Here is a 72,089-nt window from a genome sequence, read left to right on the forward strand (position 1 = left end):
TATTACAGATAATGCATAGGCAGAAAACATATAAGGTACAGGCAGAAAGTGGTCTCATAGAAAAAAAACGGACAGGAAACAGGCAGAAAGTGGTCTCATAGAAAAAAACGGACAGGAAACAGGCAGAAAACGGTCAAGGCATCAACATATAAATGGTCACACATATAACATGACATGACATGAAGAAAGCAACTGAAATTAAAGTAAAATTTAATAATGTGGCACTTTGAGGAAAACATTTTCATGTTTCTAGTTTTTATTGGATGGGGAGGGGGGGGGGGGGGGGGCAAACCCATTCAGTAGAAATCAGCTTGCTTTGAGGGCCACATTTACTGATATTAGACCTTATGTAAGATTCTCGCCTTATTATTGGTCAATTCCTAATCACATGCCGTGGGATATTGCAATGTTCCCCGCTCCGCCCGAAAACGCACGATTGTTTCTTACGGAAAATCCCGAACATTGAGAAGGGAGACAATTCTTACAAACGCAACAGTGACACAGACAACTTGTAAACATGGAGCAGACGTCCAAGAGGTTTGCCTCAATATTTGAGGAGAATATCGATAAATTGATATCTATTCGGTATAATAAAATAAATAGTGCCCTTGTCTGAGGGGAATATGGAGGATTGTTTTCCCTCGCCTATCGGCTCGGGAAGGTAATGCTCCCTCGGGGAAAGTCAAACAATCCTCCATACTCCCCTGAGACAAGGGCACTATTTATATATTAGTTCGACAACACGGTGTCGAGGCCGAGGTGGCCGAGTGGTTAAGGTGTCCCGATACTTTATCACTAGCCTTCCACCTCTGGGTTTTTCTCCGGGTACTCCGGATTTCCTCCTCCTCTAAAACTAAAACCAGACACGGCCTTAAATGACCCCTGGTTGTTAATAGGGCGTTTAACAAAATAAACCAAGCTACACCTGGTCAGGCTATCATCCCATAATGGTTGACAAAAATGTGAAAGTTCACATGAAAATAATGTCACTGTGGTATATAAACAGTAAGCACACTACAATTGCGATAGATCCATAATGCGATCTATACAAAAATAAAGGAAAATAGAGTTAATTTTACCATGGAGAAGAAGGATGTATGCATAGTATATAAAACAGTGACCAGGGAAATGTATTGCAAAAGATAATGATTGAGTATACAATTGAGAAAGACATACATGTATATTGTCGACAAGGCATATTGTACAGATAGTGTTAGATGTGTAATGCCATGTTAGATTTACTGCTCAACCAGGTAAATAGGTATACAAAATATTCTTTTATTTAGAGCTAACACATTCTAGTTTATAAAACGCAAATGAACCCTGTTGTACTATAAGGCCTAGTGAGATGTATACATCTCACAAGTCACATACTAATAAAATGCTATTTTATTCAGTACACAGTAGAGCGGATCTAGTCATATTGCGCATCCGGCGAATAAGATTCCCCAAGCCTTGTTAGGTTGACAGTGTGTAAAATTAATCACCACTTGCAGTGATGTTATACGTTGAATATAAGGAAATTCGCAGCTACCCGGTCAGACACGCCAAAACAGAATGGAACACGATTTAATAGAGATAACGTCTTTCTGAAACAAGCACATACGTATGTGTTGGTAGAATGAGGTTGATATCGAATTGTTTTTTATTTTAACTTTGCATATGCAAATTATATATCTATATATATACATATCTATACATATGTGTGCATCGTCTTGCCTGACTGCAGTGGTTTGTACGCCAGCTGTTGTCGTATGATAGATAGAGCCTGCTACCTTTAATAAGAGATTAATAATAATGGGAGATGACGCAATCCAAATACACTTAATGATAAGCATGTGCTGCATAATTTGATTTTCCATAATAATAAGCCGAGCACAATGATACAATGTATTTGTGAACACATGCTACATCATCAGAAGCCATATTATGAGAAAAAGATGATCGAAGGTTGACGGAAGGACGAATGGATGAAAACTACCCTGAACTGTAAGCATATACTTTTTACCAAAATATAGTGCACGAACATGTTGAAAAGCTAGAATGACTACGAAATTCGTATGTTTATTTTTATTTCTAAATCTATTTTGCTCGCTGCATACTACTAGCCAGTCGAGCTTTTATGGTAAAATACTTTGTTTAAATTAGCTGAATAGTGTTTTGCTTTGTTTTGGCAGCGAGATTGCTAACATAACAATGACAACATCCATTATTAGAAAATTAGAAGAATTAAATAGTGCCGATAGTAGAATTACCTCTCACTAGAGGAAGAGAGAAGCAATGAGGTTAGGTGAGGCAACTAGCTAATTCATTGTCTGGAATCTATACTGTAGTTGAGAGGTAAATTGTCCATCCTAAACGAAACGTTAATACATATATAGACTATTTTATGCATCTTAATATCTAGGTTATGCGTTTCGGTTTGTCAAACTAATCCCTTCCTGCGTGAGGGCAGCTCATTGTGTTTTCTTCTTTTTTTTTCTTGAGCAATAAAATTATTTGAACCTTTAAAAAAAACAAAAAAATATGGCCTTATGTTTAAACTGCTTAGCTTCCCATTCCTTTCGTAAGTAGTCGACCCCTGTGGTTAGGCTACAGATTAACTGTACGTTTTGTTTCTGTTCGCTTGTAAGTAGGACATACAGTATGTTCATTCATTGTAAATGACGTAGCTACGTTACCCCTGTGGACGCACGTGCATTATTTTATCGGATATGTCTTCCTTCTGTGGCGCCTAGCACACATTCGCTCTCGCTTCCCGTAGTACGAGCGTTTGTAAGTTAACCAGGTGACTGTAGCTAACCAGTGGACTGTTAACTAACCAGTTGATTAGCTAACCAGCGGACTGTTAACTAACCAGTTGATTAGCTAACCAGCGGACTGTAAGCTAACCAGCAGACCGTATCTAACCAGCGGGCTGTAAGGTTACCAGTAAACCGAAGCTAACCAGTAAACTGTTAGCTAGCCAGCGAACTGTGATTAAACCAGCGGGCTGTAAACGAACCGGCAAGCTATAAATTTACATAACATCTGCGTGTGTGTTTAGAATTTGGACATTTAAATTGATAGTTTCAGCCTATCTAAGCTTTTATATTTAGAATTATATCCTGTTTAAAAGGGGGGGAAACATTGACACAAAAACAAGTGATATAATATATATATATATATTTATATATGTAGGAATGACTGTGTATAGATTCGACTAATCCATGCATTTTCGGTAAGTTCTATGGAATAAAAATAACAATTGTTGATTTTATCACTGTCAATGGCCATGGTAATTTTTAGGCAAGGTCTTCTTGTAATGTAGCTCGTGTCTACCTCACTGAACAACATACATGAAACCTGTCGTAGGTTATCCAGAGCAGAACACACCCATCGCGCACATCACAAAGCTTCCATAAATTCTCCTTGGTGAGAATCAACCATGCTACTCTGATCTTCACCCGGGGCAGCAGTTACTTAGATGTTTAGCCACTTAGCTTTCAGGGACCCTTTGGAAATTACAAGTATGTTTTACAGGGTTCATGTATCTGTGTGATGAGAGGATCGGGAACACAGTGTTGAGTTCATTTTATGAGCATCCTAGGGGTCCTAGGTAATAGGCTGGTTAAGTTGTTATTGTGGTAAGTCTTATGAAAACGTAACGTCAGAACCATGCTTCCACAAGTAGTGAAACGCCTGTTACATAGAATGAGCACAACTTTGCATATCGCTTTCGGATCTAGATATATAGCCTGGATATACATAGAAAAATATGTAACATCTGCCATGCATATAAGAAATTTATTTGTAAATGGCATCAGCCATTTTACTGTGTTCTGTGTTAAAGGGAGTTCGTTCTTTATGTCTTCAAGTACATCTAGGGTACATTGTATGAAAATATTTAAATAAAATATTCGTCATGATTATATGGCTATGCGCATGAATGATATTGTATGTAGTCCTTATACATGAACGAAAATTTGACAGATAGCTTTATAAATGTCAAAAAAAAAAAATTCTAAATGAAAAATTTCGTATTGAATGATTTTTATACCTCATTTCATTACAATATATTCAAAATATGGTTAGTATATTGCAGTCAATATCAACAGTGATATTTAAGATTATCGCAATATATTATCGAAAGCTTTAATGCTCTGTTCTCGAATTTATTCACTGAGCTGAATTCGCGTGTTTTCTGTTTTGTTCTTTGTGTATTTTGTACGGATAAAGGTTTCTGGAAATAACAGGGCATTTGATCTAGAGCTATGAATATAAATTCAGAACACATGCTATGATCTTGTTGAAAGCTTGAACTGATTAGATAATAACTATTACATTAGGCTCTTAACATACATTGCTCTTTGGCATATCATTGACATTCCTTTCATATATAAACGTAAACTTATAAACTTAGTTTATGTACGGATAAACTTAGTTTATGTACGACCATTGTAAACAAAAAACATATACTAGTTTGGGGAAAGTGACTTAATCTGTTTTTGACCTAAATTTTTATGGCAGGATGTCGTCGATTTGACCTAGATTTGTTTGGCGGGTGTCGTCGATTTGACCTAGATTTGTATGGCGGATGTCGTCGATTTGACCTAGATTTGTTTGGCGGGTGTCGTCGATTTGACCTAGATTTGTATGGCGGATGTCGTCGATTTGACCGAGATTTGTTTGGCGGATGTCGTCGATTTGACCTAACTTTTTATGGCAGGATGTCGTCGATTTGACCTAGATTTGTATGGCGGGTGTCGTTGATTTGACCTAGATTTGTATGGCGGGTATCCTTGATTTGACCTAGATTTGTATGGCGGATGTCGTCGATTTGATCTAAATTTGTATGGCGGATGTCGTCGATTTGATCTAAATTTGTATGGCGGGTGCGGTCGATTTGACCTAAATTTGAAGGGCGGATGTGGTCGATTTGACCTAAATTTGTATGGCGGATGTCGTCGATAAAGCGGAACCTTCCGAAGCGAAGACCCTTGCTCTTGTGGAATACTTTGTCTTATTCCTCTTGCCCGTTTTCAAGGATTCCAGAGAAATATTTAATTTGGTCATATTTTGTTTAATCCCATAAGTTAAATGGATTTTGAGATAGAATTATATTGCCGTATCGGTATATCGGTATTCTGTTGTTTTTTGTCTTCGTTTTATCGACTTCAAATGAACATTTTGGTTTCATTATCATGTCGGTATTCTCTAATCGCTTTTACCCGTTATCATGTGAAGTATATTCGTCAATTTCTCGGATCAATTGCTACGTCAACAACTGTACTCGTTATATCCAGTAGTTTAACTGTACAGCGCATGACACCGTGAAATAGTTTATTCTCCTGACGTCACATCATTTAAATATGCTGACATTAAGTATTTTATAGAAACTATTACACAGAGCACTAAAAGTTCAGTGACGCACGACATGTCACATATGGTTCTGTAATAAACCCATTAGTAATGGAGCCATTTACATACCAAATGGTATAAGAGGGAAGACACCCCTTGGTTTGTTAAGTCAGAGTTCACTCTGGTTGTCGAGCGTTGCTGGTATTAGAAAATATCTGTGTTTATTATAGCTCACCGCCTTTTTCTGGTGGTCTGATAAACGGATGTCAGTCAGACTAATTTAATCTACATACACTTACAAATATTAAAGAACCTCTGACACAAGGAATTGTTTTCTGCTTGATTGTTTCTGGAACGAAACAATTGAATTGCAGCACTCCGGCATCGTTATTTCTTTAAAGAATAATATGTTCAATTAACTTGCATTAATATATCATTCACAAAATTGACGGAAACACTTGCTTCAAATTTATAAAAATAAGTAAAAACTAATCTACGCCATTATTCAACCGACATAAACAATTGGTATTTGAAACCTGTAGCTTACAACTGTTATGTGAGGCCCCATATCATATAATACATTGATAAAAAGCTTCGTGACAATTGAATATTGGTTGTAATAATGGATCCGGGTCGAAGGTTAAAATAGGGTGTCCGTCCTTTTCTGTTGTTTTTGTCTTTTTCATTTAATAGATTTTTTTTCCCTGAAAGATTGTTATTTTCAATAACCGTTTTTAGTATGTTAACTCGGTAAGAATGTTGTTGAATTCCTACTGCATTTTCAAAACATTAGTTCTATCCAATTGATAACATACATGTACCATCAAATATTGTGCAAACTTTTAAGGTGATTTTCCCCAAGACTTCTTAATTGCTAAAGGAATGTCATATAATATTCGTCAAAAATCCTATTTAAAAGCTGTACATGGAATCTTGCAAGCAATATCCTGTGTGCATATTCTAACATCGCTCGCAACCATCAGATGTCGTGTTGCTGGCATCACTTTAAAACATTCGGAGAAAAAATTCTATGTGTCACCCTTCAAACATGCAACTAATGCAGAGCGGCTGCTCTCTTCTTTTAAATATCAAATCAGGCTTGTTTTAAAGTCACACTACAAAGAAAACACCAGCGGTCTAATAGGAGAATTATGTGAGAAATTTTAGTGTCATTTACAGAAATAAAATCGTCACTTAATGCTTCACCTGCATAATAAACACCAAGTTTCCAGAACGAACATTAAAATTTGAGAAAATGGTATATATTAACTCTGTAACTCTACCCCAAGACGTTAACACAGATATGATATAAAACCGTTTGCTAAGGTTGGGGACATATTATATCACTCGGCTATCAACCCACTATATTGTTCTTTACGTAGGTAATACGAGCATTTGTAAGCAAAGCTATGAAGGCTGGCATAAACCGCAAGCCTTGATATACGTAAAGACAGAAATTGTTGGGCTATAGGAACTTTTCACATAATAACAGCTGACATATTTTCTATTCATAATGACATTTAAAATGGTATATAATGTTAATAGATTTAAACACAAAAACATAATTTTGGGTAATACACAATTTCTTTTAAAAAAACAAGTGATTCAACAATCTTTTAAGCATAAACAGTGCAATACTAGCAATTATTGTTTCGATCGATATGATAATTTATGGAGCGAATATAACTAATGTCATATCGATTGAAACAAAATGCTATACCTGTTTTATTACGTCTCGGTATTAAAATATGTGCATAATGTTTAAAGAATGATCTGATTGTACTTAGCTTGTAGTTTCTGCCATAATATTCACCACAGTGTCATATATACGGCATCTCTGATCAAACATCACATTGCACTCTCATGCAACTTGAAGGACATGTGTCAGAAAAATCTGATTGGTTAAAAATACATGACGTCATAGAACACTGGCACGAGCGTGCAATACGATGTATTAGCATTGTATTGTAGTTCGATGTTAAAAAGAATAACATGTGATCTGGTGTAGACCAATCAGCATCTGATATAAAATTGAAAATATAATGATAATGGTAATAGCCATTTACTCGATACAACATGTGTAACATTTTAATTTCAGAAATATTTTATTAACAATACAAATATAAATAAATACAAAGTATTGTCAAAAGAATAAGACAACAGGCGCAATGCCTATATCAGTCTTCTTCTATTACTTCCGGTTAGGCTTGGTAGAAAGATGATATGTTTCACTTTATTATTTCTACAGAAATTATATATCATTACATGTATAGTATCTAATTCAAAAGGGATTAATGTAAGGAATTATATGTTCATCATGAAATTAAATAGAATAGGTGTTATAATTATAGAGATAACTACTATTCAAAATTACTTAGTAAGAAAACAAAACTATTATTTAATAAAGTGAAGACACAACATATTTCCACCAAGCCTAAAATGAAAAGTTATATATAATGTAATAAACAACAATAACTCACTCACACACATTCATTCATACTTTCATACTAGAATGTAATAAGGATGAGTATTTAACATAACAAACTTGCTATAATACACTGTAGTTGAGTAAATGTATATAATTGTATTACTATACTAAAGACAGTATTACATATAGTTTCTTATTTATACACAGAAAAACGTTTTGAGGATTTAATATATAAGTTTAACATCTGCAACTAAAGCAATGATTTACATATCTTTTCTTTTAAATGCATATACAAACAACAGAAAATGATTTGATTCCATGAAAACAGACATGTAAAGAACAGACATTTAGAGTTAGTTATATACAACATCATCATTTAAGCATGAAACTTCCTTCCTTGGTATCTTTTTGTCCAATAATTCTCATAGGATTGTAGACAGATTGAAAAAAACGCGCGCTTACTTATTCTGCTTAATTTGCATCCCTGGAATATGTCCATCCGCGACCGACAATCAAATTCAAAGCCATGTAAGTCTTAAAGCAGATGTGGCGTTCCATAGACAATCAAGTTCAAAGCCAGTCTATTTCACGTTTTGGAACATCAAACAATTATTTTATCTAGAATTGGGCAGTTACTGAGCCTTTCGCTTTTGTCATGACATAAAAGTAACACCTTGATAATAATAGAGAGGGTGGTATTACTGCTTAGATTTTTGAAGAAGAAAAATTACTCTTTACCAAATGTAGGAAGCAAGAAGCATTTTATTTTTGTGCGGAAATTATAAAACTTGCTAACTTTCTCTATCTTCTCAATCAATTGTACTTTTGATAAATACATTTTCGCTTCTTTATTCTATCTTTTGAAATACGACTAATAAAACCCTTTAAAGTAACAACGAATACAGCAAAGTTCAAGTCTTTATTGACTGTGGGTTATAAAGCCCATAAGTAAATAGCAAAACACAACACAATATAATATGTTGCTATAGAACAGCAATACTAGTACAAAGTGGATAACGGGTTATAGGACTCACACAACTAAATAATTTACTATATGTTATTACTAGTGACCCCATCCCTATATTCGCTCGTTTGAAGTTCAAATGATGTGAAATTTATATCAAATTAAAGTTTGAAGTTTTTTCTATCGAATAAATGTTGTTATTGTATAGGTTTAATGGCATATTAGAGCCACACGGATACTCGAAAGACAGTAACCCTGACATTAACAGTACACTGGGGAACCCCCACCTGGGGAATTCCTGCCTTTTTACACCTAGAATCCTACGACATTCTATTTTCGGTAGGAGTGTATATTTTTGATTTTCCAAACCTCAAGACCCTACTCTTTATTCTCGTATATAGAAAGTACCCACTTCATATGTTATCTACTCAGGAAAACAGCTACAAACCTCAGAAACACATTTTCCTCAGGGACTTGGTTCAGGTGAAACACCAGCTGATTGACTGATTTAGTTGTGTGAGTCTTTATAGATAAATACAGATCGGATCTTATTGGCTTCGGAAATAAATTTGCCTAAACGATTTTTTTATATTGTTTACACTTAATGACTGTATTAATTTGAACATTAAATGTTTCTGCCAAAAGTATTTTTAATGAGGAGACTTCTTAAATCAAATGCTGATATTGAATACAGATGAACGCTGATGATGTAAATGAATTTGCCTATGTTGCTTCCAAAAGTATTTTTTTAATGAGGCTACTTCTGAAATCAAATGCTGGTGTTGAATACAGACGAACGCTGATGATGTTTATCGGTACAGTTAAAACTGAGAATACGCTCTGTATAGAGAACATTGATCATGATTGAAGTGTTTGTATATCAACTGGACAGGTACATTGTATGACCAAGTCTGTTCGTAATGAAATCCATAAATAAATACCATTTGTTAGTCCGCTAGGTTGTAGCCCAACGAGCTGTTAAATAATCCATAAGCATGCATGTTTGTCTTTCGCATGATTGAGTCGGCTCGTTTGATTTAAATTTTTAGTTTCAATTTTCCTGTGGTTTTCTTGTTAACACATAAATTCGTAGACTGTGGTATATTTGTGTAAATTCGTAGACTGTGGTATTTTGTGTAAAAGACCTACATTCAAATATGTAGGTTTATTTGTGTTAAGTACATACCAGGGCGGATGGTATGCATGACTAGACGCAGAAAATACGTTAGAATTGGGTCGATGACTGCGTAGGTAGATGTGTGTAGTACTGCGTACACAAGTAATAATGATTAAAGGGAGTTTGCAATGGCGACCTAAATGCTGCTGTCTGGAGGGTAGTGTTTGGGTTGAGGAAGCAGACGACAGATTGTGATGAATAATATACTTGTTTTCCTGTGATAAAATAACTTGGTACAAATACAATATATACCGATCCTCATACTGGAATACAAAACGTAAACAAAGGTAAGCGTGTTCCCAGGCATTCACATGTGTATTGTGTTGTGTTTTTTCTACGGTGTATACAAACAACAGTGTTTGTTTTTGTTCTGTTGTCATTGAATGGAATGTTTGTTCTTAAGGGCATCCCCTGGTAACTATGTTATTACTTATTTATATACGGTATTTTATGTAATTGTGTGATATCTACCTGATCATGATAATGAATCAAATTCTTAATGAAGATAGCAAAATGCATTCCTATTACATACTAGTGTTTTTCGACATCAATAACATCAATCAATTTTGATGAGTAAATTGAATGCTATCAGTGGCGTATCTTGGCTGTATTGTGGTACGATCAGGCGTTCACATTTGCATGTTTGAATTTTAAATCAAATTATTAATAATATTCGTTTTCTTAGTTTCCCTTTTCCTCTGCAATTCAATCCATTTTGCATTTGAATTAACATTTTTTTTTTAATTATTATGGTTTTATTATTATTTGAATATAATCACAATTTAACATCACTAAATCTGATATCAGTTGTAGAATCAATCAGATTTAGCCCGCCAAAAGATTGTACATGTACACAATCCTAATATTTGTAGTTTCAAATACATTTCGCCCTTGTTAGCAGGACTCCATACAAGCTCGAAGTTGTGTAATTGCCCGAATGCATTAAGTGTTTAGTTGATATCGTATCTAGATTGTAATTGCTATGGTAGTGTGTTACTACAACAGAGGCGACATTGAAACAAACTGGTATTTAAGTTGTATTTTAACACAAACAATTTCTCATTATGTTATCCTTTACAAGAAATCAGAAAAGTTTCTAGATTAATAAATGGAACGCATTTTCAGGGTATATATCTTGGAGTCGAAGTTTATAATCCATGTGTTGATTTATAAAGAAATGAGACAGTATATTTGCGAACTTTCTGTCCTTTTTTCCCCTTCAATTCTACATTTATATAATACGCAATATACATCTGTATGTAGTTACCATTAGGAACACATAAATTCGACATCAAAGCATATCTCGCTAGTTCTCGCGCTTTCACGGTAAATACACACGTGCAACACGCATACCTTGACACGCCTACCCTTAATATACACATGTATAACAGTAGAAAACATAGGGAGCCTTTCTCAAGTCCATAACCACATCACATTAATGTATATTGCTGAAAGATTTTTTTTATTATCACAGAAGAACGACCTTAGACGCTGTTCACTATTCTTTGTTGAATTGGGACTTGAAGGTAATTATGCAAAGAGGCAACGCAAATGAGAAAATAGCAAAATACAAAAATGCTAAAAAAAATGATAATAATGAAAAAAAAAGTATTAGACACGTTTGTGTTTATTTTTGAAATAAATACTAATGACTTGAGCTCGTCTGTGCATGATCTGTGATGTTTTTAATATCTTATTAAATACGTGGTTATACAAATTCCACAACGACCGACGTGAACTATTTAAGTAGTAAGTAAGTTTGAATAATAAAATAGATTCTAGCTATATTGTCAACGAGGAATATGAATTTTACGCCATATAACCTTATATATAATACAAAGTGTATTAAATTCCCATCACTTCACTACTAACAAAGTGCGGTATTCTGCTGACAGTATATTTACTGTACTATGTGAAGTTTAAATTCCTTTGTTTATAAATACATCAAAAATAGACTTGTTTATATACCGTTTAACACGTTAACATTTTGTAAAGTACTATACAAGAATATCTAAACCTAGTGCCAGTAAAATATTGTGTAGTTACAGTATTGGCTTAGTGAAGACTCAGCAGATCTAAGCAGACGGAATGCATCATTGCATTCGTTAATATGAATCTAATGTATATCACTTGTAATAATATGATATACGATATATAGGTTTTCATATTTGAATTTTTAATATACAGAAATATATAGATGTTCTGATGTATAATCTTTATTAAATATATCGTATATCTAAATGAAGTCATTTTTGATATTTCAACTATGTGCTATACACCGTGACCAATGTTGTGGGGTTTCAACATTGACCAGTCTCATGCATATTCAAAAGTATTTTCTATAGTATCATTTTGATCTTTCTGACTAATTAAATATTTACTTTAGTAAGTCAATACAGTCCTTTAGTCCAGGGTACTATTTACACAGTTAAAGAATAGTCCTACTGAGGTCACAGAGTGACAACTCAATCATATCCTCTATTGATTCAATGTTTTCTCTGGGAACTAGAGCGGATATTCCATTGTGGGATGGTACGGTCAGTATATACTGCCTAGGGTGTGACCTGCTTATTGAACAATTTTATTTGGTTAGAGTAGAATGTGGCGTAAATTTTATAAATTCTTACTTCACTGTACTCTGAGAATCTCCGACCGACTTGTTCCTCTTTCCTTTCAAAAGCCAAATATTTCTACGGTTCTTCCTCCCTCCTTTGAAAGCCCAATATTTCAACAGTTTTTCTTACTCTCTCTATCCGACTTACTTTTCCCTCCTTTTAAACGTTTAATATTTCTACGGTTTTCTTACTATCTCCATCCGACTTATTTTTCCTTCCTTTCAAAACCCAATATTTCTACGGTTTTCTTACTATCTCAAGACGACTGACTCCTCCCTCCTTTCAAAGCCCAATATTTCTACGGTTTTGTAACTACCTCTATCCGACTTATTTCTTCATGTTATTCTGTATGTATTTAAAAAATAAATAAATTCGAAGGATTACGCTTTCAAATAAATTACTTTATAACAGATTATTGAATGAATTAAAGTTATTTAAATACTGCTATCAATGACCTCGTTTATATGTGGGTTTTTTTGTTCATTTTACATCCCTGGTGATGTATAATAAATAAACTGGTTTACTACACTGAGGTGTAATTAGTCACATCTTACGCCCATGCCTTCAGAGCATTAAAAGAATGCCGTAGACGGACTTGTAACAACAGTGCTGTTTTACATAATGTCTATTTTTTAGGTAATAACGATAAGTTAGACACTAAGAAAACGTTAAGGTCACTAATGACGTAATTAGGGGCATTTTTGTACTCATTTTTTTAAAGAAACTATCTGTAAGTTTTCTGTTATACATATACGTACTTGTAATTTTCTCTGTATAATAGCAGACATATATTGTTCTATATATGTCTCTGATAATAGATACCAAGAAACTGCGAACCTTTAATGTGTCCAGTATATGGAAATAAAGTAAAACTTTAGTGTATATATACATAATAGCAACTGTGCTTAAACCAGGTAAAAATTAAAAAACAAACAACAAACAACAAAACAAACCCGAAAAACAAAAACAAAAAGAAAAGAAAATGAAAAAAGTTAAATCAACTGAATTCCAAGCACAATTTCACTATATAGGTATATGATTATAACTCAAAAATCCGGGTAAAATACACACAAAAGAAAAATTTGCATGGACACCCTTGACAAGTAAATGGTGAATAAAAACAGATGTTCTGGAAGAATATTTAAGCGCCTCGGACTTCATCGACGACACCCGCCACATAAATCTAGGTCAAATCCGGGTAAAGTCACATTCCCAAAATGAGAAATAAAATATTGGTGACAACGGAACTGCTATATCAATAAAAATCGATCAGTATAAAACTAGAAAAAGGGATATTTCCAAATGAGATCATGATGGTAGCCCTAAATCGTTTCCATCGTTTTCATCAACCGGCATCTCTCAAAGCCTGGTGTTGTTAATTAATTCTTCCGTCAATAGTCGACAGCTGTCACGGAAAACGCGGTGATATGAATCTCTGACGGAAATTGTTACATAGCTTGCAATATTGAAGCATTTCGAGAAAAATAGTTATGCAGTCCAAATTTACGCGAATAGACTCGTGTAAATTAACACAGAAACCACAAAATCTTTCCTGGGCACAACCACGGGGTTATTTCATCTGATACATTTGTCATTGATTTTAAGCTAATGTTCTTCGCGGAGAGTAAATACCATTCGTACTAAGATAATTGAGGCGTTTGATATCTCAATCACAAATGTACTTTATATTTCCCTTTGATGTAAAAAAAAATTAATTAATTAATTGAAACCATCGACAAAGTGTCAAATATCAGAAAATGAAATGAAAATGATACTATAGTCATTTATTAATGGCAATGCATAAACGTTCACTCTTAAAATTACAGACAGGGAGCTCTGAAACCTCGCGCGCTTTTCCTTCCGGGCTAACAGGCGTGATTGATATAAGTTGATATAACTTGTTTCGTTATTGTCGTAAAATGAATAAAATCAACATTTACTAGACCAGGTGATATTCCACGAAATTTCGGTTATAATCGAACCCAGAAATAAATTAGGTATATCTAAGCGTTAAAGACGTGTCAAATTGTGTAAAATGTCCGATCAAAATACATCTTTGGAAATACACAGGTAAACTAGTATGCATACAACTGGTTTTCTATGCAGTTCTTATCGCTTAATTATAAGCTGAAACAAATCGCTTGTAGCTTACAACTCTCCTGTGTATTGAATAACACCGGTATTACCTTTGAGATGGCTATCAAAACCGAAAGTATATATGTGTAATACACTGACACTCTGTCATATCCGACCAAAACGGTCACAACCCTATGGTGTTGGATTAAACAGGTTTCACTGTACAACAGTAACATACACATTGAAATGTACAATATGATATGTATAACTTTTTTGAAGTGAACGTGCTAAAATATGTATTTTAAAATGAGTTATAAAAACGCCAATTAAGTAAAAAAAAAAAATGAATCAATGACTACTAAAACAGCAGTTCTACGGTAATTTTTCGTTTGAGTGCTCGTTAAAGACAGTGTAATGTTTTAGTCTTACTTAAGTCCGCGTCTTCGACGTGTATACGTGGGCGTTGTGCAAATAATAATTGATTTTTTATTATGTTACATTGGAAGCAGGATTTCTATGTAAATAATAATCTTTCCTCACTACACTTATGTTTCTGTGCGATTTATGTATTAATCTAGTGTTAGTCGGATGGCAAACATAGAAATATGTAAAATTTCCTCTTTATTAATCAGAACATTTCAGCTATAAACATGCCCCAGGTTTCATATCACGTGACGATAATAAAATAACGTATGTGTATTATGGTAAAATCTAAAAGAAATATTGAAAAATAAATATTAATAAAAAAAACACTGCATTATATTCTACACTTTATTGGACGAAATTGTCTCATCAGTTTTTAAGTAAGTTGCTCTTTTACCTTCAGGTTTCATTTGTTTTCGTCTTCAATACAAAAGTGTTAAAGCAATATTCGATGAAATGAATAATTCATGTTACGTACTGTACTGCCTTTTGTTTCAAATTTAAACGTGTTCTCTAGGAATTATACAGAAAATGCATATGCAAAAAAACAACCCTTGAAAGTAGGAACTTTAAATAGATGTATCTGTGAAATAATAAAGGATTTAGATTAAGAAATAACGTTCCTGAGAGGTTCTCATAATGAGATTGAGTTCTCGATGTTTTACCGATTAACGCATTACAAGAGTTTTAAAGACCGCGATCATAAGTAACGGCCCGGATGTGTGTAATAATATGTACCCTCGTTGACGTATTGTGACGCCATGAATGGCTCAAAGATTTAAAGATTGTAATACAATTACATTCTTCTATCAATATATCTTGAATGCCCACACACATGTTATTGTTGAATAATCATTTGTTTTCCTTCGTCCAGGCGTCCTTTGATTGGCAGGTCGTAAGTTTTTTATGTCAAGCGTAAAATTACTCGTACATATGTATTTAACAAAAAGGTTTTGAAATAGCTTACTGACCTGGTGTCCCAAACATTAGTGGCCGACAGGTTTTTGCATATGACCTTATGCTACGCTGAATTACCCTCTAAAAACCCAAATTATTTATATCTATATGTTCAAATATATATTATGACATTGCTTGCCAACCCAGTGAGCGCAAATACAAGATTCCTACGTTTAACACTCAACATCGCTAACTAGTACCTAGAAATGCATGTCTCTTTGACTCACAGAACAAATATATACAATTCAGTTTAAATCCACGTCTAAGACGTTTTCGTATTCGCAATTATGGGACAACATTAGGATCATATCATAATTCTTAATAGTGTTTTATTTACTTGATCTTTATACTACGAAACTGGGGGGCCGCTATATTAATCCAGCGATTTAGTTTACTCGAAATTTTCATTAACTGTGTTTTTACGAATGTAACAGCGACAATAAATAAAAGATAATTACCCCTTGCATTACTGCTCTTCCGTAATAAGTGTCCGACGATTGAGTCTATTATTTGACCAATCTACTAGCGGGAAGCTAATCCTCGCCTATACACATGAGAATATATGCTATGACAATATCAAATACCTCTCTAATACTGTTGGAAATGGTTGAGCTATATTGGGAATAATTTATAACGGACCATGACAAATCAATAACACTCCGGTAAGTCATTTGAATTGTTTTAACATATGAATATTATTATGTAGCACTTTTGCTTTTAAACTGTGATCTATATTGTCAACGTTAGTACTAGTGGTTACAATATACTGTATGGTACTAGTGGTGACAATATACTGTATGGTACTAGTGGTTACAATATACTGTATGGTACTAGTGGTTACAATATACTGTATGGTACTAGTGGTTACAATATACTGTATGGTACTAGTGGGTACAATATACTGTATGGTACTAGTGGTACAATATACTGTATGGTACTAGTGGTACAATATACTGTATGGTACTAGTGGTACACTATACTGTATGGTACTAGTGGTACAATATACTGTATGGTACTAGTGGTTACAATAAACTGTATGGTACTAGTGGTACAATATACTGTATGGTACTAGTGGTTACAATATACTGTATGGTACTAGTGGTACAATATACTGTATGGTACTAGTGGTTACAATATACTGTATGGTACTAGTGGTTACAATATACTGTATGGTACTAGTGGTTACAATATACTGTATGGTACTAGTGGTTACAATATACTGTATGGTACTAGTGGTTACAATATACTGTATGGTACTAGTGGGTACAATATACTGTATGGTACTAGTGGTACAATATACTGTATGGTACTAGTGGTTACAATATACTGTATGGTACTAGTGGTACAATATACTGTATGGTACTAGTGGTTACAATATACTGTATGGTACTAGTGGTTACAATATACTGTATGGTACTAGTGGTACAATATACTGTATGGTACTAGTGGTACAATATACTGTATGGTACTAGTGGTTACAATATACTGTATGGTACTAGTGGTTACAATATACTGTATGGTACTAGTGGTACAATATACTGTATGGTACTAGTGGTTACAATATACTGTATGGTACTAGTGGTACAATATACTGTATGGTACTAGTGGTACAATATACTGTATGGTACTAGTGGTACAATATACTGTATGGTACTAGTGGTTACAATATACTGTATGGTACTAGTGGTACAATATACTGTATGGTACTAGTGGTTACAATATACTGTATGGTACTAGTGGTTACAATATACTGTATGGTACTAGTGGTTACAATATACTGTATGGTACTAGTGGTACAATATACTGTATGGTACTAGTGGTTACAATATACTGTATGGTACTAGTGGTACAATATACTGTATGGTACTAGTGGTTACAATATACTGTATGGTACTAGTGGTACAATATACTGTATGGTACTAGTGGTACAATATACTGTATGGTACTAGTGGTACAATATACTGTATGGTACTAGTGGTTACAATATACTGTATGGTACTAGTGGTACAATATACTGTATGGTACTAGTGGTTACAATATACTGTATGGTACTAGTGGTTACAATATACTGTATGGTACTAGTGGTACAATATACTGTATGGTACTAGTGGTTACAATATACTGTATGGTACTAGTGGTACAATATACTGTATGGTACTAGTGGTTACAATATACTGTATGGTACTAGTGGTACAATATACTGTATGGTACTAGTGGTACAATATACTGTATGGTACTAGTGGTACAATATACTGTATGGTACTAGTGGTACAATATACTGTATGGTACTAGTGGTACAATATACTGTATGGTACTAGTGGTTACAATATACTGTATGGTACTAGTGGTACAATATACTGTATGGTACTAGTGGTACAATATACTGTATGGTACTAGTGGTTACAATATACTGTATGGTACTAGTGGTACAATATACTGTATGGTACTAGTGGTACAATATACTGTATGGTACTAGTGGTTACAATATACTGTATGGTACTAGTGGTTACAATATACTGTATGGTACTAGTGGTTACAATATACTGTATGGTACTAGTGGTTACAATATACTGTATGGTACTAGTGGTTACAATATACTGTATGGTACTAGTGGTTACAATATACTGTATGGTACTAGTGGTTACAATATACTGTATGGTACTAGTGGTTACAATATACTGTATGGTACTAGTGGTTACAATATACTGTATGGTACTAGTGGTTACAATATACTGTATGGTACTAGTGGTACAATATACTGTATGGTACTAGTGGTTACAATATACTGTATGGTACTAGTGGTTACAATATACTGTATGGTACTAGTGGTACAATATACTGTATGGTACTAGTGGTTACAATATACTGTATGGTACTAGTGGTTACAATATACTGTATGGTACTAATGGTACAATATACTGTATGGTACTAGCGGTACACTATACTGTATGGTACAATATACTGTATGGTACTAGTGGTACAATATTCTGTATGGTACTAATGGGTACAATATACTGTATGGTACTAGTGGTTACAATGTGCTGTATAGTACTAGTGGTATAATATACTGTATGGTACTAGTGGTATAATAACCGTTGTATTCATGCCTTAAAACTGTGGTTGGTACGTCAGTTTTGAATATCTTATTTGTAACGACACTTTGGCCTACAGCGGTAGTTTAAGAAGCAGTTTTTGAGATATTTCATACCTTCGTTAAATTTCAATTGTTTAATAGATATATGATAAATAAGACATGTGAAAATATATTACGAAACGTCAAACCTACTTGTTACGTTAATGTCTTTTCTCTCGAGCTTCAGATGCACCCTGTTTGTCCCAAGGTCAATATTTTTTTGTCTCTGAAATGTCACCTCTTACAACATATTTACTGTCAGTTCGATATCAATATAATTCTTCAATCTCTATAGGTATATCCTAGAATGGCTGATCAGCCTCACACGTTTGGTATAGATTTCCATGTCTCGCGAATTTAGCTCTGTGTGCAATAGGGTAAAGTGGCCAAACTCCCTGTACCATTTATTATTTTCTATTTACATTTCGTATACAGGAAGTTGTCACAGGGACTAAATATTTTCGTCAAGTTCTGGTTGTAGTTGTGAAGGCGTGTAAAGTTGTTCCAACATATCAGGGGTTGTCTCAAAAGGGATTTATACGTCCTGTTTATTGAGGCGTCCCCTAGTAGGTTATAGGACAATGCCGACACTGGCTCTAGAAAATTGCCAGCATAGTTGTGTAAAATTAAACATGGGGACTCAAGATATTTATCATCATAACAATAACACTGTCGGGGGCATTGTCCGCTAATGGAGCAATTTAACACACTTTAATATCGTCGAAAAATGTTTTGTGTGTGTGTGTGTGTGTGTGTGTGTGTGTTTTTTTTTTTTTTTTTTTTACACTGTGAAACATAATTAATTGTTGTTGTCCTATCACAGGTGTAGTTGCAGAGGGCTGAAGTTAGCAGCGGATTCGTTATTCGTTATTGGGGATTCGAATAACGAATTGAGGATTCAGTTTGCTATGTTTAAATGATATTTCTTTTTATTGACATTTTGACGTTTAGATTCAAATAACAAATCCGCTGCAGCAGTGGAATTGGGATTCAGTTACATATTAGTAATTTTTCTTATAAATATGATTGGGGATTGGGGATTCGAATAACGAATCCCCAATAACGAATAACGAATCCGCTGCTAACTTCAGCCCGTTTGTAGTCGAATGAAAATATAGTAAGTTTAAGAAATCTCCCATTATAAATGTATCACGCTTCAGCTCTTTCCTTACTTATATATGCTTTTTACGGGTTTTAGATACTATTCTACGTCTATAGGAACAAGGAAGCATTTTAATTCAAAACAGGGAATACTTACAGACAGACCTTTGTAAAATTAGTGTTAAAATATAAATGAAATCATTATTCTAGGAGGATGAGGAAACGTCGGCTTTCCGTAGCGGACACAGGGTGGTCCTGGGCGGTAATGGCCGGGTCGTTTGGTGCTCATATGGTTTCTGGTTGCTTCTTGTATGCCGTCGGTGTCATACATAATGCCATCTTGGAGCGCTTCGATGAGGACGTTGGTAAAACCGCATGGGCGGCCGGTATATATCTGGGTATGGTGTCGCTTACAGGTGAGTCATCATCTTCAATTCAATTGTCGTGTGTGCATGGTGGGCAATTTCTCGAAACTTCTTTTTGATGGTGGTGTCATAATATTGTAAACATTGATTCTAACCTGTGTGGATATTGAGCGTTTATAACTAATTGGATACTGCAAATGTTGTTATTTTAAATGTTTTCTTCCGCAATTTGAGGATGTAATAGGAATTGTGCAAAATAGATACATTGTAAATGAAATTGATAAAGAAAACTAAAGCCTGTTTCATTTTTCGTTTCTTTTTTGTTTTTGTTTTTTGGTGGTTTTTTTTTTTTTTTTTTTGCGAAAATGCATCATATCAATGTCAAACTTTGAAACTTCAAGAAGTTTTATAGTATCAAATCTTTGTCTTTTCCTCACAGGTGTCCTTGCCAGCGCCCTGATTAATCGGTACAGCTGTCGCGTCACCATGATCATCGGCGCGATCATAATGTCCGGAGGGTTCTGCATCTGTGCGGTGGTCCCCTCCCTGGACTGGGTCATCTTATTCTTCGGAGGAATCGGGGGTATTTCTATACACTTCCCATGCACACCCTGTTAAATCTGTGCCCCCTATAATCTCTAAAGCACATCGCATTATTGCACAAGTTCTTTATAGACCATCTCCAAGGTACGTAGCCGTCTAATCCACGCCGCTCCAAGGTACGTAGCCGTCTAATCCACGCCGTAGATTTATAATCATCCACGATGCTCCAGGGAGAAGGTTCACTTTCCTTCCTTTATACTGTAAACGTGATTATTATCGCGGGGGTTAATTTCGCGATTTCAATATGTAAACTATACGCGTGGGGGTAATTTTCGCGATCGATCCACTTTCGCTTGTAGTTCAAGATTATGTAAATTGATATCAAAATAATACGCGGCGGGGAAATTTTCGCGAACAAAAGGAGTTCGCGTAATTGGCGTAAATTTCCCCCCTCGCGTAAATTTCAACGTTTACAGTACCTGGAATGTGTCATGGAAAAATCGAAGTCTCACAACACGCTTTTTGATTGGTCTCCGGAATCACATGTTCCCATGTAACAAAATATCAGAAAACTATTACATTTCACACATGAATAGCTGTCCAATATTTCCTCGAAAATTACATTAGAGCGACAACCATATTCAAGGTCACTAAACATGGGAATGGTGAACTCCAGATTCGTTTGAAGTCTTTCTGCTGATGGCGCTGTGTGAGCCTTCGATATAGTTATGATATTTTCCAGTGGTGCACGTGAACGTAGCCACTGGAGTGTCAAGGATGATTTAGAGTGGAAATATGTTCATTCACATAGGGCCTGTTCGTTTATGCGGACAAACCAGTTCGTTAGTTTTTAAATGTAATATTTCAAACATATATCTTGACGGACCTGCAAATGTTAATACAGGCCTTGGAAGTCTTTGTCAAGGCGCGTCTGAAAACAGTATAAAATCACCAGGTCCGTCTTTATTTCATAAGAAAACAACACTGGTCCAAGTGGTCTAACCGTATTCACTCAAACGTTTGGAACTTTAAAGGTTAATATTGACTACAAAACAAAACATAAGAAAATCATCCTATCTCATATATAAATAGTTTTTTCGTGCAGATGGCCATTCATATTTTCGTTGACTTTTTTCTTCGAAAAATTGTTATTTGGCTTGACGATGATCACCCTACAAATAAGAATGTTTTAAACGAACTTGAACACATCCATAATTCAATATTGTTTTGATGGAGTCATGGCTATTTATAGAAAGTGGGCAGAATGTCAATACTACCGAAAGATCAGTAAATAGAACATAGGACCAATTGACATCAGATGAAAATTTGATATGTCGTTCGATATCCAAGAGCCTATTGCGTTTCTCAAGAAGCTGAGATAATAAACTTTCCTGTGCTTGTGGTTACTGTTTCTTTCAGCAAGGCATTTATATCCCAGTTGCTCCTGATATCATGCGACGAGTCTCATGAATGATTTTCACTAGTAGCTAATACAAGGGTACCTCACCTAAAATGGCACTAACTGTTGACCAAGCATAAACCCGTCAAAGAAACAATAAATCCGATGAATATGTATAATTGATAGTATTAGAAGCATTTATATAAAAGACTTTCAATGTGACAAAGCTTGACATTTTCTTGTTTCCATTTTCAGGTATTGGAGGAGGTTTGACATATTCAGCTTCTGTAATTGTCCTTGGATTCAACTTCCACTACAAGAGGAACATAGCGAGTGGTGTGGCTGTATCAGGATGTGGGGTTGGTACCTTCGTCCTGGCCCCGGCAGTAGAGGCAGCAAGAGAGACGTACGGAAATAGTGGAGTATTCTTTATAATATCCGGTATTGCTTTACACCAAGCGCTGTTCGGCTCACTGTTCTTTCCTTCAAAACTGGAAACAGAACGAAAGCAAATTCGACATCAAAACTCCATAAACAAAAAATCTAAAAATAGATTTGCTATTTTGCGTACTATCGTTCATTCATTCGCAATTTTAAGAGAGCTGTCGCTGCTGTGTTTTTGTCTGAGTATGTTCTTTGCGTGCGTAGGAATCTACCTTGTGTACGTGCATTTCCCTCGGTATACAATAGAAATGGGCTCGACTCCTCTCAACGCTTCCTTCTTAATGTCAGTTAGTGGTTTGTGCAATTGTATATCTAGAGTGTTAGCAGGAATGGCGGCCAATTCTGAAAGTATAAATGAAAATGTGATGTATTTTGGAACATTTGGACTACTAGGAATTTCAACTTTGCTTCTTCCACTGTATGCTTATACATACGGAGGCCAACTAGCGTTTGCTGTGTTCTTGGGACTATATTCTGGATGTTGTTATTCCATCATCAATACACTGATTATACAACTAGTTGGGATAGAGGAACTCGCGACAGGTTTCGGAATATGTATGTTCTTCTGTGGAATTGGATCTGTGATAGGACCACCACTAGCAGGTACGAACTCATGTTATGTCCACGTCAATTCATCATCTTCATACTTAATCAATTTTCTGATTCTTGGTTTAAGGTTAACACACAAATAACGTTGTATTCTGATTATAAGAATTAATTACCTTGATATGTAACAAATATACTGTCAGATTTTATAATATAGCAATATGTGTAGTGTTTTTCACCTCTGAAGTGCATTTATTTTATGTATAAATAATCTAAGTATCGCCTTACCTGTAGTCTTTTTTCTTGAATAACTGAACGCTGAAAAGCATTTTGCCTGAAATTGGCACTAAACTGGAAAGGGAATGATTTGTACTTAAATCATACAGAATGAGGATTTAGAAGATAACTAATTTAATTGCACTTTGGGTTATGAATTGAGTTATGTGTATAACTGCATCGTGCAGCTGTTTCGTCCTTTTAGGACCCATCAGTGATGATCGACATCAAATATACATATATATATACCCAGTTTGGGAAGTTGATGAGACTTTTGTTTTAAATGCCTAACCAAATTTTGAAATATAATTTCGTTAAATAAGTATCCCTTTTGTTGTGTTTGGCTTCTAACTTTAAATGTTTTCTATAGATGAACAAGCATGTTGGATATTTCTAAAGCAATACATTTCCCCTAACGGCCCCCGCTAACAATGGTAACAGTGACCTTGGCCCTATAACCCTGAAACACAAACTTTATCTTTAGCTACTCATATTGAAGTTACATACCAACCTTTGTCAATATGCCTTGAAACATGACGGTAGGGGAATAATAAATGTAAAACTGAAGCTATTGTTTCTCCCTGTCTCAATTTTGACAATTTTTGTTATCGACCATTTTTTAGTTTCCTTATAGGCATCCTAGATAACAAGACTTAGAGCTCTTAGCTTCACTGACGAATCTCAAGAAGGATGAAACAGCAGTATTGTGCTTGGCTCTTCTCTATCGAACTCTCAATTTGTATTGAAATATTTTAATAGCTTGTGTACAATCATTTGAAAGCATGCATTCAGTTATGGCCCAACCGCTATAAAATTATGCACATCGTGTTGATAGACATCATTATGAACTTACAATGACATTGTGATACTTGTTTTTACCAACAACAGGTGCAATTGTTGACCATGGCGGATCATATGAATATTCATTTATGTTAGCAGGTAAGATTTTATCAACAAGATAATTGTTGTGTTCATGATGACCATACTTTTATTACCCATTAAAGTGCAACACGTCCTTACAACATCAATGCATTATGTAAATACGTGCTATGACTGTTTTTATTGATGACGTCATTCTATGTATATATAAATCTAACGATAATGTAGTCGTTAATGGCCGGTAATGCAACTTTTCGGTCATAAATTTTAGCATAAGGTCATTAAAGGTAGTACAGTTGTGCCTGAACAGTATGACAATAAAAGTTTTATAAATCTTTCATAAGTATGCTGTGTAGTTCTGGAGTCTTGCAGGTGTATACAACTGGGAATTAATTTTCACGATTTTACCCTCATTGACCATTTCGCGGTGATATTTTTTCGCGAGTGCTTTCAGTTTTCATTACACGAGTACTTGCTACTAGGCAATTAACTTTTCCTTTGTCCTGAAGATCGCGTAAATATGTCGCTCGTGAAAATTCGATAATTTACAGTATCCACTCAAATGAATATATAGCGTAAATAAATCGCTCGTGAAAATTCGATAATCTACAGTACCCATGGAAATGATTATACCTAAAATATTTTTTTTAGGATTTTGCATCACAATGGCTGCAGTTTTAGGACTGGCGATATCCTGCTTCAACAAAACAGGACAAACGTTTGCCCATGAAGACCAGGAAATAACCATAAATGAAAATACCGATATCCTAATAGGACATTGTGGTATGGCTAGAAATGGACTCGGGGAACCTTATATAGAAACACATCCTGCTATCACGGAAAATACAACTACGACCGAATGCATTAACAGTCAGGAAGGAGAATTAGAGAATGGATTATTATATGATATGCAAAGTACATGACGACATATGGTTGAATTACATCATTATCGATACAAAATGCTAATTAATTGTCTTATTTTATATTGATTCATCAAGTTAAACTTCCGTTTGTAAATTTAACATTCCTCTTTGTAAAATCTAAAGTCTAAAAGACAGTATTAAATACTGACATTGTAGCTTGAATTTTATTGCAATATGATATACCACCTAGAGAATATTTGAATATTTAGTAGTGGTTTACATAGATTGTTAGTTGTACTGGTGCCAACTGAGATGTACTCGAGACTTAGCTTTTCTTCTATGACGGGTACGTTTGCTTTTCTCCTTTATTAAATATGCAAAACGTGAGAGTTTTGTATCGTGGGGGTTATAAAATGTTATGTAATATTTACTTAATCTGAAGGAGTCTTGACATTGCTTTGTAGTTATCCTCCCTGTATTTCAATGGAGTCTGAATAATGCACTTCACAATCAAATCACACATTGAAGGATTTGAATTTTGCAAGACATATTGCATTACGTTTCAACATAATTCCCTTCCGTATCTATGCACTTTTGCCAGAGTTATCTAAGGGCCTCAATGTCACTTTTATAGAACTCCTTTTCTTGACCTTTTCAGAAAGTCATCCACTGCATGTTAGGGTTAGGGTGCTTGAAATAGCTGTTTTCAGTTTTGGAAATAGATGAAAGTCTGGTGTAGCGAGTTGAGGTGAATAAAGCGGATGCTCAATCAATTTAAAGCCACAATTGTGAATGGCAGCCATGGCAATGACACTCTTTCACTCTAGCACTAGCCCTAGCCGATTGTGTCCATTTTGCAAGAGCCGCTTATCTTAGCGTGCTACCTTGTCGATATAAACTCACCATAAGAGACCAGTCCTTAGGTACACGGCCCTATATATTCAGAGAATAGTAGGACTTAAAAAGAAGAACATCATTGAATACCTCCTTTAATATGAAGGCTCACAATTTATCAATCAGCCCTCGTATCAAGAAGCTGCAGCTTATCCAGATTTTTTCACATATACTTTTTATATTTATTCAGACGTTTATTTTCAGGGTTTCAAACCAGATTTTGAAAGTCTTCCTCTTTTGTTTTATCCCCACATTTTGTATTTCGGAGCCAAGTGCTTTTAAACCTTGATTAATATAGAAGATAATATATGGTTCCTTTGTTGATGAAGCATATTGTTTTCCTGCAATATTGATTATATATATATATATATAATATATTATTATTTGATTTGCAATTATTTTACAAAAATGAAATACTAATAATATAAAACATAGTTTTATATTATTTTGTTAATTTGATGTTTCAACAACAATAAAAATAAATATGAATATCATTTATAAAGTTACTTGTCATTACTCTTTTTACAGGTCTTCACACTTCAGAAATAGGAAAGGTTTACAATATATTTCAAAACAAGAAATATCTTGAAACAAGATTAACGGCATAGTTATAATGTTGGTGATTATAATGTACGTAAAACTGCTGCTGAAATAAATTAACGAACTAATACGTTTCAGCACGGATAACAAAATTATATCAGTTTGAATCATTTTGGTTATAATAAGACTGCATTTGAATCAGGAATATGATTTTATTAATGTGTCATTTAAAAAGTTACATCCACTTATTCAGCTTGCATTCAATCTTAACTTCGTTTCGTTTTTAACTGCATATCTGCATTTTGCATTTACCTCTACATTGGCCAATCACATACTTCATCTTGACCAGTAACGCCACCTGTCGCGTCATATTATACGGCTATGCCGAACAAAAAATTCAAATTTCTATGTGATATCATACTTAATGAGCCAATCACCACTAACTGTCAGACAGACATGAAAATTGGAATGTACTGATTCCTCAGAATTCATTAAGCCTAACATGCTAAATTGTACAAGTTAACTATTGTGATTGCCATATGTACATTATCATATTTCAAATGCACTGATGCTTACGCAGTTCAAAAAAACAACATGTACATGTATGGCACAAAACATTGTTCTCTGTATAGCGTTATATTGTGGGCATCAAGTGAAACGTCTCGGGTAATATCTGGTAAACCTCTGCGTTACACTTTTGTATTTAGTCAAAGTGATCTGGTGTGAATAATGATGCGTCCATGATATGCTAACCCCTCCGCCATAACGGATAGCGTGTGGATTAATACAAGGACTGGTTCATACATTTGTATCTACAAATCTTTGGTGAACTTCTAATTTTCATCGCTGGATATATTTAGTGACGGATGTCACAGTTCGGTAAAAAAAAATCTTTTGTGCGAGAGTCATCGAAAATCATTTACCTTCTAACCACAGTATCTCCTTTTTGGCGTTTTATGTTAAAATTGTGCTCTGTATTAAAACTTTTGGGTTTCGGTTTCTGTTTCTAAAGAATGTGGTCGTGAAAGACACAAATGAAATAGTTATGGCATCCAAAGTCATGATAAAGTATTTCAATACTGGTCATATTCTCTTAATTGTTCAATTTAGCAGAAACAATACAGCAGCTTAGAGATTTAAAATTAACACCTGATATTATTTGATTATTTCTCTTTCTTAAAGCATCTGGGTATTGGCAGATCCCTATGATTATCCTTCAGAAATTAATCGAAATGATAAGAACAGTAACAATATGGATTAGTTGTATAAGAAACACAATGTCGAAGTATTACAGTAATGACATCACAATTTTGTATTGTATTTATTCTTTCTGAAAATATATGGTTAATCCTAAATAAAGATGTTACATGGATGTTGATTGGTTAACATACAATGGTAACCATGCAACCACAGTTTCACAAAGACAAAAGGGAGACAATTGGATGAAATAGAATAATATGCTACAGGTTGCAGCGCAAATGCATTTAAGTTATATATTATATTGGCTTTCATTAAAGATCCTTCCATCATGAGATGGATTGATCCTGTAGAACGTCAGACTTTCTATTATTAGATGTGCCGATCATGTATGACGTCAGACTTTCCATCATTAGATGTGAGGATTATGTATGACGTCAGAATTTCCATCATTAGATGTGTCGATTATGTATAACGTCAGACTTTCTATTATTAGATGTGAGGATTATGTATGACGTCAGAATTTCCATCATTAGATGTGTCGATTATGTATAACGTCAGACTTTCTATTATTAGATGTGAGGATTATGTATGACGTCAGACTTTCCATCATTAGATGTGAGGATCATGTATGACGTCAGACTTTCCATCATTAGATGTGTCGATTATGTATGACGTCAGACTTTCCATCATTAGATGTGAGGATTATGTATGACGTCAGACTTTCCATCATTAGATATGTCGATTATGTATGACGTCAGACTTTCCATCATTAGATGTGAGGATTATGTATGACGTCAGACTTTCCATCATTAGATGTGTCGATTATGTATGACGTCAGAATTTCCATCATTAGATGTGTCGATTATGTATGACGTCAGACTTTCCATCATTAGATGTTAGGATTATGTATGACGTCAGACTTTCCATCATTAGATGTGAGGATTATGTATGACGTCAGACCTTCGATCATTAGATGTGAGGATTATGTATGACGTCAGACCTTCGATCATGAGATGTGAGGATTATGTATGACGTCAGACCTTCGATCATGAGATGTGAGGATCATGTAGAACTTCAGACTTTCCATAATGATATGTGAAGATTATGCAGAACGTCAGACCTTCCATGATTGAAGTTGTGATCTGCATTTATTGGTTCTGATAATTAACATGACAAATAAATACTGTTGTAAGCTGGTAGTGATGAGAATAGCACCGTTACATCAATTTTCCGTGTTGAAGTTCCGGAGAGCAAATTAGAGTTTCTTGTTCGCTTTAGTTGAGACTCTCAATCTATTAAGTGTTTTTCTTGTTCATTTGAGTCATTTTCTGCTTGTAATGGTAACTTAAGTATGTTAGAGTTATTTTCATGTCTATGAGAGTTAGGTTTATCATCATTTTGTAGTGGAATTATTTCTGTGTGGAGACTTTGTTTCTCGGAATACAACGTTGATTCTCTATGTATCCAGTGAATTACTTCAGGGTAATATATATTTCGGAACACTTCTGCTGATATCCCTAATATAGCGGCAACGAGTATACAGCATCCTTAAATAAAAAGAAATTCAAACGTTATTGTGCGGATATATACATATAAACATTAAATTAATTGACTTTTCCTTTACACCATATTTAAGGTGCAATTAAAATGTATATTTTGAAAGATTCTTTTTCACATTATTTTACCAAACACCTTTTATGCTTTACATTTTAGTGTTCTGAAATATTATCAATCATTTTATAAATTATGAATACATTATTCTCAGTGATTATACAAATAAGTATAAAATGTATATTTACCCGCTAAAGTGAAGGATAACTCGTATGTGCCGCCTCCATCTACTATAAAGCCTATCAAAGAAACAACAGGATTAATTAGAGGCATTCGAAATTTCAGTTAAATAAGAACCTAATAAAATATTGTCTATCGATATCGCAACAATTATTTGGCGACAGCAGCTCAATTATCTTAAGTATCTAGCTTCACACGTTTGGCTGAACAGTATAATAATATAATTATACTTAGACCAAAAATCTAAAAATTCAAAAGAAAACGAATATCAGACGCAATGCTATACGTTGTTAAATGAAATGTTGCAATACTAACGTATTTGAATGGCAATGTTTCAACATAGAAAAATCATTAATGCATTGGTAACTTTTGAGATTTATCTTGCAACATCTTACCTGCAAGAGGTGGTCCAACAAGGGTTCCTAAACCAGTAAAAATCATCGCAATTCCAAATGCTGAAACAAGGAACTCGATGCCAACCATTTCAGCAGTAAGAGTACTCAACAAGACGTAGCAACTTCCCGAATATGTCCCCAAAATTATCGAGTATGCTAACTGTCCGACATAGGTATTCCCATACAGAGGAAATAGCACTGTAGATATACCTAGCATACCAAAAGTCCCGAAATACAACAAACAATTGGAAATATTATCAGCGTTTCCCGCCATTCCCACTAGCAGACGAGACACACAATTCATTAGTCCGCTGGCGGCAAGCAAGATGGAGGCCTGGCCTTCCGTCGATCCTCGTGAAATAGCAAAGTTTGGAATATGGACATACATCATGTAAATCCCAACATGACTTGCTAGCTGACTTAGACATATGCAAAGAAATGGAAGATTTCTTAAAACGGAAATGACTTTACAAAAATGCTGTCTTCTTGTTAAGCTATGCAGTGATAAGGATAACGTTGATTTTGTGAGCAGTTCTGGATGATTTTTGTTAATTTCTAAATATGACGGGAAGCAAAGCGACCCAAATACACATATGTTGAGAGCCATCCCGGCAAGCAGAACGAAGAAACCAGAGTCGCCATATTCTTCTCGGGCAAGTTGGATCATGGGCGGGAAGATGAAGGCCCCAACACCTGCTCCGCAGGATGCAAATCCTGTAGCTACGCTTCTCTTCTTCTGAAAGTTGAGACCAACTACCACTATACCACTGGTGAACACGATCCCAGACCCAAGTCCTGGCAAGTAAAATATGTATAAAGGGAGATAACTCTGGCTATTTTTCAGGAAAATTATTTTCAGATATAATACAGCATGTAATAATTATGTGGTAAAGAATATTATAGTTTGGTTTGTTTTGATTAACGTCCTATTAACAGCCAAGGTCATTTAAGGATGTGCAAGGTTTTGAAGGTGGAGGAAAACCGGAGTACCCGTATAGCATAGTCTTCATTTAATCAGATAACGGTATATTTGATGAGAAATTTTACCAATGACACTGTAAAATATTTAACTATCAAATATGGATATATACTTTGTGTGTGGTACGATATACCCTCCAGTGAGGCATTGTTATCACTATTAAAAAAAAGACCAATAATTCGACTTCATCTTAATAGAGATATTGAAAACAGAACAAAAATGTTTATCAAATTAAAATGCCTTTAATCTAGCCGAATATTCTGATAAACAATGTTATATAAATAGATAAATTTATAACCCTCAGTACACACTTATTTAGGCTTCGATCTTTGATTTAGTTTTGCATTTTTTGACGTTCTGTCAACAATAATGGTCTTTTAAGGCGGGCTCCCCTGCATGCGAGATGCATGTTTGTAGTATATATGTGTTTAAGGAGGCTGCGGTATATCCATGTTTATCTCTTTATGATAGCGTGGAAATGATGCTGACTTCAAAGTGCTACCTCACTGAAGTATACTACCGAAGACACCCAGCAGGACACCCCACCCGGTCACATTATATTGCCAAGAGGTTTAAATTATGAGCGTTAAACTACCATTTCTTTCATGTATCGATCAGGGGACAGAACCAAAAGCCTCCCATACCGGAGTGAACCTTCAACTAAAGGCCACAAGTGAGGCAGTGTCATTGGAGACATTAGGGAGGAGAAAAGCTGTCAAGAAAGGAGAGAAAAGATAGTGTCCCAAATTTATTTGCCTTTTACGATCATGCAATGGGGCAGTAGGTAAGGTCCCTGTGCCCTACTTCAGTGCAGACATATTTAAAATATTTTCACCTACACTCTTCGATACAAATTCATTCAGGAATTTATTTAAATAGAAAACATTTTATTCACATTCTGTATCTTATCCCCTGTGATTGTAGGTCTAAAACGCGTCCTTTAAAGTGATATGCATTGTGTTGCTTACTATGAACGAAAGTATCAAAGGCTTAAACGGTATTATTGTCACCTGCCGTGGGCGTACGATGTGAAAAAATACTTCTATATTTATCAAAACTTATTGGATTCTATCTTACCTGCAGTGAATCCGTATGAAATTATAATTATTTCCAAGGATTCTGCAAACGAGCTCGCCAGAAGCCCTGATGTCATGATCATTGAGCCCAACTATGAACGCCACTCGACAGCTGAACTGGTTAATTATAACACTGCCTACCACTCCTGGGGTGAAAACAATCAAACTGATTTTAAAAACATTAAATTGCAGCAAGTTAATTTTAGACGTTTCGTTTTATTCATTTTTTTTATTCCTTTTATCGTTTTTTTTTTTTTTCTTTTTTTTTACGTTGCTATTAACATATTAATATGATATGGATCTCATACTATTAAATCAAAAGGTTTAATTATTTCATGAAATAATTGAATTCTTTATGTAAATCACCATTTAATTACATTTATCTTGATTTATTTATTTCGTTCCAATTTTAATTCAATTGATATAGTAATGAATGTGATGAACGAATGCGTTGACACAATAAATCTGTTTGTCCGACTCCATTCAAATTTTTATAATGCATTTTCTTACCAATAGTGCCTGCTAGCATTATTTTAAGGTCAAAGGTCAAGGTAACAGTTACTATAAATCGAAAACGGGTTTCCGCACTATATATAGTGCGTTTTCTAGTGCCTTTATCACAAATCTCGCACATATGTTTAACTTGACACATGAAAAGGCAAAAGGAGAATAAGACAAAGGTGTTTCAGGAGACTAAGCGTCTTTTGCTACATCGACGACCACTATTATGAAAACATTCATGATCTGGTTTGTTTTTATAGCCTGAAGGTTAAAGGTCAGGGTCTATATAACTATAAACTGATTTACTATCAATATTTTTTCTTGACCGATTTTACTTAATTTTGGGTTTTCCCTCAGAAAGCGGTTAATTGGATTATTTTTTATTTGCATCCGAAGGTCAAAGATCAAGGCTACCGTTACTCTAAATCGACTGTTGGTTTCCTCAGTATATTTATTTACGATTGGACGATTTCACTCAAACTTTATCAAATATTTATACAATTATTCATGCGATAATGTGTTAAGCCGCAAATTACAAGGTTGATGTTTGTTGTAATTTCCTTTCCTTATATCAGGACAAATTTAGATAAGTTAAATCCATTGCATGCGACCTCGATGGCATCCTCATCTGTCAGGTGTCGCGTTTTGAAATAGCGATGTCATTACCAATGGCGTTTACTGGCAATAAAAATACTTGTACGTTCAACCATTCTGTCGATTGTGGTAACATGTGTGAATGAAGATGTTTAAAACCACATATGTCACATTGAATAAATATGTTTAAAAACACGGATGTCACATGTCGTAAATGGACCATCACTACTGTCATTTCTATCACTGGAAGCGAACCTGCTACACCAATGTACAATATGAGTTGCAGACAACCTACCGTCACAGTGGGGTAATTATGTGACGACTTTCTAATGGTTTTTGCCACAGGCTATATTTGTCTTATTTAAGTTAATGACAATGATGATGAGACACACGCGTGATGCAATAAATAATTGTTTTGTCCTTGACCCTGATTGGAAATTCTTTGTTCAAATAGATTTCGAAATTTCCCTATGTGTTGTATGATAATAAGGAGCTTACCTATATCTTCTTGAAAACAGATTGCAATTTCTTTACAGTTTGTCCCAAAGATAAGAAAATGCGTCACTTAAGTCAAAGTGGGTGTCACTTTTTATTAATGCAAACTGAGGCTGGCTATTCAATTGTTAGTTTCAAGTATCATTCTAGAAAGCATTGTAGGATGGAAACATGTATATTATATACCAATATAAGTCGCATTATATCATTTCGGAACAAACAAATCCATACTAATTCTAATAAGAGGATAATTGAGAAGTTTACCTGCAATTGTTAGTTTTAAGTATCATTCTAGAAAGCATTGTAAGATGGGAACATGTATAATTATTATATACCTATGTATATTGTTTTATATTATTTCGGAACAAACAAATCCATACTAATTCTTATAAGAGAATAATTGAGAAGTTTACCTGCTCCAAACATCAGGAATATGTAAATAGCACCAGCCCATGAGGTTGCAGCTAACCCTTCCTGGAACCTCTCCAGCAGGGACACCTGTATAATTCCTGTGCCGTACAGCATGCCTGCATTCAGGCAATGTATAAAGAAGGAGGCCACCATGACTACCCACGCCCATCCTTTGTCCGGCCTGGTCAGCATCATCAGTCACAACCCATCGCTGAAATCAGACCCATTGAGATGTAAACAAGCTATCAGCTGTCCAGGGCAGTGTAAACAAGACATCATATATCCATTTATCAGCTGTACTTATATGTATATACACACTGGGCAATGGGGCGTGAACTGAAATATATTCGCAGGTCATACCTTGTCAGTCATATATATATCATTTGGAATACACATTTGTATACATATACAGTGTATATTGTTATGGTACTATACACCTGACGCCATAGAAGAACAGATTGTGTCTTAGTCGTTTGCTTATGTACATTTTTATTATTATTACTTACTTACTTACTTACTTACTTACTTATCGCTGCTGAAATCATTCAATAAAGCAAAATGTCCCTATGATGTTTTTCAATGGGTCAAAAGATTGAATTTGAAGAAGATGTCTTCAAAATCACATTAAATACGATTGTATATTATAATACACATTTGAGGTGACAAAGTCGTCTTAATACGGCCATGACCACCGACTATGGCGAGAACATTATCAGAATCGACCTTATGTATGTCTCTTTTAAAGTGGTAGTTGGAGGCGACCCAGTCCAATCATTCGTAAAATCTCAACAAAAAAAAATATATTATTGATCTAAGTGATAATTATAAAATGTATTATTAATGACAGTCACGTGTCTCGCCGTTACCTGTTACTTAAGTAATATAAAATATTTCAGATTTAAGTGTAAAATGTATATACTGTATTAACTAGTATACTTATTTTATAGAATCTAAAAAAAAACAATATTATTGATCTAAATGATAACTTTAAAATGTATTATTAATGACAGTCACGTGTCTCGCCGTTTCCTGTTACTTAAGTAACATAAAATATTTCATATTCAAGTATAAAATTTATATATATACTATATACATGTAAACTAGTATACTTCTCGTTATTGATATAAAATCTACTATATAGATAATATATATATCATTTCCCCCAAACACCCTTCTTTTATAGGAAACCGCTACAATATAAAAACAATATTTTTAAAATAGAAAGCTTTCCTTACCTGGTACAGCTCTAAACCAAATACAATTAAATAGATTATATGTGTGTCAAGGCGGCACAGATAAGATAAGAATACGGGCAAGGATTTCAAACTTATTCTGTCTGTTATCTAGAGACATTTCCATTTCTTTACATCTTCTCTTTCTCCTCTTCTTGCTGTTCGCAATGACTTACGTGTACTATTACTAAACATTATGATATAAAGTGCGATGATTTAAATTCGCCCGATTTTACCATTTATTGATAGTAGGATTACTGCTTCCCCAACCTACGCTGTATGTTATCTGGAGACATTTCCATTTCTTCATTTTCTCTTTCTCCTCTTATTGCTGTTCGCAATGACTTACGTGTATTATTACTAAACTTTATGATATAAAGCGCAATGATATTAATTCGCCTGATTTTACCATTTATCGATAGTAGGGTACTGCTTCCCCAACCTACGCTTTCACTTGTCGCAGTGACTTCAATATTTAAGGATTTGTTTTCTCTCAGTATCATGATTTCCAGGCTGAATTATATCTGCTAACGAGAAAAACATATAGCTTAGTGATATCGAGAGATGTAGGTTAACGAAGGTTGTTGAAGGTCAAGTAAAAAGTATGTGGTCGCCACCATGATCTCATTTGGAGATGTATGTTAATGAAGGTTGGTGAAAGCTAAGGAAAGATTTGTGGACAACATTATGATGTTATTTTGAGATGTAGGCTAACGAAGGTTGATGAAGGCAAAGTGAAAATTCTGTGGTCGCCATCATAATCTCAATCGGATGATATTGATGCGATGCTCGTTAGAAACTGAACGTTTCTAATATTGAGATAATGGATTTATCATTATAAATAAAAGCTTATGTGGTCCTGTCCTTGAACTTTCCCCGTACAAATTGTTATTTCTGCGCTTTCTCGAAAGTTTTTTCATATGAAACGGACTTCAACTTTCTCTATTAGTTTAATCTTTGTTTTTCGCTAATACCTTTTTGTAGCACCTTACTGTAACATCGTCTGTTAAATTCGGTGAATCAGATTCTACTAACTGTGTTACAAAAAATACTGCAAATCACTCAATTTTCGCGTAGGATATACTTTCGCGTTAACGCTCGAGGAGAATCAATTGCAAATCGAAATTTTTCGCGATTACTTTTACGAAAATAATACTTTTGGATAGCGGCCAAGCTATTTTGTTACCAATATAGGAGTCATGCAGATTCGATGGCTCGAAAAACTCGTCGTATGCGAGTTTAAAGTCATCTCTAGATCAGTGTTTGCGAAATTATGTATTCGCGAATATCTCTGAAGAGTTAAGTTCGTAAAATAAAATATTCGCGAAATCTAAGTGATTTACAGTATCCAAATAACAAAGAAGGTGAAACAAGAAGCTGAGGCGTATTTTAAGGCAGGTCTCATTTTGTTGTAGTAAGTACATGTAACAAAAAAGGGTTACATACGGGGTATACACAATGATTAAACATCAACTTTTCAAAATGTCAACAACATCAGGAAGTTCCATAACATACATATATCCGGAACCACATGTGGTACTTTTAATCAATAACTTGAACACGTACAGTTGTATCAATATTTAAGTGTCCCGACACTTTATCACTAGCCCTCCACCTCTGGATTGCGGGTTCGAAACCAACGTGGGGCAGTTGCCTGGTACTTACCATAGGTCGGTGGTTTTTCTCCGGGTACTCTGGCTTTCCTCCACTTCCAAAACTAGGTACGTCCTTAAATGACCCTGGCTGTTAATAGGACGTTAAACAAAATAAACCTAAACCAAGTATCAATAATATTATCTACAGATGATATGAAAAAGTATCTTAATTCCAAACTTGATGTTGTAGGTACTGTTCTTGCACATATACTTACATGACAACGATCAATTACCACTTTTCTTCTTACCTACCTGGTTGAACTTGAACTTATTCACAATACGGTTGAATTCTGTAACCTTGAAATAGAATCTTCACCTTTATCAATACCTGGTTAGACTAGATGTACCTTAGATGTTTATCCATATATATATATACATATTATGCACGCGCACGTTTACAAAGTGGATTTAGTATTAAACACACTTAAGATCATTATTCACTTACCTTTGAAAAGATTACGAGAACTCTTATCTAACTGTTTGACTAATACAAGCTATGACAACAATCGGCCGATTGCAGCCGCTATATACTCAGAAGTACACAAATCAGTGTTTGATATCGGTGTTGATACCGTGGACCAATCGCCAATACACTTTCCCTTAACTCTACTTATTCTTATTTGTGGGTGGTCGGGTGGCACAGTGGTAACACACTTGCCTTTCACCTAGACGACCGGGGTTCGATTCCACGATCGGACGTGAAAAGGTATGGAGTTACCTGCCCGACCACGTGGGTTTTCCCCGGGTACTCCGGTTTCCTCCCACAGTAAGACCCCTCACGTGCTTCCATCCGGGCCAACAAGCGTGATTAATATAAGTTACTATAACTTGTTTCTCAATTGTAAAATAAATAAAGTTTACATTTTTACTAATTCTGCCGAACATATATTAAAGAGTGCGACGGACCTACCAAAATGTTAACTTAATCAACATGCTTTAGATTTAACAAGCAAAAAGGCACATGGCGATCCATTGCTAAAAACATTCGCTTTAATGTTTATTCAAAGTCAGGGAAGACAATTATATTATCATGTGCGTTAGCATAAAAGATAGTTGTTTGGCATGATGAGAGATTTGATAGTAAGAGTTTTGTCTTTAGAGAGAGAATACTGGCCTTAAAGTTTCTGAAAGCGTCTACAAAAAATCTAAAACTTTATCAGCCTGCAATGAATGAGGAGTAAGCCAGTTATCGTCATCTTCCAGACATGGTGCTACTGACAATTTGTAATCGAGTTAATTGAGACATGGAAATACCGCAGGTTAAGAAAGCAATAATGTTACAATCCAGAAATGGAGAAAATATATACACAATAGTTATATAATTCTTATCATACCGATTAGAGACAAGCCATCAGTGCTGGTTACGTTGTATCGACTTCATATTCGTGCGTGTACATACTCTCTCTCTCTCTCTCTCTCTCTCTCTCTCTCTCTCTCTCTCTCTCTCTCTGCGTGCGTGCGTGCGTGCGTGCGTGCACGTTTTTCTTTTCTTTTCTTATAAATGCATCATCTATCAAATCTTAAAGTAAAATAAATAACCAGGTCTTCGCCATAAGGGCTCAGTTTGTTTTTGTTTAAATCTTGAATAAAAACAAACAAGACCATGTTTGAAACAATATTCTGCTGTCATAAAAGGTCAATTGTGGTATTTCATATCTGAAAATAATGTTCGAAGAAATGGACCTAGAACAATTTTGTAGGTACATTGTATGTCATCTTCGACTGACCCGTAGTGTGGATGGTACTAGACCTATTAGCATATTATGGTTCTAAACTCCTACTAACAGATCTACAAAGCCAAGATCACTAGCAGTACAGACTTCGAAAGCTGAGCTCGATCTAAATCATCAATATTTTATGAAGTGATCAAGCAGCTAGGTTCGGAGTGTCGCTAACAAATTAATATCAGCGTCCTAGTGAAACGAATAAGGAATAAATATTGATGTGGGAGGGATTTAATTGGATGATAGCACGACCATATATAAGGTAGGTAGGGAAGGCATAAGGAACAGAGAAAGATAAATAAATTCTGGGTAGATAGAAGGAAAGCATAATACGTGGACGTTAAAGACCGGAAGTATGAGGATTGGTGAACATTTGTATACAATAACATATTCAATATCAAAACCAAATTGGCGTGTAATATCTAAATTTAAAGAAAATCATCCATTTCCACTTATTAACAAAACGTGTTTCCTTTTCAAGAAGTTGAAAGGTGTTCTTTTTTTTCTTCCTTTTTTTTGTATTTTGTTTTTTTGTTTTGTTTTTTGTTTGTTTGTTGGGTTTTTTTTTTTCGTTTTTTGTTTGTTTTTGTTTTCGTCTTTGTATTGTTTTTTTTGTTTTTTGTTTTTTTTAAATTACTCTGATGTTAATTTTATCACTCCTAGCTTTACGGGCGCAATTGTAATTTGTAATGATGAACTAAATTTCTTTGAATGCCTCCGCCAGGGATCGAACCTTTCATCCCCACCTTAACAGCCTTACACTAACTTAGCGATCGAGCTGAAAAGAGGTTTTCACTGGCCGAGCGGTGTTGCGGCTAGTATACCTATACGTTTAATTAAAAAAAAGAAGTATATGCCCTTATATGGAGTAAATGATGTACCCGAATGTTGTTTCTGGCTTCACACAATACTCACGTATGGTGTCACAGCGGGCATTGTGGTTTCATGTACCTATAAACATCGAGTTCATTGCCTGGTTAGTCTATTATATTGTGAGAGAAATGACCTTGGTTACCGGATGATGGAAAGGTGGGATCTAAACTGGATAGCAAATCGTAAACAAACTGATGAATGACCTTGAACATATTTTAGGCGTCCTTTAATGAACATAGCTGTTGATAGGGCGTTAAGCAATACACAGGGGAGGCCGTCCTGAAATGACCACAGCTGTTGATAGGACGTTAAGCAATACACAGGGGAGGCCGTCCTTAAATGACTTCAGCTGTTGATAGGACGTTAAGCAATACACACGGGAGGCCGTCCTGAAATGACTTCAGCTGTTGATAGGACGTTAAACAATGAATAAGAGAGGCGTCCTTAAATGACTTCAGCTGTTGATAGGACATTAAACAATACACAGGGGAGGCCATCCTGAAATGACCTTGGCTGTTAATAGGACGTTAAACAAAATAAACCAAACCAAACCAAACTGTTGTTCTTATTTTAACAGCAGATGTCTCTAGGACAGGATGGTGCACACCTAAGAACTCCTCTATATAAATGGCGTCTATATTGCGACATCTTATCATTTTGGTGACCATTAATCTGTTATGGAATTCTAGGAATTCCCGTTAATATTCCTTACTAAACATAAGCACATTAGTTGTTTAGGCAATTCACTGTGGTCGTTTTTAGAGCTCTCTACTGTCTGTCTGGTTTTTATTGTGTTCCTTACATAGTTCATTTCCCCCTAAATCTTATGTTGTTGCCAATTTGAAGGTCCTTTCATACTCGTATTTAAATTCTAATTTCTGACGGCGACTAGACTGCAAGTAGTTTGGTACTGAGGTCAATTTATAGTTTTACAACATACATGTTCTGTCTTCTTTGTTCCGTTTCCGTGTTTTGAGGAATTTCTTCATTTTTACTTCTTCCAACAAGAGGCCCAATGGGTCTATATGGCTTACCTGGCTCTACAGCAACTTTGAAGTTGATCTAGGTCATTTCTACAGATACTATGCTGATTACCTCTTTATTCAAATATCAGAGTAGGCTACGTTTATTCATGTCAGCAATTGTTTAAGACTTTCATTCCAACAAACTATTGACCTACATTTAATATCAGGTCTCTTGGCTAAGGAAAAATCATTCTTTAAAAATTAAAGCCTATTTGACCTCTGTGACCTTGAATGTAGGTCAAGGTCTTTCATTTGAATAAACGTGCAATTGATAGCCCTTCACCCCAGCATGCTACATGCCCAATATCAAGTTTCGGACCTCTTGGTTATTGAAAAGTCATTTGACGATATTAGCCTATTTGAACTCTGTGACCTTGATTGTAGGTCAAGGTCTTTATTTTGAACAAACTCGATAGCTCTTTGCATGATACAAGCCGAATATCAAGACTCTGTGCCTCTTGGTTATTGAGAAGAAGTCATTTAAAGATTTTAGCCTATTAGGCCCCTTTGACCTTGAAAGTAGGTCAAGGTCTTTCATTTGAACGAACATGGTAGCCCTTCACCCCAGCATGCTACAGACCCAATACCAAGTCCCTGGACCTCTTGGTTATTGAGAAGAAGTCGTTTAAAGATTTTAGCCTATTTGACCCCTGTGACCTTGAATGTAGGTCAAGGTCTTTCATTTGAACAAAGTTGGCAGTGACCTACTTTTGATACATGACATGCCGCCACACCTACATGAGCAAATGCTCCAAGTATTAAGTTCCAGTTTAAGTAGTGTAGTAGATAGAGCCCAGACAAGAGACAAACAGAAGGACGGAGGGACATAATGCAAAACTAAATCCCCTCGGCTCCCTGTAAGGGACTTCAAATAAACAAGAGGCCCATGGGCCTTAACGGTAATCTAACTACAAACATAAAACTTACAACAGGAAGAATGATAACTTTTATACTTCAGAACTTTCAGTAAAATCTCAGAGTTTGTTTTCAATTACAGTAATATAGGTCAGCAGTGGGTAACTACTTGTCAGAAGTCATCAAAAACATTTAACGCCAAATTTGAACTTTGTCATAGCTGTCAAACGAACCTTACTTATTTCGAAGTGAATGACCCTTTCAATTTCATTCCAAATTTGGTTGAAACAGGTAATTTCGCTTCGACACTCAGGCCCCTTCTCTCCGCCTCTTGGGATAAAACTAGCTTGATTATATAAAGTATGCTTACCCTTCGCGATAGTATAAGTATATGAAAAAGTTTTTCTTTTCTTTTTTTTTAATAGAATACCAAATGCTTGTAGTAAGTCCTATTAAGAGTTGGGTCTAAAAAATCTAAAAGTACAACAGAGCCATCAATGTATTTCCAATTTAACATTTTAATTTTTTTTACAATTAATAACAAAATATGTTGCTGCATATATGTGCATGTGTATGCATAATAACAACAAGATACACACAGCACTGTTACAATAAAGTCGTTTACGATATTTGTTACCAACATTTAGTCACAAGTATCTATTTGTCAAAAATATGAGGAGGAACTGTATCTTTGATATTTGTGACTAACATTTAGTTACACATATCTTTTTGTCAAAAATTTGAGGAGGAACTTTATTTTTGATATTTGTGACCAACATTTAGTTACACGTATCTTTTTGTCAAAAATTTGAGGAGGAACTTTATTTTTGATATTTGTGACCAACATTTAGTTACATGTATCTTTTTGTCAAAAATTTGAGGAGGAACTTTATTTTTGATGTTTGTGACCAACATTTAGTTACACGTATCTTTTTGTCAAAAATTTGAGGAGGAACTTTATTTTTGATATTTGTGACCAACATTTAGTTACACGTATCTATTTGTCTAAAATTTGAGGAGGAACTTTATCTTTAAGCAATGAAATATCATGATCACTTACTTTGAAGTCATGGTTTGTCAATTTGAATTCTCAACATATCTTGCTCAATCATATTTCTGGATTACATTTTGACCTTAGACATCATAATTCCAATAAAAAAAAATTTGTAACAAAACTTTGATTTTATTCAGAATTCCAGTGATATTACACAAGTTCTGTGAAAACTTTTATACTGGACATTGTCTGTGTTCATTCAGCATCCGATCACCACATTTGTTTGTAAATTCTTGAGTTAATTTGCATTGGCAGACGTTTGAGGAAGTCGTTGTTTACGCTGAGCCTCCATAGATTTGGCCTGTGTCCATAAATTCTGTGTCGGGCAGGTCTGTAAGTGACTGATTGACAAGAACCTAAACAGAGAGATAGGAAACTTTTCAATTCTGGGTCTAATAGTCTGAAAAATTTGTTGGATTGAGAAAAAAATGTTATTTATCAAAGCTGAAAAAGTACATTTAATACCAGGGATTTTCCAACAATAGAAACAGGGTTGGTTAACAGGACCCATTCCCCTAAAAGAATATTGCAAAATTTCCCAATTTGCCACTGGAATATTCCCAATTTTGAAGTCATTTTTGAAATTAAGTAAAATAAATAAATTGTTATATCATCTGTTATACCACATATAGATTATAGGAATTATAACCAGGATCAAAATACCATACAAAAAAAAAAAATAATAAAATGAAAATTTGATTCTTCAAATATATTCGCAAATTTTCCAACTCACAGTTAGATCAGTAATATGCAATTCAGAGGAAAGGCCCAGATGGACTACACTGTTTGAAACCCTTCAATCTTTTAAATGCAAAACAACTCACCTGACTAAATTAAGAAGTTTGTGGAAATCGTCTATTGTCATGTTCTTTGGGTCTTCCTTCCTGATGTTGACAAAATCATCCTGAATGGCCTGTAAAATCAACGTTGTTATGTATTACAAAAGATGACTCCACAGCATGGATTATATACTTCAACCAAGTGTACACAACAACTCAAAATTGGAGGAAACTGGGAATAGGATATATTCCCCAAGACTAGAATAGCAGATCCTAACAGATGATGTAAACAAACAAAACTAATTCATTGTTTGGTGGATTTTTTTTTACTATTAATCTTTTTCATCTTTTTACTTAAAAAACTTTTTGTACATTTTTACTACATATAAATATTAAAGTGAAATGTAATGAAATTAGACAACAAACACCTAGTGCACATTTTTTGTGCAATTTTTGAATTTCAGAATACTCACACATCTGTTTAGATCAATGTGACAGCTTAGAAAACAATACTGTATTATATATAATAGTTCAGTATCTTAGAGATGGCTTGCTTGTTTATTTGCTGGGTTTCTCGTCTGTCAACCCAGCACTGCAGAAAAGGTGATTTAATTGAAACCATTCAATAAGACGCATCTTCCGACAGTCCCACCATAATAACTTACCATCTTTATTTGAAGATAAAGTAAAGACTTCATTCTTGTTGATAAATAACTTTTGTTCAGAACAGAAAGCTAGTAAAAGACATTGTAAATCAATTATTAGGTCAAAGAAAACGATGTCTGATATGATCTGGGAAATCACCTGTTTCTATAAATAGAACACAAAAGAGTTCCATTTGAACATAAATGGTGGAACACACGTTCTCTGGTCTAAAGATCAGCTGGCATGGTTAACAAGTTTACAGGAGTATTCAAGTGATGTTTAAGCTTAATATATGATAATGAATAGATATCTTCATCTGGAATATTTTTATGACTGAATATTTTACCGTTTCCACAACCTTGGGTATTCTGCTATAAGGTATAGTCTGTTTCATAAAACTTCAGAATAACTAATCTTAATAAGGGCGCCCCCACTGTCAATTACCCGCGCCCTGCGCCCTTATTAGGTCAAATACGGTACATAGAATTTCATTATTTCTGGCTTCATCCCATCTTACTGTGTTGGCTCCGAAGAACATCTTAAGTTAGCTACAGTGTGTATGTGCTACAACTTACCGTCTGTATGTCTCCAGACATACTATAGTCTAACATCTTGGCCGTCGTCAGATACACACGGAACTTGTTAACGAAGTCTGCACTCATTAAATTATCCAACCGAGAAAAATAGTCTTGTAAACTTACACCAGCTGGTATACTGGCTGCCAGCGGTAAAAGACAGTCACTCTGAAATAGAAGTGAAATGAGCTATTATAATAAGGATCACATAAATGTAAATCAATAAAATTTCAAGTGGTAAAGGGTGACCTTTGGCCTTCAACTTTGACCTATGACCTACAACTCGGGTTTAAAAGAACTTGATGGTTTGATGAAACGATGTGATGCACAGGTGTGATGTAGAGATGTGATGTAACAATGTGATGTACAGGTGTGATTTAATGATATGATGTAACGATGTGATGTAATGGTGTGATGTAATGATATGATGTAAGGGTGTGATGTACAGGTGTGATGTAATGTGTGATGTACAGGTGTGATTTAATGATATGATGTACAGGGGTGATGTAATGATATGATGTAAAGGTGTGATGTAACAATGTGATGTACATGTACAGGTGTGATGTAACGATGTGATGAACAGGTGTGATGTAACGATGTGATGTACAGGTGTGATGTAACAATGTGATGTACAGGTGTGATGTAACGATGCAATGTACTGGTGTGATGTAAGGATGTGATGTAACGATGTGATGTACAGGTGTGACGGTATGATGTTTTAACGGTGTGATTATGAACTAAATCTGACTGAGGATTCATGAGATATCTTGTACATACTCTGCATGCACGGACACACTCACAGACCGAGACATACAGACAAAGCACTATATACCACCATCCCCTTACTTAGAGGGGATCATTTCTCGACTACCATGATCAATCGATCATACGAACCATTTTACAAATTCCTTAAATTTCAGGTTGATATAATGACAGAAGATAAACATTTCAGAAGTCACGTATGACTTACAGTAGGGATTTTCCGACAACTTTTCAACTGGGTCCAGGGTCCATTGAATTGGGAATTTCTACGTAACAAAATGTGACATTGGGAAAAACAAAAATGACTTTAGTTAATACAAATTTCAGTTTATCTTTGATGAATATTGCCTTTATATTATTTTTTATTTCATTTTGTTACCTAGCTTATAGCTGTTTTTTTTTTTTCATTTTTCAAAAGTACCTTAGTATAGGTCTTTGTAGATAGAACTTACTTTATCATTCAAAAGTGACAAAATTGGAAATTTTTCAGGGGCAAATTAGGAATTTTCACAAGATTATTTTAGGGGAATGGGTCCTTTTAACGGACCCTGTTTCTATTGTAGGGAAATCCCAGTACAGGCAACTTTTATCTTCCCTTTAGATGGATTTTACTGAAACAGCATGAACTTACGGGTAGTAGTGATTTTGCCTCGGACAGCACGAGGACTGCGACATCCGACAAGAACTCTTGTCTGTGGTAACTGAAGTCGTACTCCACTTTCTGCCAGTTTATCAAGTTACCAAGAGCTGTCATGTTCTTAACACCTGCAAAGTTACCCAATGACAATCATATTATAAAGCATGCCAATGCTGTAGAAGTCAGACAATTTGATCAGAATGAAATAAATCTCTTGTTAAATATGTTTCTTTTTTTTGTACACATTTGATTTTTGTTCTACATCTGGTACATAGCTTATATATGGCAGGAAATACCAAACAGTTAACAATGATCATTCATATTTAGTCTTTGTAATCATTAGCAGACTGATCTTAATTATAAATGGAAATCCGATCAAGTGTGACGATGATGATTAATTGATGTAATATACACAGTGGTAAAAGAACCTTCTACCATCACCACTCATACCTACAGGTAATTGTATTTTCAATGGCCACAATTTTTACACTTGAAGATTCACATTTCACTGAAATATGAAACCAAATCTCTATTTCGATTTTCTTTCCAAGTCATCTATTAATTTATTATGTACTTTTTTTGTTTTGTTTTTTGTTTTCCACATTTTTCTATATTCAAACCTTGAAAATAGGAAACAACGGACGCCATAAAATTTACGGCCTTTCAGGTATGCTAAAATACAACATTGTATTAAGACTAAAGGAGAATGATTAAGATTCCAGTATCAAGTTTTCCCAAACTTTACCATTAGCATCAAGCTGGCCGGCCTGTAGGACTGTTTCGTCCAGGAGGAGTGAGGTATCGGCTCCTAACTGTAAAACTCCACTAAGTAGACGGTTGGCGGTGTAATCTTTCTGGGGGCACATTCGAACCTTGTTCATGTTCTCTATGGTGATGGGGAGAATGTGGCTCTGAAAGGTCAAAAGGTTATTGTGAAAGGTCAAAAGGTTATTGCAAAAGGTTATTGTGAAAGGTAAAAAGGTCATTGTGAAAGATCAAAAGGTTATTGTGAAAGGTCAAATGGTTATTTTGAAAGGTCAAATGGTTATTGTGAAAGGTCAAAAGGTTAATGTGAAGTGTCAAAAGGTTATTGTGAAGGGTCGAAAGGTTATTGTGAAGAGTCAAAAGGTTATTGTGACAGGTCAAAAGGTTTAATATTGAAATGATCCAACAAATTCTACATTATATTTGTATTGATTGTTAGGCTCTATATGTTCATAGAGTGGAACCCTCAAATGAGAAGCAATCAATACTCTGATCATGAAACTGTGGAACATTTTGCTGAATTATACCCTGACAGAGAATAGTGTTGTTGAAATCTACATAAAACTTGATTCAACATGAGACAATTACGTTAAGTCACAAATATCAGCATTTAATACAAAGTAAACAGTCATACTGAGTGTCCAAGATATTATAGTCCCTTATCATGACATTGTGTGAAGTTTGATCAAAATCCCTCAAGGAATGAAGCCGCTAAAGCAGTCCACTCAATAAATTTGGCTGTATACATGCATACAAGATGGGCGGGGAGGAAACCTATTGTCCCCTACCTTTGTGACAATGGAGGCAAGAAATCTGTGGAGCAGTGCCGAGTACTCTGGCGTTGTAGGACAGCAGGTCAGGTTCAAACAGAACTTACCAAGGGGCATCACATCGGCTCTAGCATATCTGTAGGGAATTAAACACACAATCAGTGATTTATTTACTGAAGGGCATCACATTATCTTTAGAATATCTGCAGACAATTAAACACACGATCAGTGATTCATCTTCCGAAGGGCATCTCATTAGCTCTAGAATATTTATAGATAATAATTATATGCACAATCAGTGATATAAATTGTACCATGGATCAAATAAATTTTTAAGACTTGAGAAAAAGAAGTGTTAAATTTACATGAACAACAGCATGGATGACTTACACAGATGACAGAAGATGACACACAGGACTTACACAGATGACAGAAGATGACACACAGGACTTACACAGATGACAGAAGATGACACACAGGACTTACACAGATGACAGAAGATGACACACAGGACTTACACAGATGACAGAAGATGACACAGGAAATATTCTGCTGCTAGTTTATCCCCGAAAAGGATATGTTCCAGAGTAGCCATGATTTGTTGTCGTAAAGCAGTTATCTCCCCTTGTAATCTTGATAAAACTGGAAAAAAATTATTGCAATTTATATTAAAATGTATTTTAAAAATGTTTTAATTAATATACTGGAACAGTACTGCTTTTGTAGTTCAAACCAGGATTAAGTGAAGGAATGATGTAGAATTTTACAACTGAAGATGATATTTACTGGTCAGCCAGTCTGTATATCTACATACACTAAACACACAACAGTTTTAGGCCAAACAAAATTAATGTCTTGTTTCTCAGGCACATTTTTCCAAAAAAGGATGAGGGAGGGAGGCTTTTTTTTTTTTTTTACTACCTAAAAATGTGATGAGGGAGGGACTTTTTTTTATTTTTTTCTCTCAGTCACATAATGATACATATACAAATGTACATGAATCATGTGATTTGAAATTGTGTCAATTGTTAAATGCATAAAATGAATAAAGAAATCTTAATTTTAAACTATTGTCTTTATTTTCTGGTATTAAACTTACAATTTAAATTGAAAAACAATTGAAATACAGTTTTATGTTCAATGTTCACCAGATGTACGTAAGTGATTATGTCCAAACAGTTTTGTTGCTTTGTTTACCTTCGAAGACATCATTACTTTATCAAAAACATCAGCTTTCCGTTTGCCGATCGCGGCCGACACATCATGATCCGTGAATTTTGGCGGAAACGACCAGTCGTCGGGACCAAGCTATAATTCGATATGATTGTCCAGGGTAAAATAACACTCCCAGAAAAAAATATTTGAATGGAAATCATTGCTACCATGTGCAATCGAAAAATCAAGCTTCTAAAAGATAAACAAACATTTCAATGATCTGATTTGGGAGATTCTAAATCACGGATCGGGCAAGTTCCGGATAATGCGGGAACCAACGTTGGAATTTTTTCCGGAATTTATTTTTATTTTTTTGATTTCAATAAAAAGTGAGTGGTGCGGGGGGGTTCATATTGGATGCGGGCGGGCCTGAGAAACAAGAAATTAATTTTATTTGGCCTTATGAGATGACCTTATCATGACAGAAAATTTTAACAGGAAATAATTTATCTACTAACAATTATAAAGTTATCATGATTAAAAATTTCACCCTCCTTGGAAAAGGTCACTTTTACCACAGATGTAAAAAAAAGTGTTAGACAATAAAATAAAGATCAATATAATATTACTGTATTCACAAGCCCAAACACAAACTCTGAATCAAAGTTTGGGTGGGCTTATTTCAGGGTAATGAAGTCATATAGCATTTTTACTGAACTTAGAATTGAACTGGTGGACTTGTCACCGAGGTTTCACTGATTGAATAAGCTCATGCTCAATAATAAGTTCATCATAATATTGTAAGATAAATACAGCAAATGACAGTCATTTCAGTACTTTGATGGATTAACTTCATATGATTAGCATAGCTTTTAGTTATGTGGACAAATCGGTTCATCAATTGTAAATTTTAACATTTCAGGCATAAATGTCGACAGATCTTCAGGTATTAATAGAGCCAGCCCTAGAAAGTTTTTGTCAAGGCTTGTCCAAAAGAAACAAAAAATCTAAGGTCCTTCATTATATCATAAACGAACAACTCTGGTCTGTATCATGAAAACAGAAACGGCCCAGGATTGATGAAATCAATAATGTTATGCAGTAGAAATGCTGAAGTTTATTCACCTTCCTTGAAGCCGTCTTCCTGTGCTGTCGATGGGGCTAGTAAAGGGTTGATGTGTGTCAGTTTCGTCCCGAAGACAGCATGGAGGCGTGGCACTAGAGAAGGGGGCGGGGCATGGGCATTTTTTTCTTCAGCCGATACCTGAAACCCGTCTGTACAAACTCTACCCTGGGAGCTGAAAAACACCGAAATCTTTTTCATTCATGTTCTTAGAAATATCTACTTCAATTGAAGATTAAATCAAAACCTTTAAAATGATAGCTATCATTATTTCATCTTATCTCTATATACTTTTCATCACATTAATGGATATAAAAACATCAATTTTTTATTTTCAAAGAGTTTAAAATATAGCAAACAAAACCAGGTTGACCTGATGGAATGTGATAGGTGAATATATATACACTGTATATATATGTGTCTCTAATAGATATAATAATTACCCATGATCCTCTGCTTCAAACTGTGCCAGAGAGGGATCCACCGACAAAACACCAACAAACTCCACCAAATCATTGACACAGAAAGCGTCGATGTCATCGTAAACCTGAGATAAAATGATGTAAAATACATTGACATTTTAACACACATATACAGCATTAAGAATTCTTAATTTGACCCGAAGTATCACTAATTACCACAAAGGTATACAGTATTTGTATATGACACACCTTTTTCCTGTACATTTCGGCGTTAATGTCATTACATGTTGGCACAGACACTCATATAATCATCGTTCGGACATGGATTTCATCAATAGAAATTGTACATGTTTCTGATATCCATACGAGGGAATGTCCCTTAAAGAATTATCTAGAACTGTTGACAGGATGACAGACTCATACCTTGCTTCCAAATTTACCTGATTCAAATTTGCCCCAAACCAAACATTTGGTGACCCAGATTAAGGGGCAAAGTTAGCCAGTGACCCAGATTAAGGGGCAAAGTTAGCCAGTGACCCAGATTAAGGGGCAAAGTTAGCCAGTGACCCAGATTAAGGGGCAAAGTTAGCCAGTGACCCAGATTAAGTGGCAAAGTTAGCCAGTGACCCAGATTAAGGGGCAAAGTTAGCCAGTGACCCAGATTAAGGGGCAAAGTTAGCCAGTGACCCAGATTAAGGGGCAACGTTAGCCAGTGACCCAGATTAAGGGGCACAGTTAGCCAGATTCTGTCTCTAAATAGGAGAAGGGGCATAACTGTCAAGGAAATGTGTGAATCATTAAACGGTAATCACAGGTCATCACACTCTTAAGTTGTACACCCGAGGTTATTTTTGAGTATCCATCTGTTTTTACCTTTTAGTTTTGTTTGTTTACAGAATATATATATTGCCTAGACTACTTTTTATATACTACCATGTGTAAACAAAAACAATAACACACTGTTACGAATTTTATCACGCGCCATATAATTTGTGAAACAAGCGTAGTTATTGGATGGTTACCTTTATCAAACAGGATACGCCTTTCTCCTCCGGTAACGGGAAGTTTAGGTCTGGTAACGCAGGACTGTTCTCCACTAAGGAAATAAAAGTTTAATTTTGTGAAGTTAACCAGTAATCCAATCATTGGACCTTCACAAAGGAAAGTCTGTCAATTTTGTTGATTTCATTTTATTAAAAAGGAATATACACTTATATATGATCCTTCATGGACGAATTAAATATGAAAATTCCAATTTTCATTCATTACCTGGTCTGTCACTGACACAAGTTCTCTTATTTTCGGAACTCGAAGACTCCTCAGTAGTTTCCATGGTAGCAGCCTTAACAGACTCTGATGTTTCCATAGCCTCATTCTGACTGTTGACCTCTGACCCATCCTCTTCCAGGCTCCTCTTACAGCGCACAGGTGTGTAGGATGTGGATGGATGGACTTTGACCCCAGTACGTTCAGTATAACCCTGAACTCTGTTAAGGAAGTCTCCACAAATGTCAAACTCATATACGTTGTATTAATCTGAGCCCATTAAGCCTAAACAAGAAATATCTTTAAAAAAGATAAACGGCATAGTTTTAATGCTGGTGGTTATAATGTAAAACTGCTGGTGAAATAAATGAACGAACTAATGCATTTCAGCACGGATAACAAAATGATATCGGTTTGAATCATTTTTTTGGTGATAATAAGACTGCATTTGAATCAGGAATATAATTTTATTAATGTGTCATTTGAAAAGATACATCCACTTATTCAGCTTGCATTCCATCTTAACTTTGTTTCGTTTTTAACTGCATATCTGCATTTTGCATTTTGCATTTACCGCTACATTGACCATTCAAATACTTCATATTAACCAGTAACGCCACCTGTCGAAAATAATATGTGTGTTTCTGCTAACATGCCAGAAAAAATAAGGTACATTTAGGTAGGTAGGGAAATCATTTTATTTTTAAAGTAGTTTTACTAAGGTTATATAGACAAGCAATCTTGACTTAAATAGTCCTAATATACTAAAAGTTGAACAAATATATCAGAAGAACTTATGCAGGTGGTTTTTAAAAAGGATACTGCTTTGACCCAGGCTGACTCCCCAGGAATCGGCACACCATAAAGTGTCTGTCTATCCATCGTCTTGTTGTTGGCCGACTCCATATTAATCTGCTGAAAACTCTAGTAACACAGACGGGTAGTTTTGTCAGTAAGATTAGCAACATTTTTGTATCATTTCAGAAATGAAGTCATACAAATTCCTGAAGTCATAGGTCATACATACAAATATGGCATAAAAAGCTGTCCAAGATAGATTGTGTCAACAAAGAATTCTGATTTAAATTATGTCCTTCTTGAAAAATATAATTTGCATGCATAATCATGGTTGACACAAAAACTATACTATATACATATGTATTAGTTGAATAAACAATACATGTATATGTACATTAATTTAAAATTCTGACACTTGAAATTATTTCCAGACTTACTGCACATTCTGCAATATCTTTGTATTTCCCAGATTTCATGTTGGTCTTTCCAGTCTTTGTGTCAACGACCTCGTATGATCCCAAATAAAACTCTGGATCGTACATGTCCTGTATCATACATCTGTAGCGTACCAGTGAGTTTGGTCTAAGTGTATGTAGAGGGGTGTCATTCAAGCTTGGAATCTATAAAACAAGAAGAAATTCATCAGTAAAAGTCCATCACTGATGCTGCTGAAACAGTAGATTGATTCAGTTCACGGAAAAAACTTCTAAAATTAGTCTAGTACTGCTGTCTCTTGTGTTAAAGCACCCTTTTTTTCACTGATTTGGGATAGGCCCTTTTTGCTTCTTTTGTGGAAGAAAATTAGTAAATTGGGAAGGAAATTTTCAGGAGAAAACTGCAAATTTTAGGAATCTGGTTTGAATATATGAAATAATTTCAATTGGAAATGGAGTCCTTTTTCAGCCCCTATAAAACCATGTGTCTCCTATAGCCTGTATTAATAGAATAGGTCATTGAATGAATGCTTGTGTACACTTCAAATGAATAGCAATTTCACTATGCTTCCTCACAACATCTCAAAGGGCATCCTCGGCCTAAGGCGTGGGTGGGAATCACTTTGCTATGTTAGTACGATTTTCACCTGGGACCAATGCAAATCAAGGGGTCAAAATTGATCTGCGAAACTGGACATGATTCCAGTTTGGAAAGTTTTTTTTATATATAATTATCAGCCCTTGTGCAACATCACACTACCTGGAGCCCAGAATCCCTTTCCTTTTAATATGCTACCTATATATACAGTTTTGGGAGGAGTTTACGTTTTGACTTAGGACATTCAGTTATATGTTTTTATGTGTTTATTGTCATCAATGTACATCAACATATTTTTAATGATTTTTTTTTATCCCATAAAATCTGAAGGGATAACTATCTAAATCAATTTTTTTTTTTTTTTTTTTTTTTTTACATCCTATATTATACCGGTAATTAAAACAGTTGCATTATAATCAGTTCAGTTTAAGAGTTTAAGAGTTTAAGGGCTTGAGGTGCACATCAGATCATAAGTGAAACAGATTTTATATATCTTTCAAAATTTGTTATACCCTAAAATTTAGCACTGGAGACCAAACTGATTAACAGGAAGCTCTCTAGCTTATACATGTATGTGTGTATATAATGTAAGAGGACTTACCCAGGACATCGCGTTGCCTTTAGCTCTGGATGTAAAATAGTCTCTTACCACTTTGCCTTCCACCTGTCCATCTTTATCTGAAAATTAAGAATTCCATATTATAATTTTTTTAATAATGATCAATTTATCAGGTTGACACATATGTCAATCAGGGGTCTCTTTGAGAAACTGATTTGTCAATTTTCAATTGCAACATTTCAGTCATAATTCTTGAAATATCAGCACACAGATATATAATACAGGCCTATAATTATAAGAGTCTTTTAAGGTTTGTCTAAAAGAAACAAAAAATCATCAGGGCAGTCATTATTTTATCAAAGATTAACTCTGCATGGTCCAATCATTTGTACAGCGATAAACCACAGGTGTGTCTTAAATTTATATATATCTAGGTATTTCTGGCTATTTTTTTTAAATATAATTAAACTAGACATGCCCCTGTGGTCGGCCCTGAGCTTATCACATCAGTCATTCTTTATCGTTTAGTTTATAAATTAACATCCAGCTCTATCAAATCACAGGTGCCTGACTCGTTTGATAAAATAATAACATATAGAGTATATACAAATGGCGTGCCCAAATTAATGAACTAAACCTTATTTTCTTCAGTCATATCAATATATATATAGGTATTTCTGACTATTTTTTAATGTAAAACTAGACATGCCCCTGTGGTCATTGTTTCTAAGCTACCGCCCGACATTTCAACACCATTTTATGCTTTACATGTATTACGCTAATTTGCTTTCTGGTCGTTTGCTTTTTAGAATATGTTGTAACTAGTGATAACTTACCATATATATTTTGAACGATCCCAAGTGGATCATTTACCCAATCATCAACAACAGGCATTTCGGATGTATACTTTCACAAAATGTCAACAAAAACAACGTGGTAGCTGGAAATATGGCGGGAAATATATTTCTAATGGGCGAACTTGATTTAGGTGATGAGCAGATTGGTTCTACATATGTAAACAAACTTTGAGGAAGACCGTCGCTAGTGGAAATAAATGGACCCAGACTAAACCAGGATCTGAGATATAAGTGAATAAAATAAAGATAAATAATACGATGCAAGTATTTTTTATGACCATATTATAATTGAATCGTAACGTTGATACCTCGTAATTTGTAACAGTTGGTATGCACGAAACAAATACGCCAATAGGCAGTTTTCAAACATTCGGAAGACCATGATCATATGATCATGATTTCGGAAAAAAAACATAAACTCGTCACAATTTATGTCGCCTTTCTTACCAGCACGTATACTCCAGTTGATAACCACATTTTTACATTTTTAATCAGAATATACATCGAAATCGTTATCGATGGCTATGCTCTACATGTAAGTTAATGTTTAGTAGAATATTCTGGTATGTTCCCGACAAATCTAAAAATAGCATCAGGGTAATTTCCCCGATAAGACCACGTCGGCATGATTTCACTTCCGGTGGTTTGTCCAATCAAAACCTGTCTACGATATCGTTCCACAAAACTTAACAAAGTTGGTAAACATAGTCGCTGCCGAAACCTTGGGTTGTCGATGATAGTTACGTCAGATTTGGCACCATCAATGCCCGATTGTACCGAGGTATCTATATGGGTAGAAGGAGAAATAAAAGACTGACTACTTTGCTGACATGGTTCGTCACATCTGTGGGAGCACTTTGCTACACATTCAGTTGCATAGGTGCAACGGATACCGACCCTGTTATATTGGACGGATTAGCAGATAGCAACAATGGTTTTACCTCCAATAATGACAAGGAGCCCTGGTCTGACTCATCCGGGCAGACGACAGCTTGTCCTTCTAAACTACACAAGGAAAGGTGAATTCATTCAAGCGTTGTGACACGATATCTAGTCCGTTTATGTTTTCCTTTTATTTTTTGTAGCATGTAAACTTTGTACGTTTCTTGCAAGATACTTATCAACGTGTTTTTCTTAATTAATCATAATGATTTGACGTTGGGATTTTAATATACAACTTGTAATATATCTAGTACATATAATATAGTCTTTCTCCTAATTATAAGACTGACATTGTTATATTTGCAATTGATAATTGAATTTGTTAACTAGAGTATTGTTTTGCCAGTAATTGCCATTGTTTTATTTGTCCCATATAACTACACAATAATATAGTCTTTCTCCTAATTACAAGACTGGCATTGTTATATTTGCAGTTGATAAATTGAATTTGAAAACTAGTATTGTTTTGCGAGTAATTGCCATTGTTTTATTTGTCCCTGATAACTACACAATATACCTATAGTCATTTAATAATTGTGAACACACAAGATAATACTTACTTATATCACATACACTTGTGTATATGTTATATCATATATCTATATATAGATCTCCATGCTGATATAAACGATCAAATAGAATAATACCAACACCTATATAAATATAAACAAGTCATAAAACCTGAATACAGGTTTCTTGGTTTAGAAAAAGTAAATTTTAAAACAAATTTAGCTGTAAGACTTTGATGGTCGCATGTATGACAGAAAAAAGAAAGATACTCCTCTCTTAAAAAATAAAAGATAAAGTAATAAAGCGAGAAAAAAAACAACAATTATATGCCTGCAAAAGTGTCCTTGGTAATTACTGGCATGCATGATTGATAAAAAAATTATACAAAAAAAACTATTTTGAATTACATTAAAAGTTAATGAATTCATTACAAATTAAATGATTTTATATGAAAAGGTAATCATGACTGTCAGTGGGTAAATAATTAAATTCCTCTTTTTGAATAATATTGTTGCATTCCATGTGAGATCAGGGATTTTTTTTTGTGGCCGATTTGGGGCCGAAGTTCGGTTACTTCGGCCCCATTCCCCACAGCAAAATTGGATATTTTTCCCAATCCGACCAGTTAAAATTCCCAATCAAATGATTTATAAAATAATGATCATGTCTTTAAAAATCTGGATGGTGCCGTCCCGTCTACTTTTTATTGGTTATTCTGGCCTGATAAAGGGAGATAATGCTCTAGAGTCTAAATAAGTAGCATAGATCCATATTTGTGTCTACTTGTTATTTTACCATTATGTCCATTTTTTCCCAATTTATCTGTGGCCGCACATTTTTTTCCCAATCCCAAAGCTTAAAGCCACAGGCCCCACTTCCAAAGTAGTGAAAAAACGCCCTGGAGATATGTGTGTGTGTGCTGGCAAAAAATGACGAGGATAAATACATTAGCATAAGCAGTTGCAAAGTTCAGCAAAGTTTCACAAGCAAAAAAGCCTAAGATATACAATGTGATATATCACTTTTAAATTTACAGTATTAGATTTGTTATAACATACACACAAAAAAAACTGTCAAATAAAAAAAGACATGATTTGGTTTTCAGTCACCTGATGATAGTGAGTACACTAGATGGGCATGTATCTGCTATAGACATCAAAAACAAAGGAAAACTTGTGTGGAGTGTTTCAGCTGATACAAATCCTCTTCTCTCCTCAAGTATCAGTAAATTAGAGGTAATTATTATAATTTTAAAAAAATAAACGACATTGTTCTTTAAAAATGACATGATTTTGATTTTGGATTTCTGTTTCACCATTCTGAAAGATCCTATCGATCAATATATTGTCAAGCTGCTAATTTTATACAATGTAAATGTCTCTAGAAAATTGTTGACAGAAGACTAATAATAATGTGTAAGAAATTATTCTTCAAAGCTTATAATTGACAAGGACTTAAAAATCTGTATGAGTTTCTTTTATTAGTGTGGTTCATATCAGATTCTGCTGTGAAATGTTGAAACCAGACTGATTGAATGAATACAGACATTGATAAGTTGAATTGTTTATGTGTTTAATAAGATAAGTCGCAATGGGATGCCGACCCGTCTGATCCCATCATTGGATGGAGGCCTGTATCAGTATGATGGAGAGAGTATCGAGGCCATCCCCATGACTGTAGAAACGCTCCTCAGTTCCTCACACAAACTCAGCGATAAGATGGTGATGGTTGGTTCCAAAGACATCCGAATATATGGCCTCAATCCCGCAGATGGACAGGTATATTTAGGACTAATTTCTGACATGGAGAATATTAAAACAGACATTTGCCTAAGTTGCAGGTTTTAAGTTTTTAATGTGTTCAACTTTTTGAATTAAGACGTACACTATTACACTATATAACAAAGATATGAACGTGTTGCTAAGCAACAGAATTTTTCATGATCCATTGAACTAGATATTAAAGTGTTTATTGGCAGCTGTACAAAAGACACTAGATCTAAATGTGATTAAATGTCAAATTAACAGCAATTCTTTTCCCTTTGATTTGCAGATGAACTATGTTTGTTCTGCGGAAGGCTGCCAGTTTATTGCAGAGTCTGATGTGAGTGACATGGATGACATCTTGGTGATAACACGTAACACACGGACCGTCCGTGCAGTAGACAGTCGAACTGGAGGAGAAAAGTAGGTCGATCACAAGTCAAAACATGTGATGATCAAGGTCATTACTTTAGATTTTTTTCTTTTTTTTCTGACATCGTTAGCTACACTCCTCTGTTGAAATAAAATACTGTAAATGTGGTTATTTTTGCAGGGCGTTATTTTTTGCGATTTTGATAGGTTAACCATACGCATGGGGTAATTTTCGCGATCGACCCACCTTCGCGTAATTAGCATGTTTAAAATTTACCTGACATATCAGCTAGACTTTTTGGATGATGTACGGGATAAAAAAAATCGAAAATTTAATATGGCTCCAGCAGAGATTTTTTTCTTTCAATAAATATCAGAATAATTCATTAAAGAATACATGTTTTTAGCTACTATTGATAGATTTCTGTTTGATTATGCTTCATACAAAGAATACAAATATCAAATATGTACTTCTGTTTCTGAGTAACCAGGCAACATGTTCTAAACAATTACTGTGAAATCATTGAAAGTTTTGCCCTGTGTTCCAGGTGGAACTTCAGTGTTGGCCAACATCAGCTCCAGTTCCTGGGAGGGAAAAGCATGCCCCCCTCACATACTGTAAAGGATAATACTGACGATGATGAGGATGTCTCCATCTTGGCATGCGGTCAGGATGGTAAGCTTGTGATGTAAACCTAGAACATTTTTACTTCGTTTGATTTACACTGAAAACTTAAGTGTGAGTTCTATATAGCGTTAAGGTGTTTTAAGATATGCAATACATTTCACGTTTTTGGGACATGATTAAGCGGTCATTGGCCCGGGTTAGCAGGGTGGTCATTTAGAAGGGGTAATTTATTGTTGAAAAACGTCGGTGAGCAAGAAACTTGGTCGCATACAAGGGGTGGTCGTTCTTGAGAGTGGGCTTAAATAGGGGGGCCACTGTATTTGAATGGGAAGTGAAATTCATTACAGGGTGAACGTGATCAGAATTTAGAAATTCATTTAGCCAGTTAAGAAAATGTTCAGATTTTACTTAAAAGGCTGTTTGTCATTATGACACAGATCTGATCAAAAGCTGCTTGCACATTTTCCAGAGGGCTAAAATGCTGCTGGTATGGCATGCTATTTAATTTGAGTTTCTTCATTTATGATTAGTTCTGCAAAGTTGCTCTTGCGGAGTGATATGACAGAAAAAGGCTCTTGATTATTCCTAATGTTTCTGCTTCATTAAAACCTGTGACCATTCCCCTGTAGATGAGGAAGAAGACGGTGAGTTCAATATCCAGGACACCTTGAGGATTGTTGTACCAGAGGGAGTGATAGTGGGAATGGACCCGACAGATTCCAGCTTAGTGGAATGGCAACATAAGGTTAGTAGATAAAAGTTCTGTTGTGATTTTAAAGGGTGCCTAATTGCGCTATTGTGGATGATATGATAATTAGAAAAAATAGATATTTGGCAAAAGAATTTTAAAAAAATGAAATTATAGTTCTTGATATATAAATAATTATGTATAACATAGTAACACAAATGACGAAGGAAGACAACTTTTTGACTTGTGCCCTGACCGGGCCTCGAACTTACGATCTACGGCACCCAGTCGCCTAGCCAGAAATACCTGCAGCTTATACCGCTGCGCCACATCTGAGTTCTTTAAAAAAAATACAATGTATCAGTGAATCGTTACACCACTAATATATTTCGAAGATTTTTATAATTTTCACACAAAAAAAAAATATATCCTTCACACTTTTAGTTGAACCAAAATTTGAAGTGTTGAAAAACATAATCTTTGCAGGGGTTACGGGACACAACAATATACTTGTGGTGTATTTCAGTTTACTAGTCCTGTAGCTGGGGCCTGGTTCCTGCACAAGAAGGAGCTGATTCCCGTGAACGTATTTGACAAACGTCTTGTTCCTGCTCTGGCCAGCTTTCATCCTCCCGGTGAACAACTGCCCATAGAACCGCTGTTGTATGTAGGTCGGTATCCAAGTTATTTTTATCAACTCATAATTAATTTTCCATTGTTTGTACGCAGAATGCGGCTTTCTGATTGGTTGAGATTTTTAGCTCACCTGCCCGAAGGGCAAGTGAGCTTATGCCGTGGCGCGGCGTCCGTCGTCCGTCCGGCCGTCCGGCCGTCCGTCCAGCGTCAACTTTTCCATTCAAGCAACTTCTTCTCAATAACCAAAAGGCCCAGAGACCTAATATTGGGCCTGTAGCATGCTGGGGTGAAGGGCTACCAAGTTTGTTCAAATGAATAAAGTTGACCTTCATTCAAGGTCACAGGGGTCAAAAAGGCTAAAATCTTTAAACGACTTCTTCTCAATAACCAAGAGTCCCAGGGAGTTGATATTGGGTCTGTAGCATGCTGGGGTGAAGGGCTACCAAGTTTGTTCAAATGAATGACCTTGACTATCATTCAAGGTCACAGGGGTCAAATATGCTTAAAAATCTTTAAACGACTTCTACTAAATAACCAAGAGTCCCAGGGAGTTGATATTGGGTCTGTAGCATGCTGGGGTGAAAGGCTACCAAGTTTGTTCAAATGAATGACCTTGACCTTCATTCAAGGTCACAGGAGTCAAAAAGGCTAAAATCTTTAAACGACTTCTTCTCAATAACCAAGAGTCCCAGAGACCTAATATTTGGCCTGTAGCATGCTGGGGTAAAGGGCTACCAAGTTTGTTCAAATGAATGACCTTGACCTTCATTCAAGGTCACAGGAGTCAAAAAGGCTAAAATCTTTAAACGACTTCTTCTCAATAACCAAGAGTCCCAGAGACCTAATTTTTGGCCTGTAGCATGCTGGGGTAAAAGGCTCTCAAGTGTGTTGAAATGAATGACCTTGCCCTTCATTCAAGGTCACAGCAGTCAAAAAGGCTAAAATCTTTAAGCGACTTCCTCTCAATAACCAAGCGTCCAAGGGAGTTGATATTTGGTCCGTAGCATGCTGGGGTGAAGGGCTACCAACTTTGTTCAAATGAATGACCCTGACTCACATTCAAGGTCACGTCGATCAAGTATGCTTAAATCTTTAAATGACTTTTAGTGAATAGCTTAAGTGCCGAGAGACATTATATTGGTCCTGTAGCATGCTTTCAAATAACTGCAGGATCCATATATGAAAAGATCACTGCATTGCAGGTGAGCGATTTGGGCCCATTGGGCCCTTGTTTTTCATACCACTATGAAAATTATTCCGAGAGTGGCGCGAAAAATATGATGTCACGTTACGACAATTGACGTTGCGTATTGATTTTAGAAAAAGAATCCCATATAAAACCAGTAAAATTGTACATAAAACATGTTTTAAATTAGAAAATTATTTTCAAAAATTAATTATAAGCGTTGATGTCAATTATCTTTTAGTTTCATAGGGATATGAAAAAAAATTTGTTCGCAAACTTCTGTAAGAATCTGCTACGCGGATTCATACAGTTTGCAAACAAATTTTTTTTCATACCCCGATGAAACTAAAAAAAATTGACATCAATGCTTAATTAAAATTACGAGTGACACATTCATGGAAAAAAGAAAAGAATCGATCCTGTCAGCTTTGTTATAAAGACAGGGCTCAAAGTAGATATTTTTACCAGGTGGCCTATTTGGCAACCAAGTCTTAAAATCTAGTCGCCAATTGGAAAAGTTAGTCACTTGCCTAGTTGTCATAAATTTGAAAAAAACAACTCTTTTGATGCTTTAGATTAGTATAACACCTCTGTAACTTTTTTGATTGTGAACATCATTTTAGCCTTGACTGCAACCTTGGAAAGATTAGCCAAATCGCAAATTTACACAATTTTTTAGTGGCCATGCAGGCACCTTATAGGTCAATTACTGGTCGCCAATGGTGAATTTAAGGCACCATTGCCACTAAAATAGGCGCCACTTTGAGTCTTGAAAGGGGAAATAGCATGTAATGGAAGTCAGATTATCAATAGCAGATCTACAGAAAATATGATGAAGTAGATTAAAAGATTTATATTCAACATTTTTTAGGTCTCCATCGTAACCAGCTGTACGTCCAGCCGTCAACGACGATGAAGGAGCATGTGTCTCAGGCGGTGTCCAAGGGCGAGGTCAGTCGACTGGACATCCCAAGGGTGGCGTGGAAGCCTTATCTTAACTCTGGTAAGTTTGGGAGGAGAGCATGGAGTTCTTGTATCATTGTACACCATTCAGTATTAAAAACATTTCTTTTTATTTATATGCTGAATTGCTGATTTCCTGAGGAACATGATTTATGAAGTTAAAGAACTGTGTTACACCAGGAAATCGATATGTCATCATTTTAATCATAATGAATGTGAAAAATATTTAGAAAAAATGGGAAATGATATAAAGGTATTCGATTCTGGATAAAATTGACAATTTACCTGATGTGTAAAATGTAAATTAGTAAAAGGAACAGCATTATTTTGACTTAAACAACAACAACAACAGCAGCAAAAAAAACAAGTTTTTTTATATTCTGAATTAAATTTATAACAACGGAAGAAATTATATTTTTCTGTAAACACTATGTATGACACTTGATTGCATTAATTTCATGTAGGTTAATATTTATAATATAATTACAGATTTAGGACTGAAAAAAATTACTATGATTGTAAATTAGTATTATGTATTATATATTGACATTTTATGATTTATGTAATCCATTTGCTATCATAAATATAATATATATCATCAATTGTTCGGTAATTTTCAGCTCCGTCCAGAACTCCTTGGTTGAACTACAGAGGAAGTGGTGAAGTGCCTCTTATTGATCACTGTCAACAGAATCTACCAGAGATGGACGAGGAACAGGAGAGGGGTCTCTCTGTTTGGCATGAAAATTATCCTTTTGGTAAGTCACTTCTTCGACACGGGTGATACTTAAGATGTTTGGGTGAACCGAAACACTAGTGTGTTTAAAAAGTTTTGTAGGAATTATACACATTGTATTTAGATCAGCACACATCATACTCTCCTTGGTATTTTCCATGAAACTACAGTCAAATCTGTCCAAACGACCATCTCTATTTAGCGACCCTCTGTTCTAAGCGACCATTTCAATTCCTCCCAAGCATTTTCGCTATATATTTTAACTCTATTAAGCGACTCTCTCTTTACGCGACCAGCGACCACAATTTTTCGTTCCCGTGATAAAAATAGCTCTCCAATAAGCGACCAGAAGTCTCCAAAATGCCTTATTACATAACCATTTTCGCCTTAATAACACCCAAGTATTTTTACTTTTCGTGCAAGAGGACGGGAGATGAGGCGAAGTGACTGTCTGGAATTCTGACGATTTTCAGACGTTTTATATACGATATATCAATTTGCATGCGAAATATAACAATGAAGGAATGCATAAACAGTTAACTTACTGTTAAATTGTGATTTGTTATCTTTTTTGAGACATTAAAACAGATATTTGCCAGTGAAAAAGTCGCCATTTTTAAAGTAGGAAATGCAGGAACGTAAATAATAATCGAAGCGGAAATCCGGACCAAGATTTCAGGAATTAAAAAAAAAATATAAATAATTTGAAAGTAATCTAATTAACCAATGAAATATATTTCTCATGTTAAATCGATGTATTTTGCTATGCTGAAAGAATTTCAAAAAATACATATAGTGATGAAAAATTAGCACAGTAATAATTATTAAAAAAAAAAAATACACAAAAAAAAAAAAAAAAAATTGTTTTGTTTTATTCAAAGTGGGGGTTCATTTTTCATATATATTATAAATCATTATTGCCAATTTATAAAGCGAATAAAAAGCTTATGAACATTTATTAAATTTAAGATACCATCTCTATTAAGAGACCACTCTCCATTAAGAGACCGTTTTTCAACTTCCCTTGAGTGGTCGCTTAATACAGATTCGACTGTAGTTGCTTCATTTTTGGGGTAAATTATTTCATGAAAGTTTTGTTTTTCTTGCTTTGATAGAGGCAATAATTTGTGGAGGAAAAATACCCTTCCTAACTAGCTAGCTGGTTTCAGTTTTAAAGTTTTTTGTATTACCGGTAAAGGATATCATGCTGTAGTTTTGCTTCAATTATATGTATGCAAGGTTCCTCTTTGTTTCACATTGTTTTAAATTGAAACTGGTAGATTTAGAAAATTTCTATAGAAATATATGTCTTCTGTTTTCGGTTAAATCAAAATGTTAATGGCAATGGATTTTTTTCACCTTTTGTGTTTGTGTGATTTCAATGCTTCCAGTTTATAGTGACCAGCATAATACTGTGCTAATTCTGCTGTCACTGTGTATGCAAGTATACTACTATGACAGTATGCCAGTATGTTGCATATACAGTACGTACGTAGGCAGAGATTTTCCTACAATAGAAACAGGGTCCGTTAAAAGGAGCCATTCCCCTAAAAAAATCTTGTGAAAATTCCCAATTTGCCACTAAAAAATTCTCAATTTTGAAATCACTTTTGAATGATTAAGTATGTTTTATATACAAAGACCTATATTAAGGCAATATTGAAAAATAAAAAAACCAGCTACAGATAACAAAATGAAATCAAAAATAATATAAAGGGAATAATCATCTATAAGAAAAACTGAAATTTGTATTAATTTTACAATTTTTTTTTTTTTTTTTTACCAATGTCACATTTTATCGTGTGGAAATTCCGAATTCAATGGACCCTGGATCCAGTTGAAAAATTGTAGGAAATCCCTAGTAGGTAGTTAAAGGTCTTTTAGGCAATTTAGTCATGACAAAAAACTAATAGAAAACTGTTTTCCTTTACAGATAATGGTTACTATCTGTACCCAGAATTTGTGATACCCAATTCAACCTGTGAGAAAAATACCTCGACGCCCGACAGTGCTGCAGCGTCTATGATAGATGGTGTTCTGAGTACATCGTTGTGGACCTACTGGTAATAATGATGGTTGAATTGTTACATTTAAACGATGAACAGTGGTTTAAATGTTGTTATAGTCGATATGGCAGCAAGATGTATGGTGGGCAAATGGCATGGGAACCCGTTATAACACCATTAAAACCACTGTTCAATACTTATATTTACATTGTTTTACCATTTCCGTCAACTTTGAAAAAAATTAAACCAACACAAAAAAATTTTGCTTTTTTTAATGTCACATGACCCACTAGGTGTTATAGCCTGAGGCACTGGGTGTTATAGGCGTATGGTGGCAACTGCCTCTTAGTATTGTGTCAATGGGGAAATGCGGAGCAAATGTAAATATACACTGATGTTTTGATAGCTGGTGGTAGAAATGCAATACTGCATTGATGAAATAAATCAACGAAGTAATAATACGTTTCAGCACGGATAACATAATTATATCAGTTTGAATCATTTTCGGTGATAATAAGACTGCATTTGAATTTTTATTAATGTGTCATTTGAAAAGATACATCCACTTATTCAGCTTGCATTCAATCTTAATTTTAACTACATACCTGCATTTTGCATTTACCGCTACATTGACCAATCACATACTTCATCTTGACTAGTAACGCCACCTGTCGCGTCATATCCGGGACCAAAAGAATATTATAGGGCTATGCCGAAAAACAGTATTACTTATGCATATTAAAGGAGATTTGTAAGATTCAGAGAACTTTCTGTAAGAGTCAAATTTCAGCAGCTATGGGAAGTTACCCAATATCGGTAGTAAAACAAATGTAACCCAGATTGATACCTGTCATGGTTTGTATATTTCAGGAGACAAGTCATAAGCATCAGTGTGGTCACTTCCATCCTTGTAAATGTCGTCCTACACAAGCTGGGGCGGAGGAGAAACATCGTACTGCTGCCTCAAGTAAGTGGGTGTTTGTGGTACATCGCAAAGATGTGTAAATTTGTCTTATCACTTAAAATTAGGTTAATGCTTTGTAAGAAATCCTTATTATCAAACATTTAACTTAAAGATTGTTATTAAACTGTCGTTTTAATATCATATGACACCATTTAATCAGAGATGACACTTTGCACCAAATGTTGCGTACAGGTACAGGTACCAGACAGAATCAAGCGAGGCAGACAAATTGAACTCTAGGTAGCATGTTAGATATTCTTGTCCTATAAACAAGAACATTACATTAAAGTTGTACGGTATCTACTATAATGCTCGTGCAAAGAAATTAACCCCCTTCATCATTTTATGCTTAATCATCAATTTCACAATAATAGTAAGCTAATTAGGTGATTACCAAAAATAACCCCCTCAAAGTTTATGCCTAACTTTTACACTTACTTTTTTGTAAGTGGGGGCTTATTTGAGAATAGATATGGTATTTAATTTTTATACCCCGCAACAAAGTTAGGGGGGGGGTATACTGGAATCAGGTTTTTCCGTCCATCCGTCCGTCTGTCTGTAGACACATTTTGTCCGGACAACTCTCCTTAACCGAAGGGCCGATTTCAATGAAACTTCACACAAATATAGAGGACCATGTGTAGATGTGCATGCCACTTTCTTTTTCTCAAAATTATGGTTGCTATGGCAACTGGTCACTATAAACAGGTTTTCTGATAAGAATCATAACTTTAAGCTTGTCCAGACAACTGCTCCTAAACCGAAGGGCCGATTTCAATGAAACTTCACACAAATATAGAGGACCATATGTAGATGTGCATTCCATTTTCTTTTTCTCAAAATTATGGTTGCTATGGCAACTGGTCACTACATTACTGGGTTATCTTAGTTAGCCTCTAATTAAGAGTTCCAATTCACCATTGACACGTGCAGATTGCGGGGGTATTAGTCAGCCATCCTGGCGACAGTTCTAGTTACTCAAGAAGAGGGGACCTATTTGGGAATAAATATGGTATTAAATTTTTACACAAGAAAAGGGGGGTTATTTGAGAATAAATTTGGTATTTAACTTTAACACAAGGAGAGGGGGTTATTTGAGGATAAATATGGTATTTAACTTTAACACAAGGAGAGGGGGTTATTTGAGGATAAATATGGTATTTAACACAAGGAGAGGGGGTTATTTGAGGATAAATATGGTATTTAACATTTACACAAGGAGAGGGGGTTATATGAGGATAAATACGGTTTGTCATTTCAGGACATAATAATTAATACATTGGTTATGTTTCTATTAGATGTCGAGTAGTGAAGATGGTACCACAATAACAGTCGAGCAAGGCGCACCAACACAACAGAAGGTAGCAGAGGAATATGTATCCAGGTAAGGAGCATGATTTGTGGTTTATGTTCCTAGTGCTAACATCCTTAATTATATACAAAATTTACAATCAAGTTTAAAATTATCAAAGTTTCAAATTATTTTGAGAGATGGTGATATTGACATCTGTACTTGTTACCAGTTAATTACTAGTTATAAACAAGCGTTGGCTCCTCCCCCCTCCGTAGAAATTTATTACTAGTAGCCATATTGTTCGAGTACATACTCTAATACTGTTTTTTGATGTTTTGCCATTTTTCTTGTCATTGAACTCCTTTAAGAATAAAGCTACACATTTGTAATGTTTCTTCAGACTTAATTTACTCATTGCCAATTAATCGTTACCATTTAGTCACTAACAATTAGTCATTACCATTTAGTCACTAACAATTAGGCGTTACCATTTAGTCACTAACAATTAGTCGTTACCATTAAGTCTCTAACAATTAGTCGTTACCATTTAGTCACTAACAATTAGTCGTTACCATTTAGTCACTAACAATTAGTCATTACCATTGAGTCATTACCATTGAACTATTACCATTTAGTTTCTCTCAATTTCCCAGGGAAATGCTGTGATAAAGATATGTTACGCTAACACAAGGAAAATATGCCTTTAACTTTTTAATTTGTATTCTAGGTACAAGCAGGATTTTGAACAGATGCAAGTTCTAGGTAAAGGGGGCTATGGAGTGGTGTTTGAGGCTCGTAACAAGATGGACACCTGTAGTTATGCTGTCAAGAGGATTGAACTCAAAAGCAGGTAAGATGTCAATTTACAGGTTTTGCTGCAAATTAGAAATGTGTAGCAGTTTGTAAAAGGTCTTCATTCTAGAATAAATACTATTGCAATTTGTAAAAGGTATTCATTCTAGAAAAAATACTATAGCAGTTTGTAAAAGGTATTCATTCAAGAAAAATACTGTAGCAGTTTGTAAAAGGTATTCATTCTAGAAAAAATACTATAGCAGTTTGTAAAAGGTATTCATTCTAGAATAAATACTATAATATATAATAGCAGTTTGTAAAAGGTATTCATTCTAGAAAAAATACTATAGCAGTTTGTAAAAGTTATTCATTCTAGAAAAAATACTATAGCAGTTTGTAAAAGGTATTCATTGTAGAATAAATACTATAGCAGTTTGTAAAAGGTATTCATTCAAGAAAAATACTGTTGCAGTTTGTAAAAGGTATTCATTCTAGAATAAATACTATAGGCTGCAGTTTGTAAAAGGTATTCATTCTAGAAAAAATACTATAGCAGTTTGTAAAAGGTATTCATTCTAGAAAAAATACTATAGCAGTTTGTAAAAGGTATTCATTCTAGAAAAAAAACTATAGCAGTTTGTAAAAGGTATTCATTCTAGAAAAAATACTATAGCAGTTTGTAAAAGGTATTCATTGTAGAAAAAAAACTATAGCAGTTTGTAAAAGTTATTCATTCTAGAAAAAATACTATAGCAGTTTGTAAAAGGTATTCATTCTAGAAAAAATACTATAGCAGTTTGTAAAAGGTATTCATTGTAGAAAAAAAACTATAGCAGTTTGTAAAAGTTATTCATTCTAGAAAAAATACTATAGCAGTTTGTAAAAGGTATTTATTCAAGAAAAATACTGTAGCAGTTTGTAAAAGGTGTTCATTCTAGAATTTTTTTTTACCAAGCATTGCCAAATTTGTACAACCTCTTTATTTTGAGGACCTGATGTATGTATGTGTGTATATATGTAATTAAATTCAATTAAATGATAAGTCATGATATTTGTTATCTAACCTGTTCATTATATGTATATTGTATTTATCTTACATCAAGCTTACGTCTGATATAGATAAGTCCATTCATGTTTATGGTGGACAATAAAGGCTGACAAATGATTATTTATTGTCCTGTAAAACACCTTGTCGTAGAGTCAAAGTTTATGTGTTGGTCCTTTGGGCTTATTACAGAAAAAATTTGGTTGATGGACTAAAAAAATTGATATTTCTTATATATTTCTTCATGTTATGAAATTATTTAAATCTGTTTGACAAACAGTGCTTAATTTTTCAATTATTTTTATTTATAGATGTAAACAATATTTATATGATTGTTTTTAGTATTTTATATAAATCATTTAAATGATTCCAGTGCCAAAGAAAAGGTGATGAGGGAGGTTCGAGCACTGGCCACACTGGAACACACAGGGAATTGTGCGCTTTTTCCATGCCTGGCAAGAGTCGCCTCCCCCTGGCTGGCAGGAGGACATGGATCGGCATTGGGCAGACAGGTAAGGGCTCTTTGTATATTATTTATTTGGACAATTCATTGCGATAAAATCTTTCATGCAGGCCTTCTGGACCCCGGCTGGTTTAATATCTTATTGAAACAATTCTTTGTGATAAAATGTTTCGTACATATCTGCTTAGTTAAATAATAATAAATTTTCTGCCAGAACAATTATGGAGATTTGTCTATTTTCCTTTGATCTTATTGTAATCTTACATCTTGTGTAGTTTTCTCCAATCTAATTAAAATCTAGATGGTCACTCTTACTCCGTTACATGAACATCTAACAACATCCCATAATTAAGGGGTCACGTCAGGTTGACCTTTTGGATTAGCCAATCAAATTTCTACTTCCAGAATCTTGGAAGTGAATTTGTAAGTCCGAATTGGCATGACTAGAGTACATAGTTTGCATAATATGTCAATTTGTTTCAAGTCATTTTGTCCCACAAATATATACATCTGTGTCGAAATGGTTTGCTTCAGATGCATACTGTGACGAAATGTTTTGCTTCAATTATACATCGACAATTTGACAATTCGCCCTGAAAGTGAAATACACACATCTCAAAGGTCATCAGAACGTGACCCCTTATGGGATGTTGTTAGATGTTCATGTAATGTAGTGATAATGACCATCTAGATTTTAATTAGATTGAGTTTTCTTCAAAGGCTGTAGGTAACATCTCCGTACAAACTTAAACCAAAAGGTTTTTCACTTGTTGAATATAGGATTTCGTTGAATATATTATATTGATTTACATTTTTTTTGCTGCAGCGAATCTATTACCTTGCCAACACCGTGTAACTCCATAGAGACCGAATCACATGCCTTAGATATACCAGATACGCCAGTGTTTGACCTTAAGAATCCATTTGGAGGTCAAACGAAGGACTTTAAATATAATCTCTCAAAGAACAGGGGCAGTAGTGCCGAATTTTCAGTCAAAAAATCCTGGATCACATCTGACTCGGAATCGAGCTGCAGTCAAGCATTTCTTAATATTAATGGTGAATTAGAAAACGACGATTCATTTGATGTAGAATTTAAATTGGAGGATAGTGAAGACAGTGGTAGTTGTTCAAAGTCTCTTCCATTTAGCAAGCATCGTAAAAACTTCTGTCCGTCATCCGACAATAACTCTTTTAGTGTACAGTTTGAGGACTCGGGTTGTGCCGAGAACGAGAAAAGTTCGAAAAGTGAATCAAGTGGAGGCATTGTGTTTACAGGTGAAAATAGTGATCGGAATTCAAATAACTTCCGGCTAAACATGCCTTCAAGTTGTTCAAGTCAACCAACTGCTTCCGTAACGGACATCCAGCAATCCAAAAACAATGCATCGGATAAAATGTCGCAGAGTAAAGCCAAACAATCACGAGAACTGTCACAAAAACTATTTCTGTATATTCAGATGCAGCTTTGTCAAAGAGAGACACTGAAAGAGTGGTTAAGTGCTAATAATAAACCCAGGAACAAAAAAGACATGTTAAACATATTCGGACAAATCGTGTGTGCAATTGAGTATGTCCACGGCTGTGGTTTGATGCATAGAGATCTAAAGGTAAAAGACATCTTTGATTTGATTTGGTTTGAAGTTTGTAACAGACATGAGACTTTTCAGGTGAAAATCTGATTTCCGTCTTTTTCTGAATGATTGTTGTAGTGGTAATTTTAAAATTTCGGACAGAAATCGTTCATTATTTCAGACTTTTCTGACAGAAATCCTTCATTATTTCAGACTTTTCTGACAGAAATCCTTCATTATTTCAGACATTCTGACAGAAATCCTTCATTATTTCAGACTTTTCTGACAGAAATCCTTCATTATTTCAGACTTTTCTGTCAGAAATCCTTCATTATTTCAGACTTTTTGACTTTAGGCTGATCTCATCCCTGTTGTATGTAATAGGTAGAAAATCATTTCTTATTCATGCTGTATAACACAAAATGTTCGTTTGAACTTTCTTTTGTGGTTTGGAGCTTTCAAAATTATTTTATGGATGCAAACTTTTGTGGTTAGGCCATACAACAATAATATTTGTTGTTTATAAAGTTTATATGCAACAAACGTTTCTTTCTAT

General features: G+C 34.9%; 4 protein-coding genes across 8 annotated transcripts in view; 2 read left to right on the forward strand and 2 right to left on the reverse strand.

The window, feature by feature from the left end:
* Positions 1 to 1,711: 1,711 nt before the first annotated feature.
* Positions 1,712 to 26,672, forward strand: LOC117339212 (monocarboxylate transporter 14-like). Of its 4 annotated transcripts, XM_033900682.1 has the most exons (7): positions 9,967 to 10,196; positions 11,384 to 11,435; positions 20,425 to 20,630; positions 21,019 to 21,162; positions 22,777 to 23,568; positions 24,676 to 24,726; positions 25,318 to 26,672. In XM_033900682.1, exons 3-7 carry the CDS (start codon positions 20,429 to 20,431, stop codon positions 25,587 to 25,589), a joined length of 1,461 nt encoding a protein of 486 aa, XP_033756573.1. In that variant the 5' UTR covers positions 9,967 to 10,196; positions 11,384 to 11,435; positions 20,425 to 20,428; the 3' UTR covers positions 25,590 to 26,672. The 4 variants fall into 4 exon arrangements, with proteins under 4 accessions (XP_033756572.1, XP_033756573.1, XP_033756575.1 ...); XM_033900681.1 differs by lacking the exons at positions 9,967 to 10,196; positions 11,384 to 11,435 and adding an exon at positions 1,712 to 1,989; XM_033900684.1 differs by lacking the exon at positions 11,384 to 11,435.
* Positions 26,673 to 28,260: 1,588 nt separating this feature from the next.
* On the reverse strand, positions 28,261 to 34,718 carry LOC117339832 (monocarboxylate transporter 9-like). Its single transcript, XM_033901539.1, has 5 exons — positions 34,408 to 34,718; positions 32,406 to 32,550; positions 30,350 to 31,144; positions 29,963 to 30,013; positions 28,261 to 29,710 (listed from the first exon to the last, which is right to left on the reverse strand). Exons 2-5 carry the CDS (start codon positions 32,485 to 32,487, stop codon positions 29,451 to 29,453), a joined length of 1,188 nt encoding a protein of 395 aa, XP_033757430.1. The 5' UTR covers positions 32,488 to 32,550; positions 34,408 to 34,718; the 3' UTR covers positions 28,261 to 29,450.
* Positions 34,719 to 42,267: 7,549 nt separating this feature from the next.
* Positions 42,268 to 55,537, reverse strand: LOC117339241 (mini-chromosome maintenance complex-binding protein-like). 2 transcript variants are annotated; one of them, XM_033900717.1, is made up of 15 exons: positions 55,416 to 55,537; positions 54,154 to 54,230; positions 52,958 to 53,140; positions 52,545 to 52,646; positions 51,726 to 51,936; positions 51,479 to 51,552; positions 50,478 to 50,581; positions 50,037 to 50,209; positions 48,275 to 48,398; positions 47,775 to 47,892; positions 46,967 to 47,132; positions 46,216 to 46,349; positions 44,823 to 44,990; positions 43,648 to 43,736; positions 42,268 to 43,179 (listed from the first exon to the last, which is right to left on the reverse strand). In XM_033900717.1, the coding sequence occupies exons 2-15, from the start codon at positions 54,160 to 54,162 to the stop codon at positions 43,062 to 43,064; spliced, it is 1,773 nt and encodes a 590-aa protein (XP_033756608.1). In that variant the 5' UTR covers positions 54,163 to 54,230; positions 55,416 to 55,537; the 3' UTR covers positions 42,268 to 43,061. The 2 variants fall into 2 exon arrangements, with proteins under 2 accessions (XP_033756608.1, XP_033756607.1); XM_033900716.1 differs by lacking the exon at positions 55,416 to 55,537 and adding an exon at positions 54,948 to 55,093.
* Positions 55,538 to 55,606: 69 nt separating this feature from the next.
* LOC117339240 (eukaryotic translation initiation factor 2-alpha kinase 3-like) overlaps positions 55,607 to 72,089 on the forward strand; it is a 20,666-nt gene continuing 4,183 nt past the window's right edge. The window contains 16 exon segments of the mRNA XM_033900715.1: positions 55,607 to 55,987; positions 57,526 to 57,655; positions 58,001 to 58,198; positions 58,473 to 58,606; positions 59,104 to 59,231; positions 59,813 to 59,928; positions 60,398 to 60,542; positions 62,565 to 62,696; positions 63,277 to 63,414; positions 65,326 to 65,455; positions 66,269 to 66,365; positions 67,661 to 67,746; positions 68,384 to 68,506; positions 69,870 to 69,924; positions 69,926 to 70,008; positions 70,786 to 71,569. Coding sequence (XP_033756606.1) covers positions 55,758 to 55,987; positions 57,526 to 57,655; positions 58,001 to 58,198; positions 58,473 to 58,606; positions 59,104 to 59,231; positions 59,813 to 59,928; positions 60,398 to 60,542; positions 62,565 to 62,696; positions 63,277 to 63,414; positions 65,326 to 65,455; positions 66,269 to 66,365; positions 67,661 to 67,746; positions 68,384 to 68,506; positions 69,870 to 69,924; positions 69,926 to 70,008; positions 70,786 to 71,569 — 2,709 coding nt within the window. The 5' untranslated portion in view covers positions 55,607 to 55,757.

Source organism: Pecten maximus, chromosome 12, assembly GCF_902652985.1.
Source record: "Pecten maximus chromosome 12, xPecMax1.1, whole genome shotgun sequence".
Classification (NCBI taxonomy): Eukaryota; Metazoa; Mollusca; class Bivalvia; order Pectinida; family Pectinidae; genus Pecten; species Pecten maximus.

What these genes read in the sequence shown, in the direction of transcription:
- LOC117339212 (XM_033900681.1), top strand. Translation starts at nt 1,967, where the DNA reads ATGGATGAAAACTACCCTGAACT. An exon ending in GATGAAAACTACCCTGAACT is followed by an intron (nt 1,990 to 20,424) that starts GTAAGCATATAC and finishes TCATTATTCTAG; the next exon opens with GAGGATGAGGAAACGTCGGC. An exon ending in GATAGGACCACCACTAGCAG is followed by an intron (nt 23,569 to 24,675) that starts GTACGAACTCAT and finishes TACCAACAACAG; the next exon opens with GTGCAATTGTTGACCATGGC.
- LOC117339832 (XM_033901539.1), bottom strand. Translation starts at nt 32,487, where the DNA reads ATGATCATGACATCAGGGCTTCTGGCGAGCTCGTTTGCAGAATCCTTG. An exon ending in TTCATACGGATTCACTGCAG is followed by an intron (nt 31,145 to 32,405) that starts GTAAGATAGAAT and finishes TTTACTTGCCAG; the next exon opens with GACTTGGGTCTGGGATCGTG. An exon ending in TGTTGGACCACCTCTTGCAG is followed by an intron (nt 30,014 to 30,349) that starts GTAAGATGTTGC and finishes TTTCTTTGATAG; the next exon opens with GCTTTATAGTAGATGGAGGC.
- LOC117339241 (XM_033900716.1), bottom strand. Translation starts at nt 55,005, where the DNA reads ATGCCTGTTGTTGATGATTGGGTAAATGATCCACTTGGGATCGTTCAA. An exon ending in TTTGAAGCAGAGGATCATGG is followed by an intron (nt 50,210 to 50,477) that starts GTAATTATTATA and finishes GGTGTTTTTCAG; the next exon opens with CTCCCAGGGTAGAGTTTGTA. An exon ending in TGTCATCTTCTGTCATCTGT is followed by an intron (nt 47,893 to 48,274) that starts GTAAGTCCTGTG and finishes AATTCCCTACAG; the next exon opens with ATATGCTAGAGCCGATGTGA.